Here is a 72,089-nt window from a genome sequence, read left to right as displayed (position 1 = left end):
TGTGAATGTTTTTTGTTCTTATTTTATGTTTTGAAAGCTTATGCAAAATAGTTATTTGTTCTTTCCAATTGTCTGGAATCTCTTCTATATTTAACAACTTAAAAAACATTTTAAAATAATATTTTTATGTCTCAGAATAAATTGCACAAACTCTGATTTCAGACAAAGTGCTAAAAGTTGTTTTAATTCCTCACTGACTCAGCAGCCTTCAAAAGAATATGCTTGGCTTTGCCTGGAGGGCTCTGCTATTTGATGTTGCTGTTGAACTCTGCATCTCTAAACTGATTTTTTTAAATTTCTTTTTTAGATGAAAGACACTGCTCTACAGACCTGAACTCTATGTAGTTAAGGGCTGCCCCATTTTGCTTACATATTTCTGCATAAATAAGGCTATTTGACTGCAGACTTCAAAGCCATTATTGATATATTGTTACTTTGTATTTGTGGCTAAACTTTGGATTTATATCTTCTAATTGTCAATCCCCATTCCTGAATTTAATTTCACCTGCACTCACATGTAACTATAATTTAATGTTCTCCACAGCTTTCAAGTTTTCAAAGAGAACAATTTTCCACTTCATTACTTTTTTTTCTCGAATTCAGTTTATATCTATGATGCTGTCCCACGCTCCTTAGAGCTTGGATGTAAAAGAAATAAAAAAGCAAATTCTTGAAGCAAACAAACAAACCAACCAAACCTAATTAATTGTTTTACTTCTTTCTGGGAGCCATGTTGTGTTCATAATCTCAGACCATTGCTGTTGTATAGTGGAAATACTGATGGAAAAAAAAAGAGTATATTGAAATTTGAAATGGGGGTTGTGCCCATGATGAAGAAAGAATTCAGATAGCGAAGCTATTTCCTGAGTTAATACACAAGCCTATGTACTATTTCTAGAGGACTTACCAGCTATATCTAACTATCAGGTATAACTCAAAAGCTCATGGCATTTCCACAACCAGTACAGCAGCATTGTAAGCACCAAGTTTGTGGAAAGTGATGAACATTCAGTCTGTTAATTCTGTGCATTTTAATTCCTGGACCACAAATATGCCTATTCTGCCATGTTACATGGCAAATATGTAGTTGAACTGATGTTGACTTTTGCCAGGTATGGGAAAAATAACCTGGTCAATATATAGTTATGGCTGGTTTGGGCTATACAGCAAGTAAGGTTGGCTGTCCTTGGCCTATGATCAGGATGTCAGTGATGTTAAAATGTGCTACTGCTGTCCAAGCCCAATTCTTTCCTTGTTCCACTTTGTTCCATTCATCCAGGTTCCATACCTCTGCCTTTGTTCTTTGCGCAGCTTGCTGACGCTTGATCTGGTGTGCTTTGTTTATTATTTTTCTTAGAACAAATTAAAATGACTCTGCTTCTGTCTTTAAGTTGACCTACATGGTTATTTGTTTCAAATCTCAGCACATACTTCTCTATCTAAATAAACTTATGAAGAGTCTTTCTGTGATTTGATATCTAGGTAAAAAAAATAAGAAGTGTTGTTAACTTTGTACTGCCCATTGTCCTACCTGATCACTTGCATTTATCATATCCAATAACTTGTTTTATCCTTGGTAGCTTTTATAGTCAAAACTCGGCTGACAAATTGGAAGCATTCTGTAATGGGTTACTTAGTTAGAGGTACTAAAAGAATTGAATCGTGGTTTTTTTCTGTCAATATGGATGGGTTTGCTCTGAAGTACTTTTGGGCAATCATTCCCTTTATGTATAATAACTTGCAGAGGTGTGTAGGGAGATGAAGCATTCTACAAAGTCATGTCTACAAAGTCACATTATTTTCAATAGGTCTGTACAGTTGTGGTTAGGGCTTCTGGAGTAAACTGTTGGTTCTTGAGTCTATATCCCTGATTTTATTACAGTTCAAGATGATATTTTGCCACAGCTCAGTAGTTAAACTGCATATGAGGACTGGTAATGACCTGATACGAATGCACTTTGACTGAGCCACGTGCACTTCGAGATGGAGGAAGGAATTCTTTAAATTAATCTGTATTTTGAAAAGTAGATTCATTCCCAGAGCTAATGCCAGCATCATTAAAATATTTCTAAAGGACCTGCAAACATTTAATATATTTGCTCAGTATACAAAATGCTATCAATGGATTGTGGGGAACATAAAAATATAGAAACAATGAAAAAATATAGAAAATGTAGAAATGATGAAAAAAATATAGAAAAAGGGAAAGAAAAAGAGACATCACAGACTTAGAGGCTCTAACTGGACTTCCTGGTCTCTTATTAAATTCAAATCTTCCTCCTGCCTTTTATAAGAGCATCTTTCTTTAGAAGTTGTCAATTATAAGACACAGAAGACATCTGTAACTGTGACATCCCTCAAGTCTCTGTTTGTAGGCCTGAAAGCAAAGACATGAGTAGATGGATAAGTCCCCAAACTTCCTGCACCATGAAATCAGACTCTGGTCTGATTGCATAAACATTTTGCAAAGTATGGTTTCTCTAGGATCCATATGAAATGTATAGCCTTGGAAATGTAAGGAACATCTCCTTGTCTGTGAAATGAACGATTATTTTTAATGGAGGAAAGCTGTAGCTGTGAAACCAGAATTAGAATTTAGGCTTTAGAATTTGGATTTTTTATTTTAAAAATAGTTTGTCGGATAATATTCCTGTGCCATTCCACACAGGTGCCCAAGCATATCAGGTTAAGGAATCCAAGTGGTTTAGTCCCACATCTTTCAGTAGAATTAATTGAATTTAAAAGGATTGATTTGATTAAAGTCTTGAGTGTGGCTTCATTACCAAGAATGACAAGGTAGGAAGATTAGAATGTGGCCATTATCACTTTGGGTCAATGAATTAAATTTTTGGGTCTTAATGTCCTGAAACTCAAATGTGTTTGGAGATGGATCTAATTCTTATATGTGTACCTTCTCTAATACTGTTTCTGGCACTTTTGCATCAATATCTAATGTATGAGTACTCAGTGTTCACCACAGAAAAATAAACTTTTACACAGATCTTAACAGCTTTTATAGATTCTAGTGATGGTTGAAGTCATCCTATAAAGCCTTAGATGAAAGACAATCTAATAACTAGTCAGCAACTATGGTGACCAGGACTTTGTATTATTGCTTGTCTAGTGTCAAGAAATTGGATCAAGGCTTCAATAGGCACAGATGAACAATTGCTGTGTAAAATTCCTCAGATCACTAATAGCAACAGGGTTTAGATATCCACTGTGATACATCTATAGCAGCTGAGATGAAAGCCGTGAGTGGTGGTGGATTCTCAGGGCAGTTTGTAACAAAGTCAAAAGGGATGAAAAATCTCAAAATGCTTCTGAAACATTCCTAGCAACTTTTTGAACAATCCTCCCAAAACTATATCGGACAAGAGCACCTTAGGTTCCTCTCATCCACCAAATACTTCTACCAAGACACTGCTGACTACAAATCCCCAGAGTCAGTTTAAGGCCTGCCAGTAGACTAAACAAAATGAATTTTACTCTTTCTGGTCCCAGCCTTTTGTTCTTATGCAACAAATTCAGTTTTGCAGCTACAGAATGCCCTTCCCAGGTCTCCTTGTACACATAAAGTGGTGATGCAAGCAGATGGAGGTGCATGTAGTGAAGCCCTTTCATTGTGTCCTGGCATGTCTGCCATTGAAACAACTTGCTAAAGAACTAGCACTAAAGATGGAAGTCCTGGTTTCTTCATGGTGAGAAGAAATTCATACCTCAGTCATTGTCTGCCCTATGCCTGCACCTGTGAAAATCCTCTTTGGCAAGGGACTGATCTGAGAACAGAGAGACAATGCAGTGTGTTTCTGGGGCAGGAGCAGAGTGCTTGTCTCTAACATACTGTTATTATGCCAACTCCTGAGATGACACCAGTGCCGTCCCCACAAGTGCTGTCATTTGCACATTTTGATGCCTTACAAGAAGGCACTGAGCGATTAGCCCAGGCTGAGACAGGGAACTGAGTGTGGCTCCTTGAAACGTGGGATCTTTACCTCTTTCCATGCTTCATTCCCTTTGTATTCCCTTGGCATCCACTGTTGTTTAATCAGGCATGTGAAAATGTTACATCTCTGTCTGTTTCCAGTAGCACCTCTTTATGGACCTGTTGTACAGGGTCATGACTGATCCATTTGTGAACCTGCTGACAGTGCCATTTTCTACCAGCTACACTGGCTGCAGTTTTTAGAAGATGTTGAAAAAACCCACATCTTCTTGATGACACGGCTGCCAGGCTGGGCAGTCCAGCTCCTTTCACGCACGTTTTCTATCTTTAGGGTAGAGACCCTGCACAGGCAGTGAAAAGACTTCTGCTCCTTTTTTTTCCCCAGCCTTTCCAAGGAGGGGAAAGGAAAATGGTACATTAAGCAGGCACAAGAGAAGGAATGAGTGTCTCTTGCAATTGGAGACTATTTGGCTACCCAGTTCAGCTATGTTTGTGCTTAAAGCTGACACTACAAGCTTTTATTATTTGACACACTTAATAGTTACAATCACTTCTTGGAGGAATCTGGTTTTAAAATGCAAGATCCATTTAGCAGGTGTTGGTATAGAATAATAGTTGGACTGCTGTTGCAGCTAGACCCTAAGGTGTCCCAAGGGCATAAGCCTCATAAATGAGCAAAACCACACTGACTTTGAGATCTTTTGTGTCAGCACTGCGTTATGTCTCTTGGCACAGCACGTTAGTAGCGGTGCCGGACATTGAAGATTATAGCCCTTATGCCTGTCCAGTTCACACACCAGGCAAACCTTTTAAGGCAAAACACCTGAGCTTATGCCACTGTGAGAGATGTTTACCCAGCCGTTGTCTTACAAGGGCTTAATGCATTTCTGTGTGTTTCCTCAGCAGCTTGCAGTTATAAACACACAGTCGTTTAGTGCATTCAGTGACATCTGATCCCATAGTAGCCTTGGTAAGCTTCAGGCATTGCCATTTCCCTAAGACAGTTTCATTCCATTTTTTGGGCATTTTTGTTTGTCATTCCATTTTTTGACACTCCTCAGTCCACTGTGACTTATGGCAGTGCCATCTATCCTGAGTCACAGGGCACTGGCACATGGAAGACAATATTTTAAATTGTGTGACTATTTATCAGTTTTCTACTCTGCGCCAAGACTGAAGGACATTTTAGGTTTGATCTTGGATTGATACTACGAGTAAAAGGATATTTTGGATCAAATCCGTACTTCATATGATGTGTAGCCTATGGCCCTGTTATTGCAGCCTGCTGTCTGGTTTGCCTGCCAGGACTCCTTTACCATCCTGTGTCTGCAGGAGTATGCACGAATCGACAAGCAGCACTTCTTTGTTTTCACTTATCTAGCCTACAATTCTTTGTTTCTATAATTTTACATTTATCTAGCCTACAATTTTTTGTTTCTATACGGTATGTCATAGCAAAAATAAATAATTTGGACATTAATATGGGTTGATGTGGTTCTTGGAAATCTACATGTATTAAATAACTCTTCTGCTAGACACTATGAAATAATAAAAAATGTCAAATTCTTTTTTTTTTTCAATTCAAAAAGTATCTCAAACCTCAGTTTATTTGGGAAATTCCTGACTAGTTGTATCAGAGAGCTAGCCTGGGTCCCTAATTCTCAACCTCAGTGGTCCTTGAAGCTAGAAAAAAATGATCTTCAAAAGGATCCTGTGTAAGTGGAGAATCATAAGTGCCTCTTCCTTGTTTCTCGAATTCTGTTATTTCCTTTATAACTGGACAGAAGCAGACAGTAACGTAGGACTCTGATGTCCTTTAGATAGTTCCTCAGTCAAGGAAATGCTCTGTCGGGAATTGTTGCATATAAGTAGATTGTAAACTATTTCCATTATTGCACAGGTCACAGAATTTAACACAATCTTGGCAGGTGTATGTTATATGCAGAAGGAAAAAATTACCTTTAGACCAATGAAAAACTAGTTATAAAACTCAGAAGGACCGGAATAAATCAGATACATACAAATGTGTGCACTAAATGGACATTGGTGGAGTGGAAGATAGGCCCTACATATCTTTCTTCATCAAATTGCCTGACTGAATTAAAGACGAAACCCTGCTTAACTACTCTGGTTTCTTAAAACATCTATTAACATAAGTAGTAACTCTATCTAAGCAGTTGATTTCTCCTATGGAAAAATGCTGGTGTTGCAGTGGCTTTTAATTATTTTGTATATACAAACAATAGAAAATGAAAAATCTTTTAAGGGCTGCTTCACTTTGGCATATATAGGAATCTTAAATATATACAAGCTAAGGAATGAACCTCTCTTTGCGCCTAATTGTTCCAAATAACAGGAACCCTGGAAGGGAGCCAGCATGTAGTAATGCTGTCCTGTGCTTTTGCTAGAACAGTTCAACAGGACAGGAATGTAGTATTTTATTTTGGTGCAAGACAGATATAGTGTATTACCTGAACGATGTTTTTTTTCCACCAACATGGCACTGTTGGAGGCCTGAAAGATATACAGGCAAAAAGGGGCAATGAAAATGTCCTTGTGCAAGGTCTAAATACACCTCTGTGGGTAGCCTTTTGCCTGTGCAAACAATTGCAATGAGAACTGGAAGGACAGGAAACACTTGTCTCACCACCACAGGAAATGGAAGTGAGGATGGGGGCCATCTGCGTCTCATGGAGTATACAAGCATCCCCTGCTTTCCCTGGGGTGAAGCACCTTCCAGAGTGGTGAAGGAGTAAACATGGGGGGGGGGTGTATGTCTGTGGATATAGACAGATGTTAGCTCTTCTGATATAGAACTTCTCTTCCTTGCATAACTTATTTTAGATCAAATCATTCATATTTTAGGCTAATTTTACAAAGCTTTGATGACTGGCTGTGACTGTATCACTGCATTCAGCATAAAGAATTATTTAAAGATGACATCAATGGAGGAACATTTGCATAGTGAGGGTTACTGCAAAGTGCAAAAAAACAAAACAGTTCATGTTTTGCCTCCTTTCCCATTACAAAATGCAACACACTGCAACCAAGATGCTATGAGTCACTGTCCAGTAATTACTCTTTGCTATGCCAAAGGTGTTCAAACCCATAGTACATATTCCACTCAAGGCAATACTGTATTAGCTGGAAATTAAAGTTTAAAAGGCTCTAGTTCTTGTTTTTCCTGTGGCTGCTACTTTAGAAATATTTCTGAGTGGGAAATGGAAACCTGCTGTTATGGGGAGGAGGGAAAAGGAGGATTGACTATTCCTTTGTGACTTGAAAAGTTTGTTCAAAACCAACAAATCTAGGAATGAACAAAGGGAACTAAGGCATAAACTGTCTCTTGGAAATAAAGAGCTTGTTAAGGAAAGGAAAAAATATTCCTACATAATTACTAGGAACTTGTTCAAACAGGGGGCAACACCAGCTGGGTAGTTTTATTTCATTGATGGCTTTCGTAATGTTTTGTTTTGTATTTTTTTAAGGCAGTAGACCTGGAAAATCTTTGAATTACTAATGCTCAGAGTAAGACGGTATATCGAATTTTCATTTTTATGTTGTGGTTCCCTTGGATGTGACTGTTTCACCAAGGGTATATTTCTGTCTCTTCTGCAGGCCCTCTCTACGGGTAAAAGAGGTTCTGTTTTGCCATAACTGCTGTTCCTAGTCCCTAAATTAAAGACTAAAATGAGAGCACATCTGAGTTACACCCTGAGTTCGCTGCATTAGAAGCAAGCTCTGCTACTTGTGTGGAGAGATGCAACATAAATGCTTTTGTGAGAACCTGGGGCCGGGGAGTGGGGGTTGCAGAGGTGGCCAGAACCTCCTGGGAAATCCAAGTCCTATGAATATATCCTCCGTCTCCTTCCTTATCTGGGAAAATCCCCACTTGTTTTCTAGAGAGGGGAGTCTTTTGGGGGTTCTTCTCTCTAAGACTCTTCAGGCATGTAGATGCTGTGGCTGAGGTGAGCTGTATGCAGTTCAGTAATCAGCTGGAGCCAGAAAGGCTTTCATTCAGCATGCACATTTCAGATGGATGGGTCTGTGTAAGACAGCTCCTCACAATGTTCTGCATTCTGGTTTGTTTGGTGCCTTCTGAAAGGGCAGCTCCCTGCCTACTCCTTTCCCAGCAAATAAAAATAATGACCAATAATATTATGTGCAGTTTGAAAAGCATATGAACAGCTTAATAACTACCTGTATGTGTCCAGAAAGTGCTAGAATAGATTGCATTTTACCTGGTTATAATACTTTAATGCATTTGTTTAATTTCACAGTGGGTGGCTCTGGCTTTCACTGAATGTAACTGCTGTTTCTGTAGCTCCATCTTAGTATTAACACCACTATTTTTAGCACCACATCTGTGCATTTTCTTGCAGTGGAAGTGAAGTGGAAATGCATGAATCTATATTTACTTGCAGGCTGCTAGAAAAATTCCTGACGTCATGGTCAGTGCTGTTACTATTGTCCTTGTCCATACATGGACAAATTTCTTGCATACTCTTACAAAGTACTGTAATACACTACAGCTGTGGTAGGTCTTTTTGATTATTGGGCCATGTTTTTTGTCCAGAGCATGTATAGCCCCATGTGATACATTTATATTTTTAAGAACTCTAACTCCAAGCTCCACTTTCTCTTCTGCCTGAAGGTTTTGTTTTGTTTTAATAGACATAATTAAAAAAAGAATCCTAAATTATATCAGCATAACATCATCAGTCCTCCCATCACACATCAGTTTGTGAGATGCTGGCCAGCAGCGAAGTCAGTTTAAAGGTTTTGTTTCCCTAACCTGAATTCTTTCAATGATGCATTTGTAATGTGTGCTATTCTTCCCCTCAGAAAACTTTTAATATGTTTTACCTAAACCCATGTCCTGGTCAGAAACAAATCATAGCCTAGGCCTTTGATAACAGTTTACTTCATCTTTTGTCTAAACTCAGGGTCTGAGAATTGTTCCTCAGCTCAGTACAACCACTTCCAGCTGCCTTCTGTGAGAAGCACTTCAAGGCACAGTCCAGTGAAATTGTGGCTAAGTCTTCAGAGAAAAGGAGTAGAAACTTCTTGTGTCAGCTTTCTTCTTGAAGCCAGCAATTCGGGAAATGATGTCTTCTGTCTGGACTGGGTAATTTCTATAGTTAAGCAAATCTTTTTTCTTTGTCAAAGACTAGTTCTCTTTCAAGGGCCTTTGTCATCTTCAGGATTCTTCACCAGCCTTTCTCCACCACATCCAAACTGGGCTTACACAAGGGATCCAGTCAGAACTTGCAACTCTAGCCTACCTCTTCAATCCTGGGTTTTTCAGCAAACACAGGCTTTTCTGAGCTTTTACCTTTTTTTTTGTCCTCCTCATCTGAAGAAAATTTTACAACTTTTTTGTTCTTTCTCTTCTTTTTCCTTCTCATTATATTGTCAGTTAGCTCTCCTCTGGGCTGTGCTTCACAATCAACTGGTTTCTAATGCTCGGTTTCCAGCTGCTGTTTTACACACATCACTTCAAGATTGCATGAAATTCTGGTGTCTTTCTGAGTGGGTTTTCAGTGATGCTATTCTTCTGTTCAATAGGTTGGTAATTAGTTTTACTTCACAGAGCATCCTGTTCAGAGATACTTTGAGGCAGAGTTTGACACTGCGGTTCTTCCTTTTCTTTGTTCCCTGCCCTGCCCTGTACAAATGCTGAGTCAGCACAGCAACAAGTTTTATCTAGCTTCTCCAAGAACTTCAAGACACAGTTCACTGCAGATAGCAAAACCTCATTTATTGGAGGCTAATGAAGCCTTCTGAGGAAATTCCTGTCTTAATTATTACTTTCTGATTTGCAAATTCTTCTTTCTCAAGTCTCTTTCCCAGCAAAAGATCTAAGTGAACAAAATTCATTCCTTGGCTATGAACGCTTATATGCCTGTGGAAATATGGAATGCTTTCTCCCTGTGCTGTAAAAATGTCACCTGGCTTTACCTGTGATGTTATTAGTTGTCCCAGGGGCTCTGCACAGGGACAGAAAAAAATCTTTAATTGTTGCAGAGGGTTGGGTGCTTTAAGCTATTGACATAGCCCAATGCCTTAATATAAAACTGAGAGATACTATTGTCCTGGGTTAGGACTTCAGGTTTTGGTTCGCTAGAAATAGTTGAACACAACAAAAATAATGTCTTGGTGGTTGTCTGTGCTGTTCAAAACAAACAGCAGAAGCTAGGCTTTGTTATAAGTACAATGTGAGTCCTCCTGTGAGACACTTGCTCTGATAATAGCAGTGAACATGTGAAACCTTTTATAGAGATGTCTGCTTACCTACAAAACCTTAAGCTGTCAGGTCTGGTTCAGCCCTTGCTTTGGCTTTCCATTTCTCTGCTTAGCAATTGCCTCCCAGAACATGTACGAGCACATGGGAATATGAGCTGCCTGGCAAACAAGCAAAAGGCTGTTCTTGTTTCCTTTGCTTTGATTGTTGGCTTTGTTTGCCTTTCATTTTCCTGGAGGAATGGGACCCTATATTTAGAAAGGAATAAGTGGCTGAAAAAGCTCTCCTGCCTCCCTCTGTCCCTTCCCATTGGGTGTGGGCTGGAATTAGTGTGGTAGCCAAGACTCAGTCCACAGTAAAAAAGCAAACCTCATGTGGCAAGCCAAGAAAGCCTGCAAGAAAAGCAACATGGTAGGGTGAAAAGACGAGTTCCCCTATGGATGTCTTTGCATCCTTTTCTGATGCACAGTTGTAATGCCTTGGTGTGAGCACCTCTGAGTGCTGTTACAGATGGGGCTCACAGGGTAAATGTACCTCATTGCAGAGAGGGTGGGTTGTGCAGTGACAGAGGCTGTGGCTCAAATCTTGCAGTTCCAGGGCTGTGTGTTCCCTCCCTCAGCACTAACAAGCTCCTTTCCCATGCTGCAACTGACACGGATGCCTGATGATAGTTCCTTTTCCTCCTGGCACTCACCACTTCATCTCACGTCTTTTCCCTTGCCCACACTTGGGAGGGGGACATCAGATGCTTGGGGCTGGACTCTCAGCTGGGTACCAGGCTCCTATGGGAGCTCATCTGGAAGAAGTCTGGGTACTGCATTTCTGCCTTCAATTTGATGGAAATATAAAGCTGCTGTAGGCTTGCTGAGGCTTCAAGTCCAGCTGTGATAGCATAGGGGACTTTGGGATTGTTAAAGGATTCTCACCATCTTAAATATACCACAATGCATTACTGATTTTTGTTGGTTTTTTGCCAAAATTAAGCTGGAAGAGAAAGACAGGTCTTGTCAGTGATATTTCATTAGTGCTGCAGTCTCTCAGGGAGCTTGGAGCCCATTCATCTCCCCCACCCTTCTTTAAGTCATTTGTGTAGCTGTCACATTTCTGCAGCTTTTTTCTCCTGGATTGTGTCTTGTTTTGGCTAATAGGTTGTGCTGTTGTCTTGAGTATGTTTAAAGAAGTTGGAACTGAAGTAAATACTTTTGAGCTCTCTCTCTGGAGTGTCATCCAAGTACACAGGCTTTATTAAGAGCTCCTTCGTCTGGGTAGTGGGACCTTGGAACTATCCCCATGGAAGTGCAATAGTTTAATTCCTTAGGCCGGTCCTGGATCTCTTGCCAATTTCTTCCATAGCATAAGAGATGCATTTTTGTTGCAGTGAAGAGCAGTTATGAATCGATTAGCCTTCTCCCTCCTGGATGCTATACCCCTGTCGCCAGATGCAGGCAGAGGGTCTTTATACAAATTAGTTGTACAACATCTAAGGAACAGGTCACTCACCTTGTCCCCTCTCCAACAGGATTTCAGTGATTCATACATTATCAGGACCCTCACGACAGGGAGACTGAGCAGAGTGGGCATCTTACACCTGCTTTAGTCAGGTGAATTCATGGTCTTTTATCTCTACATCCTTATGTAGGAACATTAGCATTTCCTAATGTAGCACCCAACAAGGAAATTTGTCAGCTAATTCTTCTCTCTTAGGGCTGCAGGAAGGGGAAGTTAACCCTTGTATACTACACACCAGAACTACTACTGTTAACAAACTTTAGTTCTGGTTCTAAACTGTGGTTTGCTCAAAATAGCTCTATTTTTGTTATCATGTATTGTATTTCTTCAGTTGTCTGAGTGTAATGACATGCATTAAGATAGAAGGCTTCTGCTAAACTAGTTTTCTATTAAAAATTGAAATGTCATTGACACAAATATGGGATGATAATTGGATGTTGAAGCAGTATACAGTCTGTGGGGGCTAGATGCTATGCAGGCTGCTGTGAACAAGAAAGAAGGGTGGAAGTATCTTCTCTGGCTCTGTATAGATGACTGACACAAAAGAATGAAGGAATCCAAACTTTACTCATGGCCTTTCTAATAGGAAAGAGAAAACCAGAGGCCTCTGGTTACATACTACCATTGTACTTCACTTATATCAGCCTTCCAGTACTTAAAAGGAGCCTACAGGAAAGTTAGGGATGGGCTCTTTATCAGGGATTGCAGTGACAGGACAAGGGATAACAGTTTTAAGCTGAAAGAGGGTGGATTTAGATTAGATGTTTTAACTCTGAGGGTGGTGAGGCACTGGAACATGGTGCCCCCATAAGTGTCATAGGTGCCCCCTCCTTGGAGATGTTCAAGGCCGGGCTGGAAGAGGCCTTTATGGTCTAGTGAAAGGTGTCCTTTCCTGTGCCAAGGAGGTTGGAACTAGATGGTCTTCCAACCCACACCATTCTATAGTTCTATGATTTTAAATTGTAACATACAAGTGTCTACTATGAAACCTATATCTTACAATGCATACAATACAATACAATACAGTATATACAATATATGGAATAGTGCCTTAAATAAATACCATAGCGTATATACACTGCACAATACATTACAAAATACACTACAGTTCGATACATAGAATGCAATATTTACCATACTATACAATACAATACAACATTTACAGTAAAGCACTTAGAATACTTACAACACATACGATACAATATCTGCTAATCAACATGTAAAATATACTAAAATACATACAATCTAATACATACTATAAACACATAAAACAGAATAGAGTACAATACATACCATAAAATAACTAGTAAAACATAAACTACGTAAAATACATAGCTGAAATAAGAAATCCACTACGTTACAAAATACAGTGTCACACAATACACACACTACATACATTACAGAACAATAGAATCACTAGGTTGGATCCTCTAGGATCATTGAGTCCAACCATTCCTATCAGCCACTAAGCCATGCCCCTCAGCACCTCATCCACCCATCCACCCGTCCTTTAAACACCTCCAGGGAAGGTGACTCCACCCCCTCCCTGAGCAGCCTCTACCAGTGCCCAATGACCCTTCCTGTGAATTTTTTTTCTGATGTCCAGCCTGAATCTCCCCTGGTGGAGCTTGAGGCCATTCCGCCTTGTGCTGTCACCTGTCACTTGGGAGAAGAGGCCAGCTCTCTACTCTCCGCAACCTCCTTTCCGGTAGTTTTAGAGAGCAATAAGGTCTCCCCTCATACTGTACAAAGAATGTAATGAATACCATATCATTCATGACATGCATTACATAAAATACAAAATCTACAATGCATAAAATGCAATACAAATTGTGATACACATTTCCAGACTTTAATTGGTCTAAGAGATGGCATAAAAAGTTGTATTTGTAATAGTAGTGCTATCTGTTACTGGTGTTTATGGACACCAAAGTTGATATCCTCCTCTGTTCAATGATGACTCTGTTACTTGAAACAGTATCTGAGAACACATGCTGATAAAGTGCAAGAAGTCTTTCTAAAGCATACAGGGCCTAGTCCAAATCAGCCACATTTTGATGAGTGGAGAAACAAACTCAACTGGGATATTATTTATTATCTAGTGGTCAAATCAACAACATTCTGTAACTTGATGTGGAATTTTAACACACTTCGAGTAAATGAAACTCACTGATCACAAATCTTCCTGAACTTACATGTCAAGATGTCACAGTCCACTCATAAGTGGACGTGTGATGGTTCGTTTCGGCTATGAACTTGGAATGCAAAGAAAAGCAATAATTCAACAAGTCGAGGTAAATTTCAATCCAAACAGGAACTTAATTAATTGTGCCTGTAAAGTGGCTTGCGATGGAAAAAGAGAGAGAATAAAGGAAAAGATGGGGAGAAAAAGGGAAGAAAAAGGGGTTTATAGCTAGCACCACCAGTCCACAGATGTCCAGTGTCTCTAGGGGTCCCGATCCAGAAGGCGTTCCACTGCCTCTGTCTTCGATCGATATGATCTCATGGTGGGGAAAATCTTCAAAATTCAGCTGCTCTGGAGCTGTCTTTTATGCTAGTCAACACACCTGGTTCCTCCTTGCAACCCGCTTTTGTTCCACCTCAATCCTGTGGAAATATGCCAATTTCCACCTGACAGGCTGCACATGCCAACAGAGGAGTGTCTCTTGCGGTGGGCTTTGGAAGCAGGTCTCCTCCCCTTGCGTATGCGCTCTTCCTGGCAGTGGTGGTTGACTTGAGATCCCTGACGAAGGCCAGCAGTTCATCATCAGCTTGAACTTTGGATGAACTTGTCCTTGCACATACTTTGTTGGGGTATGGGTCTGTGGTAAGTCCCATAATTAATTTTCCTGTCTTGCTTCATGGGTCTTTCACAATAGTAGGTACGTACGGGTAGTAGGGAGACTTGGAAACAGGTAGAAAGCATTCGTTCTGTACCAGCTTTGGTGGGTACAAAGCATTCTTTGTGTACCAGCTTTGGCCATTTTCATAAAGCCTGCATCTGTGATTTCAGAGACTTAACACCTGATGAAAAATGTTGAGACAGAAATCGATCTTTTGATGGAACCTTACACAAGACCTCTATAAATTCTTACGGATTGAAACGTATGGGGCTAGCTTCTTATGGTAATTGTGAAATCTGTCAGCTGTGACCTCTGTTCACTGATGCAGCCCTGCTTGCTTAGATTTTTAAGCCCTTTTATTAGTAGTTTAACTAGATAAGTAAGCTTGGCTTAGACCTTCAGTAAGTGCAGAACTTGGCTGAGAAATGCCTTTGTCAGAGAAGTATTGCAACTGGATGGGATGGATGGGAGATAATGCTCTTACCTCACCACCCAGGGACACTTCACTCCCATGTGAGGAGAAGTTGATCTGTCTTGGGCATGCTCAATTCCAGCCAATGCAAGTCCTTCTTGCTCTGCATGCCATATCATTCTTCAAACACAAATTACCAGTGCTGAGCAGTTACAGTTTGAATTTCCCCTTCCCTGAGCAACCTGAACCCAATAATTCTTGAGAGTTTGTGGAACGGGGTGGCAATAACAGTCTGAGTTTTTCACATGGACAGGGCCTGGCAGGGGTTTGGGTAGCAGTGCTTAAGGAGACAGTGGCAGAGTCTGGGTTGGTAGACTGATATTGAAAAGACCCTGCTTTAGATCTGCTGTTTTAGTCTTTCTATAACTAAGATGTGATTAAAACAGCTCCAACTCACTTTTCACTAGACATTAAATATTACCTTAAAATCTTCCTCAGATCTGGAAACTATCAGTTAAATATATGTTACCTAGTACTTCCAGTTCAATATCTTTATGTGAAAGGATTGCAACATGGTAAATCGGTTGCTAAGTGAGACTGCATTTAGCACTGCTAAAATAAATAAAAAAACATGCTGATGTATTAAAAAAGCCTTATCAGTCACAATATGGGTTACAACAGTACTGGTCAAATTTGTGTGTGGCTGTAACAATTCTCTGTGTCCTTTTGGACAGACATTGCCCTCTAGACTTTGCAGTTTCATACAGTTTCACTGATCTGCTTCCACTGGGCATGAAGAATGACTAAATCTATTTCAAATGTACTTCTTGTGCTGGAAACTTCCTGTACAACTATGTGCTGGGTTTTTTTTTCTGGTTTTATTTGTTCATTTTATTATTGTCTTGATATATATCCCTTACCAGTTTCTGTTGCAGTTCAATTATCAGAGCAGTATCTGTACTATTTCTGCGTTTGGACTGTGGCGAGTTGTAAGTTTGTGCAGAGAATACCAGGGAATTTGAGATGAAATAAACTGCAACTAAAATTCTGTTTGGCTAGCAAATTTGCAGACAGGCTGAATTCTCTAGACATCAGAAACCAGTCTGTAATAAAGAGACAAAACAGGATCTTATCTGTACAAATGCACTGTTCATTTGGGGCAAAACCAGTAAGTATTGATAGCTGAGCATAGATTTAGCTAAATTGCTGACTGGTCAACACATTCGGACAAATCAGCTTGTTTCAACATTGATTCAGCAAATTTTAGTTTAGTGTAAAACTTGGCTTCGACTAGCTGACCATCCATCCTCTTCCAATCATTCCAAATACCAAATAACTGAATAGTTACTTTTGCAAAGGCTGCTGGATCCTTGTACCCCAATGCTATAAGGTTTCTTGCTGTCAGGTGAGTAAATCTGAGCCAGAAAGTGGTGTTATGTAAGACCCACTGTTCTTTTTGCATAGATTTCTCTCAGTGAGCCTTTTTTCTTCATTCTTTTTTGTAGTTGATTAAGTAATTTTGCATTGTCTCTGGAAGTCATGCTCCTCAAGTTTTCCTAGATTAATATTTACTTCAGTAGTGACTTATCTTGACAGGACAAGTTTAGCACTCACAGTACCTTCTCTGGTTGTTTCTTACACTCCACACTTTCCTTTTACTACTGTTCTGCAGACATCAATCAATTGCTAACAAAGTTAACCTTCATTATCTCTGCGTACGAACATTTGCATGTACAAATACCACTTGAGCTTATCCACTGGAATCATCATTGCTCTCTGTGTACTGTACTTGTTTTCTGAAGCAGTCCCCTTTTTCACCTTGGAGTTCACTGAAGGCACACGTAGGCAGTGCATTTATTCTGCTGCTTTTGACTCTCCTGCTTTTTCCTTCTCAGAGACACTTCATTGCTTTTTATTCCCAGGTTATCATTTTACATTGTCAGAACTCTTGTATTTATTCTAATGTAAAGAGCAGCCATATAAAATTGGGCAGTATATTTCTGTATGGGTTCTCATCATATTCATACAAACTAACTTCACCTAAAGTATGTAGTTTTAAGATAAAACTAAGGGGAGAAATTGGTGATATATGTAGCGTTCTGTAGATGTGCATCATTGCTCACAATACTTTGGACCTATGAAACCCTGTATGTATAGTTAAAATAAGGCCTTTTGTGATCTCTCTCATGGTCCTTATAAAATTATAACAATGAGTAGGAATGTTACCACTAGGGTGTCAAGAATTAGTTTTTGGACCAATTATTGTTCCTATCTTAGCCTGTGACTATGTGTTTCTACAAACTGAACTGTAGAGATTTTATAGAATACATAAGGTGGCAGATGATATTACTGTCAGAGAACTGAATTGATTGTTTAAGTAATCAACAAGTACCAACTTCATTTGATAATAACAAATGCAAAGCAATAGTGGACACCTTGGTTGAGATTTAGTAGGAGGAAGAAGTTCTACACTTTGTGGTTCTGCCTTACATTACCTTTCCTGGAGAACTGGCAGCAGAATGTCTTCATTGTATTTGGGGATCTTTATCCTTGACATGCATCTGAGAGTGAAGAACTACTCTGGAGAGCAGAGACACAAACCCAAGGCTAGGATAAACTAAGAGGAGAATTATAATATAAGCTTTCAGTGAACTACTACATGCCTAAATATCGAAGTCCTTAGCCAGAAAAAGAAAAGTTGACAACACAGTTGTGTGTTTTAAAATCCCTATTAAATGATTCCTGTGATTTCAAGAAGTGCAGGAAGGACACTAGCAGTGCGAGAAAGTATAAAAAGAAAACAAAAAAAAATAATCCTGAGGCTGGAAAACAGGCCTGGGAAGCTTAGTTAATTCCTACTATCAGAGGAGGCCTAAACGTGACTTGAATCAAGGCACAAAATAGATATTCGAGAACTTATGAGACAAAAGGATAATGAGATGCAGTAGCTAGAAGTTGGAATTTGACATTTCAATATTAAAATAAGATTCAGATCTCTAGCCGGCTAATTAAACGCTTAAATACCATGCCAGAGAGGGTGGTGGACTTGCTATTTTTTTTGGCAAATTTATAAAAGACAGTATGTCTACAATGTGAATTTGTATTCTGCAGCCTGAATATATGGCTCAGCCTGTGATCAAAGATTTTGGCCGTGAATTCTGAAAACACAAGAAACGCAGATGATGTGCATTCAACACACTGCATCAGTATACTGATTTATACACATAAATATGTACATAGATAACTTTGGGCTTCATCCACATTTTAATAGCATCTTAATGTTTTGGCAAGCTAGTGGCAAAATATTTAAATGCCAACAGCAAGCGACATAAGTACGTGGCAAATGCATGCCTGCATGGCATTGAGCTTCTGAGGAACAAAATGTCTCATGTTTTATCTGTACCCTAAGTATGATGAAACCCAGGAAAGCAATCCACTTGTGCAGATATTGGACAAGATTTCTTTGCTCCTGGCAACTACTTCATTGCCTCAGTTCAGGATCAGAGTTTTGTGAAAAGGAGCATGAAGAAATCGCTAAGGTCCACAGGCTTTGGGGATATGCATGGATGGACCTGTAGAGGGGGAAACTGAACAATCCTTCTCAGCTAATTTTCCCAACTGAATACAATAATTTTAATGTACTCATTATGGTTTTCCACAACTTCTTCCAAACTTACTCTTTTCTTTCCTCTGTCTTCTATGATTTTCTCCTGATATTTTAGGAATCACAGGTTCAGGAAAAAGAGGAAGGGAATATAGGAGAGAGAAGAAATTATTTTAAAAAAGGAGGAAGACTATAAAAATAAAATATAATTAGCAAGTTCTTGGCGTGATTGTGTCATGAAAGGGGTAATAATTCTGGAGACGAGGCAGCTTATACACTGCAAGTGACTTTGCAATGGGAAATGGCTTTCTTGTGCATGTACTGTAAAGAAAGCAGTGTGAATTCAACAGGTCTGGATCTAGAGAGAACATGTATGCCATCATTTGTTGCAGTGCTGCCTTTTTGTTGAATCTGCTAGGTATTCAAAGCTACAGCTGCTAAGGACTTTGTACAATAATACTGCTATTGAAATATCAGCTATCTAGCACCCTTTACATAGAACACAAATACCAAATACAAATACCATTTCCTGCTTCTTTTCCTCTACTGATTTACACATCTTTTATTTATTTATATCGATATTTATCTCTTTATGGTCTACAATAATTACTTGATAAACTCATTAAGTTATCAGCAGGGCATTTTTGCAGGACATATCCACTCTGAATGTTATTATTATTCAATTCAAATAAAGTTGAAATGGTTTCTACAGGGTGTAGCCTAGAAGATACTGGCCACAGAGGCTTCAGTTAACGACGGAATGCTATAGCAAATATAGAATATATCAGGAAAACAGATTACAGAGAGTTAAGGGAACAGGCCAAATTAGACTGGAATGCTGTGTTTGGGCTAGCAAATGAACATGTTATTAAAAAACAGGATGTAATCAAAGACGGAAATGGAAACTGATACAACAAAACTGCTACTACGTTCAGGATTATTGAGGCAGGATAACCCCATTGTTTTGGTTTGGAAGTAAAGGAATTCTCTACAGGGTGGTTGTTGTTCTTCCCAGTTCTACCCTACTTTTAAATGAATTTGTCTGGGAAAAATATCGTTATGGCAACATATGTTTTCCAACATTAATTTCATTTCAGTCTTCCATGTTATTTTGCTATGAAAATGGAATTAAGGAAATAAATGAATACTTTTTTTTTTTTTTGCCTAAACACAGCTGTAGATTTCTTTTTAGATCAGAAAATATTCTGATCTTAAGAGCAAAGTAAGCTATACAAAGTTATGGTCAATGATGTGTATCTAGCTTTGATGCTACCGTGAGAAGGAGAGATTTAGGTGAAAGGTGTGCAGGCAGGGCTTTTACATGAGGTGAGAGGGAAGAGAAAAAGCCTTGGAGACTTTACTTTGTCCCAGAGAGACAGTAAAGACAAGTGGAGACTGATGCTGCTAAGTGAGGCTACTTTTTCCTTACTGGTGCAAAATTCACAGTTACAGAGTCACAGGTTGGAAAAGACCTCCTGGATCATAGAGTCCAACCATTCCTATCAACCACTAAAGCATGCCCCGAGCATCTCTTCCACCTGTCTTTTACATACCTTCAGGGATGGTGACTCCACCTGCTCCCTGGGCAGCCTCTGCCAGTGCCCAGTGACCCTTTCCGTGATAAATTTTTTTCTCATGTCCAGCCTGAACCTCCCCTGGCAGAGCTTCAGGCCATTCCCCCTTGCCCTGTCCCCTGTCACTTGGGAGAAGTTTCCTAAGCAGAATGCTGTGAGAAACTGCGTCAAAGGCTTTACTGAAGTCCAAGAAGACTACATCCACAGCCTTTCCGTTATCCAGTAGGCAGACTATCACTTTGTCATAGAAGGCTATCAGGTTAGTTTGGCAAGACCTGCCTTTCATGAACCTGTGTTGAATGGGCCTGATCACCTGGTTCTTTTGCATATGCTTCGTGATAGCACTCAAGATCACCTGTTCCATGACTTTCCCCGGCACTGAGGTCAGACTGACAGGACTGTAGTTTCCTGGGTCCTCCCTCCAAACCTTCTTGTAGGTTGGTATAACATCAGCCAGCCTCCAGTCAAATGCAACTTCCCCAGTCAGCCAGTCAGCCAGGACTGCTGCAAGATGATGGAATACGCTTCTTAGCAGTCACCACACCAGCCCATTTCACACACCTACTGAACAGTGCTGAAATGCCCTGTAGCACCTTTGTCCTCGGCGTGCCACAGTACATACCAAGATAGGATGGTCATTTCTGATATTATCATTTCCCAAACTGACTTTCTGCCAGATGTTCAAAGTGAAGTTAGTATTTTGCAGATTGTTCCTGATTGACTGCTTTTTTAGTCTTTCCATTTCAAATATTTAACCACTGACATCTATTTGGTACCTCGCCATTAACCTCACCGCTCTCATGTTAGTCCCCTCCTACTTCTTCACCAACCACCACTTCTTCACACGTTAGGGGTGCTGTGCAGCAGATATCATTTTAAGACGGACACATTTCTCCCATGGCTAGAAGACATCAAGGGAAACTTTAATCACCTCTGGACATAATATGACTCGACTGAGCCTCAGTTTCTGCAGTCACAGAAGTTTCTTTTTGTCATGTCATTAGACTAAACTTCCTCCTGCTGTTCAAACTGATAATGCTCTTCTAATACTTCAGTCGTTCTGTTATTCATTTTTTATTTTATATGCAGTCACAGCTTGCTTATTACGATACGCAGAAGACAGTGCTATAGACAATCCGCACCTCTATCATCATCAAGATCTGAATTTCCTATTAAGCAATTCAGAGTAAATTTTCAATCAATACCTGTAGGTAAACAAATTGCAGCCCTGATAGCTTTAATGTTACTCAAATCACCAAGATATGAGGAGAGCATCCTGGTGATTAAGATTCTGCAAAAGATACTTCAGAGTCTTTGCTTTCTTCCTCCCTAAATAAACCCAGTAAAACCTCAGATATAACAGCTTTTGCAGCAAGGTAAAACTGAGATGGATCTCCTAAATAATATTAAGCCTATCAAGTTTAACTTCTATATCACTTCTGCTGTAGAACTATGATATGTGTCCTTAAAAGTACTAAACAGACACAAAAAATTGGCTTTTGCCCAGCATTCAGAGAAACTCCAGCCCCAGCCAGTGTCAGCATTTCACATAGTCCTGGCAAAAGTGAACTAGTAATCCAAATCTTAAAATCCTTTTTTTATTAACTGGATGAGAAAGGGACAGAGACAAATTCAGCTTTTAAATGACAGCATTCAACTTATTGTCTTAGGCATAAATACAGAACTGAATCACATATACTCTGTACAGATCCATTGAGAGCTCAGGTCCAGCCCAAGAGTTAAATGAGCCAGAGGCTAATGGTGAGAATTAAAATGAGACTGACTCTGCTTCAAACCCTTTGCTTTCTTGAAAAAACTCAAAATGACACATCGGACCCAGTAATTAATACATTGTTTGCCTAACTGCTGTCTGTGCAGAAACTGTAGGAGTAAGGAATCCTATCCCAGAACAGGAGTCATGCAAAATTGCCTGTGAGTCACTGGACACAAGAAGTTTTTTAAGGGAGAGAAAAAGAGAACAAACAGGCTAGTTTGAATTCTGAATCCTCTCTCAGTACTTACAGATTACTGGCGGGCCAGTTCTGAGGACTGCTCAGCTCTTAGAGGCTGGCTAGGGCTTAGGATGCTGTCAGATGGCCCATGCTGACCTGTGAGCAAAGTACAGAGCAATTTCTAAGCAACTTCATGAGACCTGAGGTTTTTTCATTCTTGCCCAAATGTCAGATGAAAATTCAGTATCTTTCTTTGTACTTGGATTTAGACTTTTGATTCCAGCAACAAAAACTTCTGTGATAAAAATTCAATCCTACGGAAACTTTTAAATACTCCATCAAACTCTCCAATAATTTTATCTTTCCTCTCTGCCTGTCAACATACTGGAAATACGGTTCAATCTCCATCACAGCTAGTGGGAAGACTACACAGAGTGCTTCCACGCTATTTAAAAACAACAGTAGTTCTATAAATTCAGCGGCAGATTCTCAGTGCCTCACACTTAAACACCATGGGTAACTTGCTAAGAGAAGAATTTAGCTCTTCTTCTTGTGACAGCTACTGCCCATTATAGTTACTGAAAGCATCTCTGCAAGCCAGCTAATCCATACGTGCTTGGATTCAAATTTTGTAGGCTATTTTGGCCAAATGAAAAAATACTGCATTGTCCTTTTCCTTAGGGGATATTGCTTTTATACATGAGATAATCAGAAAATTTCCCAGAGGAAAGCACATAGCAAATGAAACCTTAAACACCAGTTTTGGGAGAAATAGTTCAGTCAAGCCGTACCAATAAAATGCAGCAATTAACTGGTTGTAAAATAGAAAAGGGTGAAATCTCTTTAACATATGGAAGTGTAGTTATATAAAAGACAGCTTTTGGCAGACTAATTTTGTTTCCCTCTGGTAGAAGTGTTAGCCACAAAAATCTTGGGAAAGTATAATACTGAAGACAAAAATGCAGTTACATACATCTGCACTTCAGAAACCACTATGACACCTACAAGGAGGGCAAAACAGTGTTGCATGTGCGCCAAGCTCTTTTTAAAATGAAAAAAATTAATTGAAAAATCCTGTGCAGTGAGCTGTAAAGATTGAGTTTGCCCAAGTTCATCACATATCCAAGTCATATCACCGTTATGTTGCAACCTGAGATCTAATCTTGCAGAATACTCTATACTTGGGATCTGGGGCTAATGAATTCTCACTGCCTGTGTGTGTGCACGTCTTGTTAATCATTCTCTCCACGGGCAGAGGAAAACTATCCCTCTCTGGGTAAATTCAGCAAATCCCCTGATGGATGCTTTTGACCAGTATTTTAACACAATCTCATTAATCTGACAGATGCAGCTTGAATATTCTTTCATGTTGGCATTTTATTGTCCCCTTCTACCATCTAATAGGGTCTGATGAAATAAGATGAGAAGTACAAATTTAATCTCTGAATTTACAGTGATGAAATGTTTCAAAGCACACAGCTGAGGTACAAGATTAAGATCTTCTTTTGCAGTTCATTCCTACTTCTGTACACCAATTCCTCCCAGTCGTGCAGAATGTACACACAGTATAACATACTGAGTCCTGTTAAAGCAGTTATCAATATCACAAAGAGTATCCTAAAGGCAATGATATCGTCTTGCTCAAAGGGCAGCGTAAAGATCCATTTAGCACATCGCAGGTACCCTTGGGAATTAAATCAGAAAACAATCATGCTGTATAAATGCATACGGTTGTCTTTTCAGTTTATCGCAAGGTAAGGGAAAAGCTTCATTCATTTGTGCAAATATTTGGAAGAATTCTGAAACGAAGGCTTTTCACTGGCGAGGTACAGATGCTTCAGGCGCATTCCTACACAAAGTCAAGCATGAACAGTCCAACTCTAGAAGCAAACCTGTGTAAATCATTACTGCCACTTGACTAAAATTTACTGCTGTCCTGAAAATTGATGTAAAAGTCCAAATAGTTTTCCTTCAATGAGAAGGAAAGAAGTATGAATTTTCATCATGCCTGTGCAAAACAAAATTGGGTGCGAAGAACCAGCTTCTATCAGAAAAGGCTGCTAGATGACTCAATGGGAAATGAGCACTCTAAATCAAAAGGACATTTTAGATAGTAATTTTTTTAAAGCAGAGCTAAATACTTCAACACACCAGTGTTTGCTGTATTCCTGTATAACTAGGAAAAACGCTGGCCAGAGTTTGTAAAAATTGAAAATTTTTTCTCAACCAAATACTAAATTAAAATTTGCTCTTCTGAGCAAGTGAAGTGAGACAAAGCCTAAATAAAAGTCTTTCTGGGAAGACTGAGAACTGTAAATAGCCTCAAGATCACATCCATGACAGACTTAAAAATAAGGATAACTGATTCCCAGAGTCACAGAAAATTGGAGATTAACAGCTTGGAGACTGAAATGCAAGTTGTGACAAATTTGGAGATGAAAAAAACTACTTTTAGTGCAATAATCCAGGCATTCCATTACCATCTATACATATATATCTCCATATATATAATATTGCAGTTGCTGGCTGAAGGCCATAAATGTTGTACTTAATTTGCAAAACTTCAGAATCATAGAATCATAGAACGATTTGGGGGGTTGGAAGGGACATTAAAGATCACCTAGTTCCAACCCCCTGGCCATGGGCACTTCCCACTAGATCAGGCTGCTCAAGGCCTCATCCAACCTGGCCTTCAATACTCCTACAGAGGGCACATCCACAACTTCCCTGGGCAACGTGTTCCAGTGCCTCACCACCCTCATCATGAAGAATTGTTTCCTAATGTCTAATCTAAGTCCTCTGCCTTCCAATTACACAGGTATAACAGAGGAAGGATAAGCGCAACACACGGAAAAGGCATACAAAATGATAAATTTTAGTTTAATTCCCCCCAACTCCCCATTTCCTGCCCAACAATTAGCTCTGGACTAACAATGATTAGACTCTCAATTATAGTAACATTAATATTCTTGTCTTTATATAAGGTGTATTACATGTTTGCCCATACACAAAGAAGATTTAAGTACAGCCAAGATTTTCATTCATTGAGGCATGTCATTAGCATATGCAATAGGAAATCCAGGCAAAGGTAATGACTGATTCTACTTTTATACAGAGACGTACAAAATGCTGAAGGTCTCCTGCCAGAGATAAACCTTTGAGGGCTATCATAACAAAGTATGCCACAATAAGATGCTAGAAAGAAGAAATGCCTTGGAAAAACAAAGCATACAGTTGCACGGGACTGCAAAGCAGCGTAATCTCCCCCACACCTCCCACCCCCGTCTTACATTTGCCTGTGACAATATCAGATATCTCAACTTTTAGGCACTCTTGTCTCTAGTAGGAAGAAACTATTATGACCCAGACACTGGGCTGCAGGGAGTGCCCCCCTCCCACACTGAATCACACTGGCGGTACCAACTTCACTTGTGGAAGCTGTGCTGGTGTGGGGCAACTCCTCTGCGTGGTCACAGAGCTACGGGAGGAAAGAACTAGACTGAGGGCTATCAGGGAGTGTGAGAGGGAACTAGACCAGTGGAGCTGCACCCTCTCACAAACTGAGCAGGCTGCCAGAGCCAGCACAGTTGTGGACTACCCATTCTCCAACTGTAAGACTGAGAAGCAAAAAGATGGGGAATGGCAGCAAGTTCCTGCCCAGAGCAGAAAGCCTGTTGTCCCCATTCACACAACACACTCCCAGGTTCCCTTGCAGAATAAATACGAAACACTGCAAGCGGAATCAATGCAGAGGAAGAGGATGGCTCCCACAACATAAAAACATCCCCTAGGCAGTGCCATGCTCTAAAGAACATCAAAACAACCTCCAAGAAAAAGAAGAGAAGAGTGATTGTCTTGGGGAATTCCCTTCTGAAGGGAAAAGAGGGTCCTGTCTGCAGACCGGACCCACTGCACAGGGAGATCTGCTGCCTGCCTGGGGCCTCAAAGAAAGACATTACTAGAAAACTTCCTTCCCTGGTGAAACTCACAGATTATTACCCTCTGCTGGTGTTCCAAATAGGCAATAATGACATACAGAGGAGGAAGCTGAGGGCAATTAAGAGAGACTTCAGGGCTCTGGGGAATATTGTGAAGGGCCCTGGGGTACAAGTAGTGTTTACCTCCATTTCAACAATAAGGAACGAAGAGGAAGAGATCAGAAAGAATCAGTCGCTTAATACCTGGCTCCAAACCTGGTGTGGGAGCAAAACTTTGGGTTTTTTGATCATGGACTGCCCTGTGCACCTCCAGGCTTCCTTACTAGGGATGGGCTGTACTTGTTTTCTAGGGGTATAAAAATCCTCACCAAAAATCTAGCAGGGCTCATATATAGAGCTTTAAACTAGATGTGAAGGGGGAGGGGGATGAAATCAGGATAGTCAGGAGTGAGCTTGGAAGTGGAACTCCAGTGCTTGAGAGACGGTGTACTGGCCAGGACCTCAAGTACATCAATACAGAGCGAGTGGGGGCAAGTACATCTGGTGAAGGAAAGGATGTAACTGGCACTGATGGGTTAGTTAGCACTGATGGTTAGACAGTCCAAGTACCAATCATTTGGGAATGAACACTATTCCCCTTACGAGAGTGGAGGGATTATCAGCCCAGCTGAAGTGCATTTACAACAATGCACACAGAATGGGCAATAAGCAGGAGGAACTGGAGGCTATCGTAGGGCAAGGAGACTATGACGTAGTTGCCATCACAGAAACATGGTAGGACTACTCGTACAGTTGGAGTGCTGCTATGGTAGGATACAAACACTTCAGGAGGTACAGGAAAGGTGAGAGAGGTGGTAGGGTAGCCCTCTATGTTAGAGAGTGCTTCAATACCCTCGAGCTCAATTATGGTGATGACAGGATTGAGTGCCTGCAGGTAAATAGCAGAGGAGCCCACAAGAAGACAGATATTGTCATGGGAGTCTGTTATAGACCACCCAGACAAGAAGAAGAAGCTGATGAGCTCTTCTATAAACAGCTGTGGAAAGTCTCAAGTTCGCTAGCTCTTGTTCTTGTGGGAGATTTCAATCTTCCGGGTATCTGCTGGAGGTACAATACAGCAGTGAGGAAGCAGAGGTTTCTGGAGTGTGGATGACCACTTCCTCACACAACTGGTGGAAGAGCCGACAAGGGAAAACGCCCTCCTGGACCTATTGTTTGTGAACAGAGAAGGCCTTGTGGGGCGTGTGATGGTTGGAGGGTGCCTGGGGCAAAGTGATCATGAGATGATAGAATTCTTAGTTCTAGGTAAGGTGAGGAGGGGAGGTAGCAGAACAGCCACATCGAAATTCCAGAAGGCAGAGCTTGGACTGTTCAGAAGGTTGGTTGATAAAGTCCCATGGGAGACAGTCCTTAAGAGCAACGAAGCTCATGAGGGCTGGGTACTCTTCAAGAAGGAAATCCTAGCAGCTCAGGACCAAGCTGTCCCCATGTTCTGGAAAATGACCCAGCGGGGTCAAAAACCAGCTTGGTTAAACAGGGAGATACGGGTGGACATCAAAAAGAGGAGGAATGTCTATGAACTCTGGAAGAAGGGACAGACATCTTGGGTGGACTACAGGGAGCAAGCGAGATAGTGCAGAGCAAAAATCAGGAGGGCTAAAGCCCAACTAGAGCTCAGATTGGCCAAGCTGATGAAAGATAACAAAAAATCTTCCTATAAGTGCCAAAGGAGGACCAGGGAGAATATTCAGTCCTTATTAGATGCAAAGAGAACAACTGCGACAAAAGATGAAGACAAGGCTGAGGTACTTAATGCCTTCTTTGCCTCAGTCTTTAGTAGTAAGGAAAGTTGTTCCCTGTGTGTACATACTCAGGAACTAGACAAGCAGAACAAAGTTCCCATGATCCAAGAGGAGCAATAAGTAAATGGCAATCCCATGAGTATTTACTCAACTCCTGCGTAGAGTGTGACTAACATATTTCATGGTAAGACCTAATGTACACTGGGAGCAGTGCCTGTAAGTCAAAGCAAGTGAAGGGCCATTGAGCAGCCACAATCGCTGTGTCATCTCCAGTACCCATTATATTGTTTAGTGGTTTCCTCAGAATCCAGTAACTTAGGGAAATGTTATACACCAAGCCTCGAAGCTAGAGAGCATAAGACACCAGTTTACCCAAAAAGATTTTGATGCAGATCTAACAGCAGCTGGACTACTGAGGTTTTCCTGGTTCCTTGTGTTTTACAGGAGATGCCTGCACATGATAAAGGAGGAAGGGTGAGCTCTCCTACCCTTGTCTAGGTAAATAATTCTTTTCTGTTGTTCGTGAGTGCACAATACTAGGAGTTACAGGCTGTAAGTTATGAAAACTTATGACTTAAATGGTGAACAAGTGAATTAATGTGATACACCAGTCTAGGCAAAAGGAGATTGTGTTTCTTCATTGTGTTTCTTGGTTATGTTTTTTAATAAACTCATGGAATAAAGTTTAAGTTATGGAATCATGTAGATTTGAGAAATCTGAATGGACCTTGACAGTCATGTGTGTGATTTCATGGGGGATATGGCTGCACTACTGTGAGTAAAGCTTTAAGCTGCCAGTCAACCAGGAGCTGTTTGCTGATGTTTTTTAACTTTCTTATTTGATAAATTCGAAAAAAAAATTTCTAGGGGCTTTGTTGTTTAGGAAGCTATCACCCCTCCCCCCTAAACGAAAAAACAAATGAAAAATTCCTGAGGTTTGATCTGGATTATTAACATTAGAAAACCCCATGGATAGGCATATTCATCAAAGGCAAGGTGCTATGTGTGATAAGAGCATTAATCATAATGACTCCTTCTACACAGTTAAAAGGAACAAGATTATAGTTTAGTGAAACTTGTTTACAAGCCAGGAGCTGCAGTTCTAGTTGAGTTCCTGGGGGATAGTGTCTATCCACTTTGTAACCCAATCTAATCTTTAGCTTACATCCAGTCAGTACTCCCAGTAAAAGATCTCCTAAAGCACACACCAAGGTCAAATCTCACAATTTGTCATCCCTGAGAGAATAATTTCGTGGCCTAATCATCCTCAAAGCTAGTACTGATATTTCTAAGCCTTTTCAGCCTCTCTATATTTCTTTTCCAAGCTATGTGTAGATGCCTTAGTTCAATTGTAATGATTTCATTATTTGGGCGTGTAAAGCTAAAAGGAAATTGATAAAATGTACATACGTTCCCTCTAGGGAACTCTAATAAATCAGTGATCTAGGCAGAATAGCACATGCCAGGGGATAACTGCTGCTTCTCATTATTTATTCTGCCGAAACAGTTACTGGACTTCGAAGAGGGATGTTCTGCACCACCACTCCTCCAGCTGTGTTTTTCTGCTGCATCTGTGTCTCTTCTAGCCGCAGGCTTGCTCTGCCACTTTAAGAAGACTCTGACTACAGATTCTGCTCGCTGACCCTTTCTATTCCTCTGCTTATACTTTTCCTAATATAATATTATAGGACTAACAATGCCTTATGTATATCTTTGAGACCATCTCAAAAGAAGTTGGACTCTTATTTTCAGGAAACTAAGTTGAACATTGAGTCAGTAATTTTGGCGACCCATTAAAAAAATTCTCCTGCAAAAAGAGACTCTAATTGGCAGTAGCCGTTACACTTATGCTACATTCAAAATACAGAAGTGGACACAATAAATTTCCACAGTTTTCCAGGCTTTTGCACTAGCAATAAGAAGGGCTTCTTATAGCAGTCGAAACAGCTCTGTTTTGGTTTGCAGCAGCCAACTTAAAGAAAGCATTAAGAAAAATGTAATAAGTAGCAGACAAAGAAAAAGGGAATATCAATGAACAGGAAGTGACAGCAGACATAGCTAGGGATTACTTAAGACTGAATTGAAGTGATGGGAAAGTATTTGTTTCTTCTTTAACTTTCTGGTTAGATTTTGAATTTTGGACCCTCATGGGTCATAGTTTTGAAACCAACTGTTTAACTTTGATGCATTATGTTGATTACACCCAGGAAATGGTTGATGTCAGTGCTAACAACAGCTCCAGTTTATTGGCATGTTAATTGGCTGGTGATGTCTGTCACAGAGAGATTTGCATAAAAACCTATGGAACTGAATTTCTCTTCTCTGAAAATACAAGGAAGTCAGGTTCCTGGTGTTAAACTCACTTATCAACTGAAAAATGCCTTTAATTGTAGACCTTTGTGTAGAAGAAAAGGAGAAGATAGGAATGGATCAAGGCCAGTTTATAGCAAGAATAAAAAATAATCTCCTCATAGACATGTGAGTTATTTGCATACAGGTCGTAGATTTAGGAAGATGTTGGTCAGTTCCCAGATGGAGCAGAAATCAGGTTATATCACTTCTAAGTTAGTGCCTTAAATTGTAATTTAAGAATTGGTTCTCTGCTTACAGAAAAGTAGAGTTTATGAATATTTTGCAGAAGAGACGGAAGTCAGCTGTCTAGAAGCATGAGGGCTGACTGGCAAAGCAGAAGCAGCACAGCCTTACTTCTGCAGGGTCTTGTCACTGTGTCCTGTCCTGGCCGCATCTGCCAATCTCATTTTGTGCCCCAGCTGCTTTGCTGTACAAAGTAGCCTCAGCAAGATCTCTAGCTGCTCACACACGCTGCATTACCCTCTGAGGTTCTCCTTCAGGTTATGATCAGGAGGAATCTCAGCCTGAAAACTTCTTCTTTAGTATGCCAAGACATGGAATGCATTAACACTTGAAGGCTATTTAGACGGGCTATTCATCTTGGCTTCTGAATCAAACATAAAAGAAGATGTCTGTAATTACTTGCAATGCCTTGGAGAAGAAAAGCAACTATGCACCAAACAGAAATGCTGTGTATTCTTCAAAAGGCGGTTTTGAAAACAAGTATTAAAATCCCTGACTGTGTTTCAGTGGGGAGGGTCAGCTCTCTGCAGAGGTGTCCACTTTGACAAAGTTTTGCAACATGGTCCTGGTGGCTGAAAGAAAAAGCGGTGCTGTGCTGTAAGGAAAACATCTAAGAACTTTTAAAGATAAAAGATGCAAGTGGAACACAGGTAATCTGAAGAGTTTTGTGCAGTGCAATAATGGTAACTCATAGTGTGTAATTAATCCAGGAGTTCAGAAGATGCTTTGGTTATTCTTGTAGCTTTTCCTTTCCTAAGAGGTGGAGAGAAAAGGACTTGGCTAACTCTTTAGAGCAGCCTGTCCAAAGTTATCTTGCTGAACTTGTAAATCAAGCTCCTGACCAAATGCCTGGAAGGGAAATGCTGCCTTGGACCCCAGTATTTGCTGGTCTGCCTGCCCTGTTGTGCATGATGTTTGGGAGCAACCAGACCAAAACATTGATACCACATCAACAGATGAGTCCTGAGTCATCCATGCTTCAATGATATGGCCCCAAATCTCATATTTTTCTATCTGGATAGATTTTCTTCAGAGGGAGAAATTGTCCTTATAGCTATATTAGAAGAAAACATCAGGTCTCACGTTTGCAGAGAACATGTAGAGATGAGCAGGACAGGATCCTGGATAATTGTGTGACACTCTCAACCCTTCACAAGCTTGAAAACCAGTGAGCAATCAAAATATCTGTATGTTCATGACAATATTTTGGCAGACTTATTTTCTTGTTTTTGAAAAGGCTTTCCTATAGAAAGGTCAGAGTTGTGTGCAGATATTCTATTGTTCAAGCTCCTCGATAGAGCAGCCTCTTCATTCTGACTGTCTGGTAAGTGTGATATGGCTAATTTACAGTAGAAAGGGCAGGATAGTTGGGAGGATAAAAGCAGCAAAAACCAGGTGAGTCAGCTGCATGAAAGGACAACCATTCTGTATCACATTGTCTCTTTGCACCTCGCATTGTCACATTTTATTACTCAGTGTCATTACCTTCAGTCTGTATTACTGCAGTGTGATCTCCATCAGGATCTTTTTTGTCCAAGAGTCCTAGACTAGTTCCGTGACTTTGCTGGAGTAAAGCAGTGAACTTTGCATGAGCTGGTGTCTACGTTGTGAAAACCTTTTAAAAGAAAAATAACTGACAGCTGAAAGAAGACTCTTCTAATCCATGTAAGTTCTCCAGTTTGTCTTTTTCAGTAAATTTCTTCAATTACATGTTGACAGCTTTTTGGACTGATGGAAACAGTAATTTTAAAATGCAAGAAGTACTTAGCAGAGGAAAATACTATTAAAATTTCTGAACATACCAGAACAAGAGCCAAATAGTGCTTTAATTTAACCTTGGGCATTTGTTATAAAAGCTATAACCGTATTAAACTTGCCCGGTATTAATGTGAATGTCATGTGTTCCCACAGGACACCCACTGAAATTCAACTACAATTAGTGTACCATTGCAGCAATGCGTCAATGAAAGGTCATACTCTCTAATGCTTGTACTTTCAAAACAATTAAGGAATTAATTACTGTTCTCTAACCTCCTGCTCAGTTAAATGCCATTTTGACAAAAAGATGTTGTTTCATTATATCCTGTTATTCCTGTCAAATTATCTACCCAGCCTTTAAAAAATGACTTTTTTCCTTTGTCTAACAAAGGTCACATGTGGAAGGATGTCATTGAGACGAATGTAATTCAGTAATTACATTGTAATTACATGTTGTTATTTAGCTTGCAATTCTTGCTGTTAGCAAATCTTTGGTGGTTTCATATAACCTATCTTTCGCTTATGAGTGGAAGTCATACAATCTAAACTGCTGAAGCTGCAGAACACTTCCTGTGAATTGTTGTGCGCAGTTCTTCTGCAAGAAATTGCTTTTGCATGAGCACTTCTCTTTCTTTAGGTTTGTAACATCCTTAACATAAATATTATAAGCCATTTATTTACAATTATTTCTTTCTTGTTATATCTTTATCTTAGCTGATCACTTCTGTTTCTATATTTAGGCAGGCTATATGTGTTCCTAAATTGGCATAAATAGCTGGTTTTTGCTTTAGCGCAGGGAGTCTTGGAAGTGATGGCACATCTAGCAAACACCCTTTTTTTATTAATGGCAGAGAATTTTTGTTTTGGTAGTGGAGTTTTTTTGCATACTCTCGGAAACTTGGATTTGTTGCCTGACATGCAGTTTTGTTACCTGTAATATAGCTGCAGTGGTAGGGGAAACTTTCTTACAGCACAATCAGAACATTAAAGGAGAAAAAGTATACAAATTCCCATCAAGTGTGATGTGCCATGTTTCTTTGGTGGAGCAGAACTAAGATGCCAATAACAGAAAAGCTTCTATATTCACCTAACTGAGGCAGAAGGCATTGCTTTTGAGAGAATACTGCTCAGCACAAGTTCAACTGGAACTGTCAACTGGATCAACTGGAAAGCTGTTGATGGAGCATTAACCAGAGCTCTTGAAACTATTCATTGAGGAAATTTTATGGTTTCTAAGCACTTAAATGACTAACTGACCTGATTTGCGGAGTAGATCTGAGCTCACTAGGCATGATATTCTATAAAATGCCTCACTATACCTTGTAATTTAACCCTAAATGACATAAATTCACTTCTTAATGGAGAAAGTATCTCCCGCAGGAATATATTAACAGGCTTACCTTTTTCTTCATGGGTGTTTTAGCATGGGCATTTTTCTTTTTTAGCATTTTTCTCCTTATATTTGAAATCTGTAACTCTCTGGGTCTCTTTTCCAGGTGGATGTCATTCACAGAGGATGAAGGCGAATAGCTTTAAATTGGAAGGGGTAAGACTTACATTAGGCACTAGGAAGAAAATCTTCATGATGATCGTGTTGAGGCACTGGTACAAGTTGTCCAGGGAAGTTGTGGCCGCCCCATATCTGGAAGTGTTCAAGGCCAGGTTGGAAGGGGCCTTGGGCAATCTGGTCTAGTGGGAGGTGTCCCTGCCCATGGCAAGGTGGGTGGAACTGGATGATCTTTAATGTCCCTTCCAACACAAGTCATTCTATGACTCTATGATTCTATGATTCCATGATTCTATGATCTAGTAAGGTAAATAGGATAAAAGTGTTTTTAGTAATCACTTTTTTTCAAACTCTTTTTCTCTGCAAACATTTACACTCTGCCGCTTTGTCAACAGAATTTGATTCAGTTGAGGAAACTGGAATATTTGAGTGAATTGCTTTTCCTAGCTGCAGCTGATGATGTAAACTGAGTTGTTTATTTGGTTGTGGAAGATACGGAAACAGAAGTCAAGAGAGTCCAGGTTCCTTCAGACTTCTGAAATGAGGCAATCAGCTTAGGTTTTGTGATTCCATATCTAGGTCAGCATGAAAAAATACAGTATTAATCTAAGGAGGACAGACTAATAAACAAACATTTGACTCGGAGAAGATAAAACCAATTCTCTGTGCTGAGGAAGGCCTGCCTTGCAGAGTATGCTGCCCAGCAGGCATCATATTACTTGTTTCAATAATCTGATCATTTTGAGGCATATCATTATTTGGGTGCAACAATCCTCTGGAAAGACATTGTTTATAAAGAGGAATTTCTCTTTAAGTTTTTCTTCAGAATAGATAGGAAGATCCTGCTGTTCGGAACCAGTACATTTGGAATCAGAATAAGCCATGTGCAAGTGATGTACAGGATATTTCTATGATTCTAAGTCCCAGACATGCACTTGCAAATTGTATTTCATGCAAAAATGGGTTTTGTCTTTTGTCACTTTCAAATAGTATCTTAAGTCCTTAAGAGAGGACAAATATAAAAAGCATAATTGGGCAAACCAGCACTTTAAGTGTGGTTTAAGCCAGTCAGCAATGCTAAATGGCTCTAAGTATTCCTTAAATATTTTTGTAAGAACACACAGTTGTTTAAAATATGCATCTGCTTATGCTGTGTTTAATACAGCATATATGTGATCAGGTTTTTTTTTTCATTGATGTACCTGTACATCAGAAAACCAGCTATGGTGGGCAGTACCAAGAACTGGTGCATCAGTGGAAAAGCAAGAGGGATGGAAGACCTGCGAGCTCTTCAGATTGATTCTCCATAGCAGGCAACACCAGTCAGAGGAAAATATCTCCATGTATGTGTATCTGCAGAAGCTTCTTGCAGCCAGGGCTCACAGCGGAATGCACAATATGTTTTCTCAGTTCCCTCCCTCCTCTCACCTTCTTGCCTCTAACATAAATGCAGCTCACCCTCTTCTGCTGTGGCTATGCTCAACCCTGTTGATATAAAAAGGAAGACTGGAGCTTGGCTTTGTTACTTTGGGTAGCTCTAGCTTGCTGGAATGGGTGGAACCTAATTTTCACTGTAGAAGCCAAGAGGGATTACTGATATCATTTTACAGCTGGAAGAAAAGAGAAAGAAAGGTTGAAATACTTCATTTGAGGTCAAAAATGATTCAGAGAAGAGTTGAAAGGACTTTGAAAGCTCCTATCTTTAAAGATAGCTAGAGAAATTTTTTTGAGCACAAAGCCTTCAAAGTGCTGCCTTTTTTCCTTGCATCTGAGGTGAAGTTTGCTCCAAGACCTTGATCGCTAGCAGCTGAGCTGAGAAGGATCCACACTCAGGCGGAATACTTGCACCACCACTTTGGAGGTAGGAGCCTGAATACTCCACATTGCTGACCCAAAGGGCTTTTCTTTTTTTCCTTCTCCATTTTGTATGAAACTGGATCAGAGAAATGTCATCTGCCTTTCTCACATCCAGGCCATTGAGCCAGAGACACGAGTTCATGTCCCTTCTCTAGTCTAAGTAACTTTGAGATTTGAACACAAATACATCACATCCCAAGAGACTTTCCAGGTTAAAGATTATTGTGCAGTGCAGCAACTGCTTGTGAGAATATTTTGGAAGGATTTCCTTTCTTCTGTTCTGAGCTGAGGTTTTCTGCTATTGGAGGAGGGGAGACTTTAGGTGAAAATTAATGTATAAATGGATTTGCCTGAGTATCTTTTCTTTCTACTTTTGTTCACATGACCAAGACATTCCCTGTTAGTCTGTTTATTTCCAGTCATCTTCCTAACAATTCTTGATTCCTCAGCCTACTAGCCACTGAATCACAGGGTAGCTTAAACTGGAAAGGACGACTACACCTTGTTTGGCCCTAGCTCCTGCTCAAAGCAAGTACAGCTAGATGAGGCTAAACTCTGCTTTCCTTCTGTGAAAATCTATGCCCTCATTTTCCTTTTCCTGGATCTATGATATATACCCCTTTGTATGCTTTGATTCTTTCTGAAAAAAACTTGATTTGCAGGCAAGAAAAGAGTTGTGATCATGCCCTGTCCACATGTTCCAAGCCTAGTAACCAGAGCCTAAGGACTGCAGAATTTATCTGCCAGACTATAGATGCAGCTACAAAGAGACAGAAAAGCCATAATCATCTGCAAGTGTAGAAGCTGTGAAAAACCTAGGCTGCTTTAGCTTCCTACATTAACTTAATTTTCACATAAATGGCTCAAAAAAAATCCATTTTGGCAAGGGGAGAAGAATTCAAACGCCCTTTTGCCACAGGTTAAATTTTCTTAAATATGGGGCATCTTTTACATGTACCTGGCTGGGATGATGCTTAATTTTCCTAGTTACCTTTACATTGCCTGTCCTTTAGATAATAATATCTCAAACAGTACAGGATATGTGAAAAAGAATAGTAACAAAAGATCCTGAAGTATTACATAAATAAATAATCTTCATAGGAGACCTCAGTTTTTCACATCTCAGACCTAGTGTAGGCAAACAATAAAATTATAATTATTTTGCCATTATCTTCATATGGCAAGCTTTCTTTGCAGACTGAGGCAGCTTTATTTCTATATCCTTTTGCCTAGTACCAACTTCCCTTTGCAGAGTAGTACTGTCTTTAGGTAGCAGTTGTCAAGGTTAAAACCCTGATATGGGTAGCAAAGTTCCACTTCTCGGGTACACCTCACTTCTGAGTGTCATAAGGTTCTTAGTACTGTCCCAGTTCATGCTAGAGCTGAAACAGGAAAACAAGTTTGGTTGTTTACCGAAGTATTTAAACCAAACCAAAACTTAAAACCAACAAACACAAAATCACTGGCCAGGTACGCAGAACTCTTTTTTAAATTTTTATTTGTGTTTACCATTGCCATTTGTGTTTACCAACCAAATAAAACCTGGTATTTGAATAGTTTAAATTTGAATATTCTATACTTATTAAATGTTAAAAATAGTACTGCCAACATTGTTGGCATAATTATGTACAAAAGAAGTTTTTAATAATTTCCTCTGGATCTCAGCAAAAGAGAAGCCAAGCATAGTGAATAGAAAGCTCTTAGAAACCAGTGTTTCTGTTTGCCAACCTCTGTTTTCATATGTTCGCTTTTAATCCTTTTCATGATGTAGTATGTAGAACTTACGAAGTGGCAGTTTCTAGTTGGGACCATGGTTTGTCACACCTTCCTCCTGGTTTGTAGGACTTTCATTTAAAATGCTCTCAACTAAATTGGATCAACCTGAGGATGTGGGCGCATCCAGGTGATTGTTGACCAAATCAGTGTGGAAAGCATTAGTTCTTTGCTGAAATAGGAAATTCAGCATCTGAGGAGCCGCTGACATATTTCCATAACCTGTTATCTGAACTGAAATCAGGAGGACTTTGTGTTCAGTCCTTCAAACAAATTTCTTGAGAAGTTGACAATACCTGCCATAAACCACTGTTCTTTTCCCGGTAGATTTTACCAGTATGGAAAGAGATTAAAGTAACATCTCCAACCCCATGCTGTTTTTTCTAGTCTTTGCACTGCATCTGTGTTCACGCAGCTTCCTGGATGCTGAAAGAGGAGTTAGCTACAGATACACACCTTTGCAGAGAGAGTTTGCACAAGTACTCTTTTTTTATTCATACCTGCTTGAAAAAAAAAAAATTCTCAAGCGGTCCTTTACAGTAATAAACCAGATGGAAACAGTAATTTACATATCTCAGGAGAAAAACAGACAGGTTATAATTACTGTATTTTTGCATGTAGTAGGCAACAATTATTTAATTGAATGTAGCTACCTATTTACTGTTTTCCATCGCAAATTACTTTAAAGTAGTATGGAAGCTGGGACGATTTTAGAACCAATAGCTGTGTACTGATGGACTGAAATATACTGATCTCTGATGAACTAAAATATATCTAACTTTAGTTACTTACTAAATATGGGTGGGATCATAGTTTGGATAGACAATTTTTAATTCTATAAATGATTTTGTAAGGGAAGCCTTGCTTTTAGCAAATCAATAATTTAGGGAAAGTCCTTGAAGCTTTTCCATTTGATGCTGTTGTCCCTGACACTTTGTGTTTTCTATTTATACTAAATCATTTGGCTACCCTTTGTCCTCTGGGCTATTTCAGGTCACTTTTGTCCACTGTCTCATGCTAGACTAGCACCAAGACTAGTTGTAATTTATGCTATATTTCAGTAGCTGCTGGGAGGAACACAGAATCACTGCATTACAAACTATCTTCTCCTTTGTGCACTGTAACCACTGGGAGGGAGGGAATGTGCAAGCAGGAAAAAAAATAGCCAACACATCTGTCTTTTCTTTGTCTAGGTAGTACTTTCTAGGCTGAACTGAGAAAAGCTGTGATATAAATAAGTCCTTTCACTCCTTTATATTGAGCTAAAAGGCACATTATTGAAGACCTGATACTGCATTAACCTGACTGATTTAGTTGTACTTATCTACTATTTGTTGTGGTACTATTTGATCTTCTAATACCACATTGGGTAATGGGACAATCCAAAGGTGTATGGTGTTTATTTTCTTTTCTCTCCAAGAGGCTTTCCTCTATATACAGTGCATAGTTTTGTGAAAATAGAATGTAAAGGGTGTGAGTTTCTTTGGTTTTCACTGCAGTAAAGCTGTCTTGAACCTAAAGTTAGCCTAAAAGTTTATAAGCAGTTTTCATGGTAAAACTACCGGTAAAACTTGCACACTGCAGGTCATGATCCTCTTACCCTGGGTAGGTCTCTGTAAAAGCTCTCCGAATGTCTCAAAGTGTAGACAGGAACTCCACAGGGAGCAGGATGGTGCTGGAGAGAAAGAAGTTTATATCTTTTTTGCAGACATTTCCTAGAAATATTCCCTAAATCCAGTTCAGATTCCTGTTTATCAGGAAGCAAAAATCCTGTTTATCAGGTTTGGATGAGTGCATGTACTGGTGACAGCCATGACTGCGTAAACCTTACATGTAGATTTACTATTTGTTGTGGGAAAGACGAAAAGTCCACTTTCATTCCATCAGTCCCACCACAATAGGCAGTACTAAGAGAGCCTTCTGTATGGATTATAACTGAAGTAGGACTACAATATACAACCTCAACTGTGTGAAATACTAGATAAAGACAGACATTCTTCCAATGTCCCACAAAATCTTTTTCCTCCTTAGTTTGTATCTGGCTGTAGAAAGACAGAAGCTACTGCAACATTGTGAAATTGGAGGTCCCTCAGTCAGCCAAATTAACTTTTTCAGAAGTAGGATCTAACACAGGACTTTCTAGATGCTCAGTGAGGAGTTAGATACATGTAGCATATCTGATTGACTTTAGCTCTTAGTAGCATGAAATTTCTGTTTAGATTGATCAATGGACTGGGAAAATATAAGGAGAACATTGTTTCTCCAGGATATTGTATGTCTACTGATTGCTTGGGAATCAATCCAGTCAAAAGTAGCCGTGATTCATAACAGATGATGTTGGCTGTTTGCACTGGCTCTACTCTTTACACTTAGTAATAAATTCACAGTCTTAGCAAGGTGAAGAGAAAGACCTCTTATATGGGCAATATCACTTGCCTTAATATATTAGTATTTTTCAGTGCAAAATACATGCTTTAGATTTGGCCAATTTACACCCAGTGGAAAAGAAATCTTCTGTTTGGCTTTTAAGCAGCTGGTTGCCAAACAGGATTTTGCAGCAAGGTCTACAAACAGGCTTAACTAGGAGCAGATTTGGAGCTCTCCTTGCTCAGCTGCCTCCTGCTTATTGTACTAACTATACTATTAACATAAACTCACACAGTGTGAGTGACACACAGTTCCTGGTAGATCATAGCTGCTACATACAATACTTTCAGAAGAGAATGACATTTATTACAGTAATTTGTGTAATGTGTCTTCCTATTTGGTGCCCAAAAAATTTTCGAAGTATTGATTCATTTCTGCAAAATTCTACCTGCTTTTCTCAACCTTTTGGATGTTCAGGTGTTTAAGATTAACAAAGATTAGCACAAAAAAAAAAGTGCCACAAAATAATATGTAGAACTAGGAAGTTATGTAAAATGCACTGTTAGCTCTCATTGACTTCTCTTTCACTCCTCACTTCTCTTCACCCACTGAAAAATTGCACCTTGGCTCTAAGGAAACAGTATACACCTAATCGCACAGTGGTAAAACTGCTTTCAGATTCTCTTGAATTAAGAATTAAACCTCTTGCTTTTCTCCTTCCCCCTACAGGTAGTTAGGATAATAAACTAGTATAGTGGCACAATGAGATGAATGAATGCTGGAGTAGGAGCCTTTGTGAGAGAAGTGCTTTTGTGCTTTGGCTTTAGTTAGCACCTTAAAACATATTTTATGGGACGAAAAGCAAAACAGAAAAGCAACAGTCCTGTTGGGACTATTCCTGCTGAGAGTATCCATCAGACTAACTGCATGTGGTTGCTTTTAACAGGCAGAATAAACTTAAGGAAAATTATTGTTCCACATTAGGCAACATATAACTAAGAGAAATAAAATATTGTGAGCATAGTAAAGAAACGAATCCCTTGGTAAATTAAACTTACAGACAGATCAGATTATTTCTGCTTTGTGCACACATTTCATTCAGGAACATGTGAGAAGTCTGGCTGTTGGGAAAGGGAGTGGGAATTAAGGATATTGTATTCCTGGTCTGCTCCTTGGCCCACTGGTCCTGAGGAAATCATTTACTTGGTCTTGTTATGGTGAAATGTGGTAAAACTCTAGCTGCGGTCAGTAGGACAGGACTTTATTTATTAGTTGTGACTCACTTAAGGGAGCTTGTTGAAAATCTTCATCCTTTTTTTGTATTTTTTTAAAAAAATAAGTCAGTAAGTTTGAAACTTGAAGCATCCAGGTTTAGAAAATGAAGAAGAGCGTGGGTGGGGTTTGTGGTAACCTGCCTTAGAAAAGCAACTACACCCTTTTATTCAGAAAATGAAATTTTGGGGACTTTAAACAGCATTACTGTTCTCTCAGTATGTCTGATGACAGTTGTATTGTACACTCATGTTTAGAAAACAATCCAAGAGCAGCAATGTGCAAAAAGCTGTCATAACAGGAAAGTTTTAATTGATTGTCTAGATAAGGGATAGGTGAGCTCTGATTCATTACACCATTTATATCCCTGGGTTTGCAGCAAGTTCTTTTACGGAAGCAAGGACAGGCTGAACGCTCTGTGATATTTGCTTTCCTTCAGAAGGAGCTAGGAATTTGGACTTGGGGAGTTAGCTGAAAGTGGGATCAGCAAGTCTGTGGCTTGAGTAATGGGTGCCCATGGCACAAAGGCAGTGTAGGCAGGCTGGCCTGAGTGCAGTATATTCATGACAGAAACAGTAGATGTGCTTATGGAGGAATGGAGTATTTCAGTGATTTTTTGTTTTAATTATTGTTGTGTTGCCCTAATTTTCCACTTGTGTTTTTGAAACCTGGCTTACTGATATGAAAAAACTCTCCTGTTTGGAGGCAGTTTGTCTCCTGCTTTTGCTGGTGAGCATGTTTGCAAGAGATTGAAGTATGGCAACATGTGAGAACCAGGCTCTTTGATGGTTTTGCTGTGGATGCGAGTCCTGGTGATTTCAGCTGCAGGAATTTCAGATTCCTTGCTCCATTTCTGCAAGTTTCCCTTGTATTGGCAACACCAGACAAGGAGGATGCTGCCTGCAGTCATCAATCCCTGAGGTAGTGCCAGAGTCGAAAATAGGAGTAGGCTGCATCCTGAGCACTGTAGTTCTGCTGCAGGGATGCCTGGCAAGGCAAACTCTATGCTGGTTAGGTTGGTGCTGTGGACCACCTGGGCTGCTGGCAAGCCCAGGGAGAATGAGGCTCAGAAGTGGCTCTAAGGAACTCTACTTGGAGAAACACTCGTCTCTGAAGACACAAATCATGGATTCTGTTGGCCTCACATGTCCGGGATGTCAACAGCGCTCTGCAACGGAAGGTGTCTTACTGAGCTTTATGAGTCCTATGAGCAAGATAAAAAGATTTTCATGCAATACGTGCCTTGAATTTTGCACCACTGCAAAGCACTTTTGTTCAGCAATGACTCACAACTCACTCTTCTGAGCTGCTTTTAGTAAATTTCTTTCTTTATAATGCATATGCTATTTTGATATGTTATTTTGATCTGCCTTTTCCTGAAGTTGTGCACATTTTTTATTCTATTAGAAATTAAATTCTGTTTTTAATTTCAAAGAGGGCGGTAGTGCCAGATTTGTTTGTGTAGTATAGCTGACAAAAAGCAGATGAAATATTTAATGACTTCTTATTTCCCAGATCACTAAAAAATCCAGGAATGTGTTCTGAAAATTCAGTCTTGGCCTATTTAATTTTCCAAGCAGCTTTTTCATATATATATTGTAATATTATACACATTGGGAACCTCTGTCGATGAAGTGCTAAAGTCATTTAACTTCCAGATAAACTCATGCAAGAGTTTAAAAACTTATTTTCTATTCCATTTTGTTTCCTTAGGTTTTTTCTGCCTTTCTGTTGAAGTGCCAAACTCTGCACTTCACACACTTTAAAGTAACTCCCTTAAAACATTAATTTAAAGGAGATAAAAAGGCAGTTCTTTTAAGTTCATTCCCTTCTGAATTCATCTTACATCCATACTGAATCCGCCTGAAGATGATCCTTAATTCCAATATGTATGTAAAATTCTGCACTTTATAGAAAGTACATGGGCACAACACTTTGCAGTTCAGGCAACCTGGAAGCCTGGCAGTCAAATCTGAGGAAAAATGGATGCAATCAGGCTTCAGCCCTACCCTTACAATTAGGCTAAACCATAGTATTTCTGTGGAAAAGGATAATACAATGTAAATTTTTTTTTTAAGAACACTTTACCACTTACATCAAACCCCTGAACAAATTTCTATTTTGCTGGTCAAATTTTTTAAAAAAAGGGCTAATATAAAATGGTGGAACTCAGTGGTCACTGCACAAAGTAACTGAAGAAACTTCAGGAGGAATAAAGAGTAATTCTATGGCTGCAATTAAATAAACAGACTTGTGCTGGAAAAAAACCAGTGATCTTTATGAACTGAAATCTCTCCCTGTGTAAACTAATTGTTCTCAGGGAAAGAAAGACTAACACTGACGACCAGTTCTGGACAGAAAATTGTAAGTTTTTGGTAGCATATAAAGAACCTGACAGCATTTGCTTTCATAGTTGATATAGCCAGTAGCTGTTTACAGTAAGCTCTGTGTTTTGGGGGGGGGGGGGGACTGTTCTGCAGGAACCACATAATGCTCTTATATTCCTTTATATTAATAGTGAACTTCTCTGCTTTGAAAAGTTCTCATACAGTTTCCTTGTATTGCTGCTGTGGAGTGGAAGCTCACAGTTGTTTTAACACATTTATTTCATGACAATCTAGAGAGCAAAAAGAAAGATTTCACTTATTGTCACTTTCAGAGACAATAACTTCACTTAAGGAAATAGGCTTGTTGAACAAAGCTTATATGATAGGAAAAAAATCAAGATAACTCTTCAGGCCAACCCATTAACTCAACATCACAGTTTGGTGAAAATGAGGTGCTTAAGGACTTCTTTCTCCCTCTTAGCAGATATCTGCTAAAGTTCTCTCTCCTGAAGCATCAGATGGATAGTTTTATTTTATTTTTGTGTGATGAATAATTTCACTCCTACCCCTCCGTAAGAGTCATTAAACTTACAAGAAGTGGATAGAGGGTCACTTAGGTTTTAGGTGATGGTCTTGCCTACCTTGTCTAATTCTGGTCAATCGACCATGTCCAGAAAACAGGAGGGTTATAGGAATAAATCTGTTACTAATCCTTAGATGAAAATGGCACTAGCTCTTCCCTACAGAGAGCTGTCTGGACTGCTTGACTTTCTAAAATCAAGCTTACATCTCATGTAAGCATTATCTGCTGTGATATTTGAGAAACCTTTCCAATCACACAGGAATTATTGGAGGAGGGTTTTTCAATGTTTTTGATGCTCCATATTCTACTTTGACTTGGAAGAAGGAAAAACACATGAATCAAAAAGCACTTCAAACCTGTAATGACATAGCTGGAAAAAGCTAGGCTCTCTAGTGCGTTGACTAGATGAATTCAATGAAATAATGCAATAATATGCATCTGCATTGATGTCTCCCCCAGGTTCTTCCCTTGGAGCACCATCACACTCTCAGACCTCTGCAGCACAGCACAACTCCTGTGTTTGGCTCCCTTATGCCTCTCTGTGTACTCATAAGTGAGCAGTGGATAAGGGAATGAAGACCCACTGTGCAGGTGACTAAGAAGACCTAAGAGGCAAATTCTGAATTCTGCCCTTAAACATCCTTAATATAGACATATTTTAGAAAAAAAAATAAAATTACAAAAAATCCCCCACACTCAACTGACAAATATTTTGTTGGCTTTACAGGTTGTGTCTTGAGAAATATTACTGAAGTTGCTCAAATAGCATCATTCTGTACATGCTAAGGCACTTCATGTGCTGTTTTATTAGAAATGTGATCTTTTTTTCTGCTTAGTAGCTCTGTTCCAAAGCTTCTTACATCTGTTTGAAACTCCAGCAACAAGGCATTGACAGGACAGAGGGTGTTGTTAGACACTAGGAGTAAACAAGCGCATTACACCAAGAAAGGACTTATCTATTAAAAGCAAAATGGAACAACACTCTTGACTAGAGCATATGTTTTGTCCTTTCCATTTATTTCCTATCATTTTGGATGATATGAATACTGCTGAACTGAATCTTTTGAAAGTGTCCCTCCTACTTTATGGAACAGTACAGTTGAGGTCTTTGGGAGAGACAGATAGCAATTAAATTAGAGAGGTTCCCTTACATCTGGCTTTTTAACAGTGAATGCTGATGCCCACACATGGCCAATTGGTTCTGTGATATGATTTTACAGTGCAAGATATGACAAATCATGATATAAACTGTGACAGTTGTGCTGAATTAGAGTTTGGAAGGTTAAATCTTTGAACCTAAGAGTGTCAGTTGATTTCTTGTGGGGGAACCCCGGTAAGTAGCTCAGCCCCACACAGATGCTTATTCACCCTCCACAGTGAGACTGGGGAGAGGATCGGAGGGGCAAAAGCAAGGAGACTTGTGGCTTAAGATAAAGACAATTTAATAGGGAGAGGGGAAAAACCCAGGAAACAAAACCAAACAAAAAGTAAGTGATGCAAGAGCAGCCTCTCACCACCAGCTGACTGATGTACAGCCAGTCCTAAGCAAAGGTGATTCCGGAAAACTATCCCCCCAGTTATATTGCTGAGCATATGTTCTGTATAACATATGTGAAATCCCTGTGGTCAGCTTGGTTCAGCTATCCCTGCTGTGTCACCTCCCAGCCTCTTACTCACTCTCAGCATACTTAACTTGGGGAGGAAGAAGAAGAAACAGAGAAGGACTTGGCACTCCACAGACACTGTTCAGCAATAGCCAAAATGTTGGTGTGTTACTCTTCGCAGTCATCACAAATGCAGGACACAGCACCATATGAGATGATAAGAAGAAAGTTAACTCCACTCCAGGCAGACCCAGTACATGATTAAAAACTCCACCTCTTTCCCCGGCTAAGGGATTTTTAGCTATTCCAGTTGCTAAAATATTTTCTTTTGCCATGTTTTTTTGTAAAACTACATTCAATGCACAGCTGCAAGTGCAATTATCCTGACATAGCTCAACAAGGACACAAAGCTTTGTATTACAGCAAAGACATCAACTAATTATGTCTTTCTCTATGTGGCAACCAGTGTTAAGTTACTTGTTTCCAGAAGAATAGTTTGTTTCTTCCACTACTCCGTTTCACAATGCTTTGGAGAACTTTCTTGTTGAGACCTATGCACTTTTCACAATAGTCTGAGTCCCATTTTCAGTAAAGAAATACGTATCACACTGCTTAAAAGCATTTGAGTGCCTGAATCTCCCACTGAAATTTGAGAGGCTTTGGTGCTTAGGTATCTCTGACAATCTGGGCTTTGGAGGCTAATTAAGTAAACTTTCAAAGACTCCTGCAAAGAACAGGAGTTGTGTTACATTTCAGTGGGATTTGAACTTCCAAGCCTACAAATTACTTCAAAAGTAAAACCGAGAGGCTTTTGAAAATGCTATCCTGGCTTCACTGAAATGTAATTGATTTGATCTCGACAAACTGTAGCACTGTTTGAGGTCCTTGTCATTGAGGTTGATATTCTAGCTAACATCAATTAATGGATTGAAAAAAAAGGTTTTACAAAAGTTCCTAGTTGCCTAGTCATTTAGGTCAATATCTAGAGAACTTTCTAAAATACTAGGGCATCTGATTCCCATTTATTTCCAAAGCTGCCATGCAGACACTATCAAAAGGCTAAATAGAAATTTATATATGTCTGTAGGTGGTTAAATACGCTTAAGTACTGTGGTGGTGCAACCCCCCCCATCCTCCGGCCACTCTGAGATCTCAGGACAAGTCCTGTGTGCCTTGGAAAAACTCTTGTTGTTCTGTTACCTTAATTACAAGTGCAGTAGTGGGGCTGGGGTGGTCAGACATAGCCTGACCACACCTGGGATCATAGGCTCATATGTCTGAGTTGGAAGGGACTTTAAATGTCATTGAAGTCCATGGGCAGGGACACCTTTCCCCCAGATCAGGCTGCTCAAGGGCCCATCCAACCTAGCCTTGAACACTTTCAGGGATGGGGCATGCACAGCTTCCCTGGACAACCTGTGTCTCACAACCCTGATGGTGAAGAATTTCCTCCATATGTCTAGCTGGGCTGTTGGCCTCATCGCTTTCTGAGTGGAAGAGCCCTTATTTCCCTTAAGGTGTTTTGCATAAATTTTCTTCCTGGCACCTCAGGAGTCTTCTGCTCATCTCCACAGGACTTCAAATGTGCTGCAGTATTCCCTGCATTCCCCAGGGCAGCAGCTGGAGGGTCCATACTACCTGCTCTTCCACCTGCTTGTACCTTACACAACTGTTGCCCCTGCTGCCTTCTGTTTCCAGGGCAAGTTGTTGGCACTCTTTTCAGCCAGAGACCTGCATGGCTGCATGGTTTCCTGGGACCTCTGTCTGGGCTGACATGTCCCTTCTGGCAGGTGCAGAGGATGAAGCCACCAGCCGGTTGGACAGCATGGCTGGGCTCTCTTTCACCGACTGAACTCACCCCCTGAGCATGAAGACTTCACGCTCCCTGCTTTCATGAACTGCTCTCACAAACTGCTGAGACCGTCCTTCTGACGAGGCCCTTCCCTGTTTACTTGCTTCTAGTTGCAGTTCTCTGGTCACTGTGCTCCTAGAGGGCCATTTAAATCTCCCATGGATGCTTCTGGGACCGCACCCCTGCATCAGCCACCACGTGGCAGCTGCTGTGACCGAGGTTCAGGAGTCGCCTGCCCCTCGGTCTATGTTGCGGGGTTCCCTCACTTCACAGAGTGTGGGCTTTTGCCTCTATCTAGTGCCTGGCTACAGCACTTACTATGCCCACTGCATAGGGGTAAACCATGCAAGTGTTTTTAAGAGCTCTCCTGTTCTGAAGTTGGTTACAAGTGCAGAGGCATGAGGCTGGCAGCCAGGCTCTCCCTGGCCACCCCTTGGCCATCCTGCCTGAATTGTATACCAGTGCAACCCAGCACGAATTATGTCCAGAAAGGGAAATACTGATCAAAGCCTATCATCTCACAGTCCTATGTGGTCCAAAGTGAGACCCTTTGAGCTGCTGCAGGGTCTGTGACCCAGTATCCCCCCCTCAACTGAGATACCTCTCGCGATAGATTTCACAAGGATTGAAAAGTCATCTGTTGATGATTTCAGAAGGACTACAAGGCTTGATTTCACAAGGTCTGGCAACCTTCCATTGATGAACTTCATCAGATAAATCATAGAATCATAGAATCACTAGGTTGGAAAAAACCTCTTGGATCATCAAGTCCAACCATTCCTATCAACCACTAAACCATGTCCCTGAGTACCTCATCTACAAGTCTTTTAAATACCTTCAGGGACAGTGACTCAACCACCTCCCTGGGCAGCTGTTCCAGTGCCAAATGACCTCTTCTGTGAAAAATTTTCTTCTGATGTCCTGCCGAACCTCCACTGGCGGAGCTTGAGGCCATCCCCCTGTTCCATGTCACTTGGGAGAGGAGGCCATCTCCCTCCTCTCTACAACCTCCTTTTCTCCAGGTTAAACAACCCCAGCTCTCTCAGGTCCTCCTCATAAGACTTGTTCTCCAGCCCCCTCACCAGCTTCGTTGCTCTTCTCTGGACACACTCCAGAGCCTCAACACCCTTCTTGCGGTGAGGGGCCCAGAACTGAACACAGTACTCAAGGTGCGGTCTCACCAGTGCTGAGTACAGAGGGAGAATAACCTCCCTGGACCTGCTGGCCATGCTATTTCTGATATAAGCCAAGATGCCATCGGTCTTCTTGGCCACCTGGGCACACTGCTGGCTCATGTTCAGATGGCTGTCAACCAACATCCCCAGGTTCTTCTCCCCCGTGCAGCTTTCTAGCCACTTTTCCCCTAGTCTGTAGTGCTGCACTGGGTTGTTGTGCCCCAAGTGCAGGACCTGACTTGGCCATTCTGAGCTCTAATTGGGCTTTAGCTCTCCTCATTTTTCCTCTGCACTATCTCACTTGCTCCCTGTAGTCCATCCAAGATGCCAGTCCCTTCTTCCAAAGTTCATAGACATTCCTCTTCTTTTTGATGTCCACCCATATATTCCTGCTCAACCAAGTTGGTTTTTTCCCCCACTGGCTCATTTTCCAGCTCATGGGGACAGCTTGCTCCTGTGCTGCCAGGATTTCTTCTTGAAGAGCACCCAGCCCTCTTGGGCTTCCTTGTCCTTAAGGACTGTCTCCCACGGGACTATTAACCAGCCTTCTGAACAGTCCAAAAGTCTGCCCACTGGAAGTTTAATGTGGTTGTTCTGCTGACCCCCCTCCTCACCGCACCTGGAACTGAGAATTTTACCATCTCATGATTGCTTTGTCCCAGGCATCCTCCAACTGTCACACCCCCCACAAAGCCTTCTCTGTTCACAAACAGCAGGTCCAGGAGGGCACCCTCCCTTGTCGACTCAGTTGTATGAGGAAGTTGTCTTCCACCACTACAGGAACCTCCTAGACTGCTTCTTCTCTGCTGCACTGTACCTTCAGCAGACATTGAGAAGATTAAAGTCTCCCAAAGGGACAAGAGGTAGCAATCTTGACAATTCTCCCAGCTGTTTGTAGAAGAGCTCGCCAGCTTCTTCTTCCTATCTGGGTGGTCTATAACAGACTCTCATCACAACGTCTGCCTTCTTGTGGGCTCCTCTGATTTTTACCCACAGGCACTCAGACTTGTCATCACCATAATTGAGCTTGAGGGTATCAAAGCACTTTCCAACATGGAGCGTTAAATAAAAGTAATTAATTAATTAATTAAACTCACAAATGGGAAAATTTTAATCATAGGTTAACCTCTGTGGGTGTTTATGTGCGATTTGATTTAGAACTGTGTGTGATTTCATTTAACCTCTGTGTATATGTGTGAATTGAGTGAGGAAACCCTGCTCTAAGTCTACCATTATGAGAGGTTTAACTAAGTTGCTATTTTGATTGTAACAAATTCCATTGAATCTCTTGGGTAAATTGGCTGACGATCAAGTGCCGTTAAGAATTACACAGTAAAATCTTGTGATCTATTACAAAAGCATTAATAAATTCTAAATTATTTCTATTTCTAAAACATGCAAAAGTCATGTTTGCTACAGGTACTCTTTAATTCAGCTTCATGGTGCAATACTCATGGTGCGTTTTTTCCCTGTCGATATAAATTGTGACTAGAGTTATTTGCACCACAGATTTGGGTTTTTTTTTTTTTTAGAAATGACTATAAAATTTAAAAAAAAAAAAAGAAATTATTTTTAAATTTGACCTATTATGAAAAAGAAAAAAAGCTGTTTTCTGAGCACTGATAAGGATATATTAACACGGTGCATAGAGTTTCACATGCGAGACCACAGAAATTTCACACCTGAAAGAACCAGCATTGTCGACTACACCACTCATTCTGATCTAACCTGTGGACTTAAAGGATTAGCCTCTGCATCAACATGTTTGTCCTTGGTTTAGGAGGATTAAAAAGCCTGATGCCCTCAAGTCCGGGCACTAATGATATTCCAGAATTGAGTCTGCAGGAAACCACTGCAGCCTGGATTAAACCTCACTATTCTAACTACTCTGAGAGATAAAAAAAAAAAACACCCCCTGCATGTCTCTCTCTCCTCTCTCCCCTAGTAGGACAGTAGGCTTGTCAGTCATCCCTTCATTTGGAAGTCCTACTCTATCTACACCTATACAAAAAGGGAAAAAGAATGAGTTTAGGAATCGTTTTATTACAATACTATTGTATTGTAGTCATGTTGCACCAGCCTAATAACATGTGTATTTGAAAGCTCTTGTGGATTAAAGATACCCTGAACCAAGGAACTAAGAGATGACTCTCAAACCCACTTTCAATTTATTCCAGTTTTGCAATTAGCAGAGAAGAAGAATGCCAAAAAGAAAACAACTCATTACATTTCTCTGCTTTCCTATTTAACATTACTGTTTTGTTCCAGAGAGTCTGGGGAGGAAAGGTAAACAATTTTGGTTATAATTTAATAGTATCAATATGATTGATAGTATCAATACGATTGTTACTGAATTTAATTTTCACATCTCTAACATTCTCTGCAACAAAACAGTGGATTACAAAAAGCACAGAACTCTTACAGAGGAATCAACTCAAAAGGTACAAAAAGATGGCTATTTTTAATGATAATTTGTACTGATATTACAAGCAAAATATGCCCTGGTTATTTTTTTTTTTTTTGTAAAAACAAAGATGGCACTGAGCAAATGAATGTAAGAGCTTATTTAGGCATGCAATAGACATGGAGAGAAACTTTTATGAAGCAAATTCAATTTTAATATAAGCACCTGTTGGTTGAGAAAACACACATGAGAAGATAGATCATCTGAACTTTCTAACCCAGACATTCTTATATTATTAAGATGCATTTGCCCATTGCAAAGCAAGAGGAACATGCTTATAAGCAACATCTGCAAGCCCAAAATGTGAGATCACATTTGAAGTGTTGTGTCCAATTTTGGGCTCCAGATGCAAAGCAACTCGACACTGAAAACCTGAAGTGATCCCCACAAAAGGCCACCTAGATGATTAAGGAACTGAGGCTTCTGCCATGTGAGAAAAGGGTGACAGAAAGTTAGGATGTTCAGCCTGGAGAAGAGAAGCACAATGGGGAAACCTCATTGCACTCTTCAGCTCTGTAATGGGAGAATATAGGTAAGATGGAATGATGGCATGTTGTGGTAAAAGGGGAAGCAAACAGATTCAAACTGCAACAAGAGAAATTCTTATTAAACACTGGGAAGTTCTTCCTAATGAGAGTGATCAAATACTGGAAGATTGGCCCAGGGATCCTCCATCTTTGGAGATATCTAGAAGTAGACTGCTCACAGTCTACTTGACTGGACCTGAGTTATACCCGACTATGACCTATATGGGATGGAATACTCAGTTGTTCAGTTTAGGGTCATCTATCCTGTCTGCCCCTCCTTGAAAGCACAGCCCTTTTTTACCAGTTTGAGGATGGCCTTGGTTACTATAGGAATGTTTAAGCATCAGCCCTTTTGCGTACCAATGCTCCCTGTTGTCACTTCTAGCGAGGAAAACTACACCAAAAATGTGCAGTTAACTTTCAGAGAATGATTTTACTTAGAGCAACAGGGTTAGTCACAAAACGGACTCGAATTTACTTCAAACCACAACTCCAAGTGAAGTATTTGAAGCAGATTACCTCCATATATCTCTTCCAACCTGTTTTATTCTGTGATGACTCTAATGAATTTTTTAAAAAATCCCAATAATTTTGGTCTGTACATTTTTTTAATTGATTTACTTAGATATTGTTTTCCCATTAGTCATATTTTAATTTCCTTGTAATCTGGTTTTGCTTTGGTTATATGTGTTTAGGTGTGTTCTGGTGCAGGTTTGCTGGAGGATAACCTTGTAGATAATCTGTGAATGGTTGTTAGTGCATTCCTGTTTCTTAGCTCTTTTTCTGCTCAGAAAATAATTAGTGCAGTAAATGTCATAAATAATTCTTTCTGAACAATTTCTGTCATAATTTAGTTTCCTCTTTAGCTCGGCAAGTGTCTAGATGAAGATCATAATTTGTTACATTTCATTCACAAATATTTGAGCTTTGTTTCTGGTAGCTGTGATATGATGGCTGGCAGTTGGGGATTGAATATTCTGTACTAGATATTCAAGACACAAACTTGATGATAAAAAAATGCAAAACTATTGTACTAATCTCTGATGGAATTAATGTGAACTGGGAGAGCAGAGCTGAAAGGGGTTCATGCCTTTTAGAAGGACTGGGATTTACTGTTTCACTTCAAAAGGTAAGATTTCAGGTCCTATGTAGCAGCAATAGAATGGTCTGGAAGGAACAGTAAACACAGGGTGTTATGGCAGTATCTCTGTGAAATTCAAGTACTGTGGATGGTTGTTTTGATCTGTCATCCGTTTTCTTTTTTCATGTTTGCTATCTATGACTAATCTTTCTGTTGTGCAAATAATGGCCAGTTCTTTGGAGAGGAGATCATTGTGTTGTGTTGGCAACTATTCTGACATGCAAAAGCTAATGACCGTCCTCTTCTTGGAAAGCCAGGTGAGGAGTAGGAGAGATAATAATGAATTGAAAATGGTACATGAGTACAATTCTCCAGGACACATGAATCAGACCAGAGTAATTTAAAATAAATCTTACTAAGAAAATGAACTAGTAGATCAAATGATAAAAATCATGATCAAATGGTGCACGTAGTGCATTACATTTGCTTTCAGCTCATGAAAGTTCTTGTGATGGAAACAAATAAATGTAGAATTCCTCTAAATCCATGACATTTTAAGTAAAACAGACCCACTGCTTGAGTCACTACAGGATCCTGGGCTATTTAACTACCTTCTGATGGTGCTGATAAACATTTTGGATAGTTACACTGTTTCATGCATTAAAGATATAAATCCTTGCTAATTGTTAGGTGGAAAACCATAGCTACATTTTTGACTTAGCAGTTACCTGTGAGCTAAAGATCTTTAGAGAGGTCTCTCCATTTTGTCCTTGGCCTGCTTAGTATGACATGGGGCTGGCCCAGGGTGAAGTCTTAGCAGTGGATGTGATTGTAGGTGATGTTCCGATACTACCGTTTTATAGTTGCTATACCACAGAGTAGGTGATAACAGCTCAAGTCTCTATTGGAAGAAATAAAAAAGTGAGCCTCTTTATTTTTCTGTTTCCCTACAGAAATTACTTCCTATTCATACTTCCAAAGATTTACTTGAATGGACATTTTATGAGTTAAGCACAGAAATATTTCACCTCATTATCTAAAGATTTTATGCTGAAATGTATTAATACAGTATTATCTCAATTATCTTGGCAGGAAAGTGAAGGCAACAGCAGCAAGGATGACAGAAGCCAGTGAAGCCTGGTACAGGAAGTTATTGTGAAAGAATATTTGAAGAAGAACATAAGCCTCAACAAGTCTTGAATGCTAAATTGATTGTGTTGAATTGATTTGCATACTTCAAACATTTTTAAACCTAACTTTGTATAAATCAAATGAATAACAAATTAAATTTGATATGGTTGGAAGGATTTAATATGCAAGTAAAGAACCTCATCTTGCAAAACCCTGAAGAAAGAAACTTCAGATCAGATCGTGTGGTATATGGCAGGAGTGTTAAACATATGCGTTGCTTCTTATGATCCATAGCAAGAAGCCTGTTGGGAAAGAGTCCTCGTCAGGAAATACACCACAGAGCAGCGAGATAGAAATGTGCTTCAGAGACAATGCTTCTGCTTGAATAAGTGTTCTGATGCACGCTTTGAAAGAAATAATGTTTTACAGTTACTTTGTTCTGTCAACGTTTGGATAGGGTCCATGCAAAGGTCTGTTCACCGGTTGTTTGCCTCTCTCCAAGTAATCAAAAGATTAGCTTTCCTCTTGGTATTTTTTCTGTGGTTCCTGTCCTTCTCCACAAAAAAAGTTGTGCATTACTCAGGGGTATATGATCTATACCAGAGAGAAGAATTCACTTTGCCATGATTATATCAAGTTAGTAACAACGTTTTAAAGCTGTGAATCCAAGTAAAATCACAAGTTAATTACATGGACCTCTCCCTTAATCACATCTTCTGTCTACACTTCAACTTGAGTCAAAAATAATTAAGGCATAAGGCCAGCACCTCTGAAACATATTTTGCCTAAACACAAATTTCACCCATAAGTTTTTTGTTACTGCTGTAATAAATCCAGTATATATAAACGGGAACTAAATAGTGGCAAGACCTCACATGAAAATGACAGTAAACACTCTCTTTTTTGTTAAGTAAAGGAATTAGTTTTATGCATTGTGGTATTCTTGTCCAGAATGGAGAGACACAGCATTCAAAGACATGACTGTCTTACTTTTGTAAGGACCTTATTGAAAGAAAAGAAGCATTTTATGTCCTACTGTAAGATTTTCAGTCCTGTAAACTAATGCAGTTAGGTTGTATCCAGTTTGAAACCAAATGGCAGAAACTTGCTAGCTTTGACTATGTCTGGTTTAGGATAAGACATTCAAAGAAAAACCCAAGTTTGCAAAGGACTTTTTTTTTTTTTAATTTTATATATTTCTAATATTTCATTACAAGGGTATGTTATGAATACATCCTTACCTTTATTAACTGCCTTTGATACAAAGATAATAGTTGGTGCTTTCCTTAAAGCAGTTCAATAGCACAATTTTTTAATCCTACAGTGTTGCATCTCACTGGCTTTAGAAAGTCTAGTGGGGATGGATAAATGAAGTGTCCCTACCTCACAACAAAATCATGGATTTGGGAGAACAGGGAAGAGAGAAGAACTGAATTTGGGCACTGAGTGCTTCATGTAGCATCCAGCCTGACATTATGGGAAAGCTTCTGACTGAAATTAAACTATGAAGAAAAGGGACCTTGATGGAGTAGGAAAAGAAAAGAGAAACTCTCTTCTATTATCACTTAACATTCAACAACTCTTTGTAATCTTTTCTTGGAAAAGTATTATATTACCAGGGGCATGGGAATATACTGCTGTTTCAGAAGCCTATTGTTGCTAATATGGAAAGAAATCCAAGTGAAAGAATTTCAAACAAATTTTCTTTTTATCTGCAGCAGCTAACACAAGCAATAAATCCTGCATCTGTTCATTTTGGCTTAAAACTGAGAAAGTTCAGATGACATTGTAACAGTTCTACAACTCTTACTAGAGATATCCTAGCAATGATATGTGCAGGGAAAACCGATCCTGTCCTTAGATTATTAGAAACAGAAGCAATAGGAAATGCAGCAGATAGCAGAGTCACAGTGAAGGGTTGATCTAAACTGTTTTCACTTGTGGTGCAGAATCCTACCCAGTCACAAACATCGGAGGTGTTCTTCTCTCAACAGCTGTACTGAAGACTCTCCTAAGTAGTAGATGCGCTAAGATAATTTTCTTTCTGAACACTGATAGCCATTCTTGTTAAAGGAGCATTCTGATAGTCAGACTGACAAGTTCTTATAGTCATAATTGTGTCTTTAATCCAAAAAACTAATGAAACAAAAAAATAAAGACTAATGAAACTTAATGCTATGTCTTTAAGTCAGGGAACTTCTTATATCCTGAGCCACAAGTTTTCAAGCTGTTCGTGGCCACTCTTCAAAGACAGCTCTTCACACTCTATTCCATTCCTGATATAGAAGCCAACATCTTCACCCCTCTTTCCTGGTCTGTCTCTTCTGAACAGCCTGTAGCCATTGATAGCCACACTCCAGTCATGGGATTCAGCCCACAAAGTTTCAGTAAGAGCAATCAGGTCATAGCTTTCTAGCAGCATAGTGACTTCCAACTCCTCCTCTTTGTTGCCAAAGCAGCATTTGTTTTTGTAGAGGCACTTCAGCAGGGCTGTTGGCCATATCACTTTCTTAGTGGAAGACCTCTTATTTCCCTTAACGTATTCTGCTGAAGTTTCCTTCCTGGCTCCTACTACCTCAGGAGTTCCACACTCGTCTCCACAGGACTTCAACTGTGCTGCAGTGTTCCCTGCATGCCCCTGGGCAGCAGCTGGAGGGTCCATAACATCACCCCATCCCTCCAATCATTATATGTCCTCCAACAGCTTGTCATAGGCAAGCCTGGTATTATCCCCCTCCCCCTTCACATCTAGTTTAAAGCCCTATTAATGAGCTCTGCAAGCTCCTGAGCAAAGACTCTCCACCCTCTTTGAGAAAGGTGGCTCCCATCTGATACCTGTAAACCTGGTGACATGTAGGCCATCCCATTGTCAAAACCTTCAAAGTTATTACAGTGACACCAGCCATGGAGCCATGTATTAATAGATTGGACCTATCTGATCCTTAAATGTCACTGCCCATAGGTGGAAGGAGGGAGGAAAAATCAGCAGGGCCCAGTTTCCCAGACCAGCCAACTCAAGGCTGGAAAAGTCGTTAATTCCATTGTTTATCTTGAGTTAGATATAGATTCTGGCTGTGTCATGGCTTATTAAGAAAAAACTACCCATAATTTTTAACATCCAGTGAATGATGAGACATTCTACTAGATAAATACTAGATAAATACTTTTAATTGTAGGAAGATGCCATGGTTGTTTGGAGAACATGGTCTGAAAGAAATGAAAAGCATTGTAGGTCATCCAAATATACATCTAAAGTAATATGGCACTGATATCTTACACCATATAATAAGTCACTTGTTAACATTTTGAAAACAGAACGTGACTCACAGGAAACCCTGTCCTTCAAAGCCCTGGGAAGGAATTCATTAGTCAAAAGTCATCCTTGTAATTGCTCAGGCGCTTTGAATTGTCCAAAGTGACAGTGAACCTACTTAATTTCAACTATTATTTTTCAGCTAAGTTGACACCTTCATACCTTTAGATCTGAGTATAAAAATAAATTGATGTGAAACAACACTCAAGCATGTGAATTAAGCATCTTGATGCTTTGGCAACTTTTTCAGAAATATTGGATCTGATCCATGTCGATGATGGAAGCCCTTTTCAGGTCTCAATTCTATTTAATTTTATCCTGTTCTCGTTGTCAATGTATAAACACTAGATTTTTTCCTTAGCACAGGAACCACTCAACAACTTTTACTTTAAAACTGATGATCATAAAAATAAGCCAGAGACTACATCCAGATTTTTTTTCACAGACTATATACATTTAGTAAGTAATACTAGTGATGAAAATAGCATTTTTTTCAAATAAGAAGTCACGGAGTCTCAGATAAAAATTACTTGCTGGAGTTCTTTTCAATTAATTGATAGGTGAGTAAGAATTGCCATTAGTGTGTCAATATACAAAAAGTGGATCCCCTCTGCTGCAAGAAATCAGAACTGGCGAGCTTTATGTGTTTGGTGCCTAACTGTACAATCAACTGGTGTGTGGTAATTCCCAAGTTGTGAAGACTCATGTTATCTGAAAAAAAAAATTCTGTTCAATAACATATAATTGCTGAGTTTTAGCTACTTGTGTTTTTTTGTTTGGGCTTTTATTTTTTTTTTTTTTTTTGCTTTTGTGTTTTGTCTTGTTGTTTTGGGGGGTTTTGTTTTTTTTTTTTAATTTATTCATTTTTAATAGGAGATTACATGCAATATGTTACTCTCTCTTTTCAAAATGAATATTAAAAGAGCAGTCTTTCTCACTTCTATTAGTTGCTAAAAAAATTAGATTTCTAATTTGAGAAAACAATTCAGGGTCCGTGCTGCTGTTGTCCAGGACAATAAGTCTTTGGAACAAACTTTAAGTGCAAATGCTAATACCCGGATACTAATTTTCTAAAAGCATTGTCTAGTCTGAATATTTCTGAATGTAAAAGCAGTTACATAAATATGTTCCATTGGAGGGGAAGAAAAGGTACTTTTAAAATGAAAAAGTCTTTATACGGTTGTGGTTTCAAGTACATGCATTTTTAGATGCAGTTAACTAATTTGGCTGACAAACTTTCTAGCACATTTATCTGAGTCCAGTTTACAAGCTCACCGGGAGACTGGAAGATTTCTGAAATACATGACAACTATATGAAAAAAAAAAAAAAAGCGATATTAGGGGTGCAATAGTGGTGACCAAAGACAGTATTGTGGCACAAGTGGTGGTCAAATGTTTCACATTTATATTTATTTGCGGAGAAGATTAAGAGCTTGTTAAACTCAGGTCAGAAGATTCTGCTCACATCCTGGCTCCTCTTCTGTTCGAATTGTAACAGACCTAAAACTGATATTAGCACTTCAATCCCCATTCAGATGTTTCTCTAGAGCTACCTTGCATATATGTGCAATGTAAATGGAACAGCTTACACTCAGACTGGTCTATTTAAAGCAGTTCATTCACTGGTTATCACAGTAATTTTTTTGAACCTTTTCTGAGTCTGTTGCTGTCACCAACACTTAGACTTGGACAACAGGATTTTTCAGCCATATCAGTTCTCAGCTCCCATTTCTCAAGCTGTCAAATAACTATTCAAGCAGTCAAATCTTTAAAAGTGCTAGCAGAGTTTTTGCTTTCAAACCACTGGCAAGTAGGTGAAAAATAGTGTTCTCGGAATGATGCAGAAGAAAAGAATTTGTCCTTTATTGCTAGTGGCAGACAAATCCCAGTAAATAAAGTGCTATAGGTACTAATAAAAAAAACATGCAGGAAAGGAGAATAATTGCTCATCTTTCCCCTTTGGTTCCCTTCTTGTGACTTTGGTAGAGCTTAGCAGGCCCTCCGACACTTCTGGCTGTATAGCTGCAAACCGTTTAAAGTCCTTTCAGTCAGTACGCAGCCGCTCCAGCAGAACTCCAACTGCGTACTCTGAGGACCGGCAAGTAGCTTTACAAATACTCATAGTGGGTTTGCTAGATATTTTTCTGCTTATGTGCAAAGGCCCAAAGATTGAAAGACTGTTTCCAGCTATTTTTAGGATTGTAGTCTGGTTATCATATGCAACATATAAAGACTGAATTGGTTTATACATCACTATGTTTAAGCCTTCTGTGTCATTACACTTCTTTATCTTATGATTTACATAAAATTCTTTAAGTTTTTTTCCCTAATTTGGCACTAAAATAAAAAACCTCTTCTCTAAGACAGTTCTTCTTAATACAGAAATTGTCATAACTTACTTCTATTTTTTGGGCTGTTCATTACAGAAGTCTCCCATGGCATTTAATACCTGCAATGGAAACAGCAGAAATCCCAGGTAGTATAGTTAATAATAACTACTGCAAGAACACAGACAATAGTATTAATGTCTCAAGTTCAAATCTTACATTTATTTTCTACTTTCCTCAGTCCCATCTTTCTTTCTACTTTCCCCAGTCCCAGTCAAGCCCAGGCTGGATAGGGCCTTGAGAAGCCTGATCTAGTGGGATGTGTCACTGTCCATGGCAAGGGGGTTGGAACTAGATGATCTGTATGGTCCCTTCCAACCCTAACTATTCTGTGATTCCATGATTCTATGATTCTATGATTCTGTGATTCTATGATTCTATGATTCTACAATCTTTAATGCTTGAAGTAGGCAGGCAATATCTGTGCTGTAATTACATTTCAAGTTTCAACCTATAAGCTCTTTAGGTGTCTGAGATACTATGTTTCAGAATGTGTGTGCTCATACAGAGTTATTATTATTATTATTATTATTATTATTATTATTATACACCTGACTTCATTACACATAGCATGAAGGATCCTGAATTATTGTTACAGGCATTGTGCACACAGGGAATAAAACTCCGTATTCTGAGTTCCAGAACTTCAAGTCTGGGATCCAGAGAAATGTCCAAAAGCTGTAGTTATGTGACTTAAGAAAATGCAAGTATCTGTTGTTGCCAACAAAAGATTTTCTCCTTCTGTCTCCACTTCCTAGTTCTTCCATATGATCTCACTCTTCCCATTATGCTACGGGTAGCATTGCCGTGGCTTCATGGTAAGCTGAATCAATGACATGAACTAGCAGAAACTAACTGTTTGGCGAGGACAAAAAGCAAAGTAATTGAGCAACCTTGCCACTGAGCTTCACAAAACCAAAAGCTTGGATGAGAAAGGAGTCAGGGATGTGTGGGCCAAAGCATCAGTCAAAGTAAAAAATAGTAGTCAGACAAAGCTTGCAGAAAACTGTAGCCTGAAATGCTCTTTTCCCCCTTATGCACACTGGATTCTCTGAGCTGCTGTGCAGGATAATTTCAGGACTTGTAATTGCACTCAGTTGTTCAGTTTGTTTTGCCATAAAACTGTCACTGAATCAAAGTAAGATGCAAGGACCATTGCCAAAGAAGCAATTAAGCCAAAGTTTAGACACTATCTCCTAAACTCTGGAGGAAATTTCTGCTGGGCATTAATATAACAACTGATTATAATCAGTTACAGCAGAATTTCCTTTCTTCTTCCAGATCCTGGAGGCAGATGATTAGTGGATTTTTTTCTCCTCAGGGCAGTGCTATATTGGAACTAATGCTTGAGATTTTTGTTAAGTGAGGCTGTTGACTCTGTGCTCCTGTTTCGACTGTGAAGGACAGTTCAGGTAGGGCTTGCAGGAAACACGAAAAAAAGAAGAATGGTTTTAAGGTCCTTTATGAGACAGTTAAAGTGAAAAATATTGTATTTCAGTAAAGTGAAACACATAGAAATCATAATACATAGGATATTTGTGACAATGATGGTAAATCACTGCACGTTCTTAAGTATGCATATTATGTATATCTAACGTTATTTTGCCAAGGACACCCTACTCATTTTTATGCAGAAATAAAAAGAGAATTGTGACAAGTTTATATGTAGGATGTAGTGAAATATTCTGATCTGGTAGATAAAATAGATGTGGCTTTTGCATTTCTGCTGTTAACTTTCACAAACCTGTATTTAATATTGACATGAACAGGTCTCTGTGGGCTTATTGATTTTGGTTCAGAATTTGTTGGGAGTTGAATATAATTCAGAAGGTTAGGCTAATTTTGGAAAGTGTTCTTGATAAATTTGAGATAAATAACAGTAACTTTTTTTTTTTCAATTGTGTGCCTTCTCCTGAGTATCTGATTTTATCTTGTATTTGAAGGATACTCTTTAATTCCAAGCTGCATTTCTCTTTATTGCCCTCTGCTGCTAGCTCTTTCCTACATCTTTGGTATTAGTGGCTAGGCAACAGGAACAGATACCTTACAGCGATTTCTGCGGCTTTGTGGGAACCACTTTGAAACAGGAGCATTGCCCCAGAGATTTCCCATATCCTGTTCCTTCTGAAGATGATTTTTACCATCACCTCTTTCATGCACTGACATGCTCCAGAGTTTTATAGTTTTTTGCTTCTGACCTTTCCCGAAAGACCTGGATACTGGGCATGATGTGTCTGAGAATGCAAAACTCTCACTGTAATTAGGAGCCCTCTTGGATGTGGCTATCTGGGAAGTACACATGCTGTTTCCTGTCATGTTGTGAGCTGTCATGAATCTTGTATAAGACTCCCTATTTTTGCATTCAGGAACGATATGTCAGTTTGAGCCATATTGTAGCAAAGAGGACAAACGCCAGGGGAGAAAAATCACTTAATAAATATGCAAATATGTTTCAGAAGAGCTTAGACGACACTAATATTTGATACTAGAAAGAAAACCCACATTCTGCTATCTTCACTGCAATTAATTTTTCTCTTACCTATGAAAAAGTCTTAGAGGTTATGTTTTTCCTTTACCAGCATCTGGATACTTTACTGGACTGGCATTACTTCTCAAATATGTTAGAGAGTGGCTTAGTAACTTCATCTGCCAGTTCCCTCAGGACTCTTGGATGCATCATATGAGGTCCCATGGATTTGTGCACATTTAGGATTGTTAAATGGTCTTAAATGGTCTTAAACATACGCTTCTGCTTCTGCAGTACTTCATTCTCCCATTCTCTGTCTTTGGTTTCTGTGAATTGGGTGGCACGGCTTGAGCACTTCTTGTTCTTTCTCACTCCCCTAGCCAAGTTCAAATCCAGCTTGGGGGAGCTTAGGCCATACCCCTGTAATCTCCCTGAGATGTATACTCCTGCCTCCACTGCCTATGCATTTTATTTGTGTGTTTCAGTTTGGCTAAGAGGTCTTAACTTAGCCAAGTTTTCTTGCACATCAAGATTCATAGCTTTTTCATCCTAAGAAAAATGTATTTAAATACCTTCCAGCTTTCATTCACTCCTGTGCCTCTGAAGGCAGTTTCCCAGGTAATTCCATGCACTAGTGCCCTAAAGAGCTAAAAGTTTGCCTTTCTGTAAGACATACGTAACCCTCAAGATTGAGAATACGCTAGAACATTATCTCTGCAGGCTACCTCCAGTCTTGACATAGCCAAAAAGTTCTTCCAGATTAGTGAGCACTCCAGCAATGCCTCTCTTCTGATTGCGATCTCGGTCACCCGGACTAGGAAGTTGTCCCCAGTGTATTCTAGTGGTTTCTGGGAGTAATTGCAGTTCTCTGTGCTGATTTTCCAGCAGATGTCCTGGTAGTTAGAGTCCCCAGTCAAGATCAGGGCCTGTGAGCGTGATGCTTCCTATAGTTGAAGAAGCAACTCTTCATCAGCTTGCTCTCCTTGGTTGGGTGGCCTGTAGCAGGCACCAACCACCAAGTTTCCTTTCCAGGCTTCGTTTCTCACCCATAAGCTCTTGATCTGTTTTTCAAAGATAGGTTTGCACAGAAAAAAGGCATTTTTGACATAGAAGACCACTCCCCCGCCTCTCCTTTCTTAAATTATTTTTCATGAGGAATATTTACAGTGATTTCTTTTGGTCTGTGGAAGTTATTAGTGAAGGAGAGCAAGGCTAGGTTGTTGCCATAATACCTTTGTCACACTTCCCAGCCTTACACTCCCTTTCCTGACACAGCTGAACTTAATCTAATGGGAACAGAATGGACTTCAGACTCCAAAAATGAGGTTTTTATTTCTTCTGTAACATTAAGTTATGTCCTGTACTGAATTCGCCATTACTATTGGGATTAAAAAAAAGGTAAAAAATGTCTGATGTTTCCAAAATCTATAATTTATCTCTTTTATCAATGAGTGGTGTGTTATGCTTGCTTTACTGATAAGACAGTTTATATTTCCCTACTCTTAATCTTCAACTAGTCAACTTTATAAGCCGGCTAGGGATATGAAAAGCAGGGACTTAAATGTATGAATAATAATAAAAAAGTTAATGTCCCCTCATTAAACCTCATAAAACAATCTTCCATGAAGAATACTTTTATGTGCTATGTTTTTTCTAAGGAAGAAAGACTGTTGTCTTTCCTGTTTTACACCTGGTTTTATGCTATATCTTTCCCTATCCCAAATTAACCACATTTGAGGCTACAATGGAGTTGATACACAAGATCACACCATCATTTCACCTCATGCCATCACTATAGTAGTTTATTTTTGCCATAAAAACAGGCATCCTCTATTTATCAAACAGAGAAGAATGTGTTCAAGAAATTGATGGATAATATTTATGGCTAACAGCATCGACTGCAATAAAGGAAGGCTTTTTCTGAGGCTACTAACCCATTGCCAATACTATGTAAAATCAGATGCTCATAAATTTTGTAGCAAGTTGCATTCAAAACATGTAACAACATACTTCAATAAGAAATGCAATCTCTTCGAATAAAAGTGCTCGGGGACAGGACCAGAGGCAGTGAGCACAAACTGAAACAGAAAAGGTTCTGTATGAACATGAACAAACACTTGCTTACGATGAAGTTGCCTAAGCCATGGAACATGTTGCCCCAAGAGGTGGTGTTGTCTGAGTATTTGAAGATATTCCAAAGCTGACTGCTCATGATCCTCAGCAACCTGCTTCAGTAGGATTTGGACCAGATGATCTCCAGAGGCCCCTTCCAACCTCAACCACTTTGTGATTGTTTGAATCCACTTTACAGTTAAGGAATCATTAGTAAAATCCACTTTTGGGGATCATCCAACTCACATGATTCTTTAACTTTAGTGATAAAGATGTCATTCACCTGTCTTTTGACATGTGAAATGTTAAGACCCCATAAGTATTTCCATGGGTTCATGACAGCTAACCTGCCAAATACTTCTGGAATACCAGCAGGAAAGTTGGTAAGCATATGTACCAAGAAAGTAGGTGTTTACAACAGTCACAATGACTCTTTTGAACTTTGAATGCAAGACAGAACGTTGAATTAAAACGAGGCTGTGATAAGTCTGCCATCTGTCCCTCTGCACATGAGAGGGATGTTGTGAGCCAAAGGCGCAGGGGAAAGACCTGGTTTCCAGACTGCCCTGTTTACCTGAGAAGTTCCTTGGGGTTCATTATTCCAGAACAATTTAAATTCAAACCAGATTACGATGAGATGAATTATCATTTTACTTCAGCAATTACTTTGAGACAATCTCAGCTAAACTACAGAACAGTGAAGCTACAGAATTACTGGTTTGATTTCCCTGTTGCTGCTTTTCTGCGACTGAGAGCATCTTACAATAGAAGTGTAAATCAAACACAATTCTTAACTGCACTACCACAAAACAATGATTTACTGTGCAGGCTTTATCTTTTCTTTATAAGACACTGCTTTAAACTTCACAGAATCACAGAATCACAGAATCACAAGGTTGGAAAGGACCCATTGGATCATCGAGTCCAACCGTTCCTAACACTCCCTAAACCATGTCCCTAAGTACTTCATCCACCCGTTCCTTAAACACCTCCAGGGAAGGCGACTCGACCACCTCCCTGGGCAGCCTGTTCCAGTACCCAATGACTCTTACTGTGAAGAATTTTTTTCTGATATCCAACCTGAACCTCCCCTGACGGAGCTTCAGGCCATTCCCTCTAGTCCTGTCCCCTGTCACTTGGGAGAAGAGGCCAGCTCCCTCCTCTCCACAACCTCCTTTCAGGTAGTTGTAGAGAGTAATAAGGTCTCCCCTCAGCCTCCTCTTCTCCAGGCTAAACAACCCCAGCTCTCTCAGCCGCTCCTCATAAGACTTGTTCTCCAGCCCCCTCACCAGCTTTGTTGCTCTTCTCTGGACACGCTCCAGAGCCTCAACATCCTTCTTGTGGTGAGGGGCCCAGAACTGAACACAGTATTCGAGGTGCGGTCTCACCAGTGCCGAGTACAGAGGGAGAATAACCTCCCTGGACCTGCTGGTGACCCCATTTCTGATACAAGCCAAGATGCCATTGGCCTTCTTGGCCACCTGGGCACACTGCTGGCTCATGTTCAGTCGGCTGTCAACCAGCACCCCCAGGTCCTTCTCTTCCGTGCAGCTCTCCAGCCATTCTTCCCCCAGTCTGTAGCGCTGCATAGGGTTGTTGTGCCCCAAGTGCAGGACCCGGCATTTGGTCTTGTTAAACCTCATCCCATTGGTCTCGGCCCAGCAGTCCAGCCTGTTCAGACCCCTTTGCAGAGCCTCCCTACCCTCCAGCAGGTCGACACTTCCTCCCAGCTTAGTGTCATCTGCAAACTTGCTGAGGGTGCACTCAATGCCTTCATCCAGGTCATTGATAAAGACATTGAACAGAGCTGGACCCAGTACTGAGCCCTGAGGAACTCCACTTGTGACTGGCCTCCAGCTGGAGTTAACTCCATTGACCACCACTCTCTGGGCCCGGCCATCCAACCAGTTTTCAACCCAGGAGAGTGTGCGCCTGTCCAGGCCAGAGGCTGACAGTTTCTGCAGCAGAATGCTGTGAGAAACTGTGTCAAAGGCTTTACTGAAGTCCAAGAAGACTACATCCACAGCCTTTCCCCCATCCAGTAGTTGAGTGATTTTGTCATAGAAGGTGATCAGGTTAGTTTGGCAAGATCTGCCTTTTGTAAACCCATGTTGACTGGGCCTGATCACCCGGTTCTCTTGCGTGTGCTTCATGATAGCACTCAAGATTACCTGTTCCATGACTTTCCCTGGCACTGAGGTGAGACTGACAGGCCTGTAGTTCCCCGGATCCTCTCTGCAACCCTTCTTGTATATGGGCACAACATCAGCCAGCCTCCAGTCTAGTGGAACTTCCCCAGTCAGCCAGGACCTCTGGAAGATGATGGATAGGGGTTTGGAAAGGACATCCGCCAGTTCCTTCAATACTCTTGGGTGGATCCCATCCGGCCCCATAGACTTGTGGACGTCTAGCTGGGCAAGCAAGTCTCTAACCGCCTCCTCTTGGATCACGGGAGCCTCAGTCTGCCCCTCTAACTCTTGGATTTGTAAACAGAAGGAACAACTTTCTTTGCTATTAAAGACTGAGGCGAAGAAGGCATTAAGTACCTCAGCCTTGTCCTTATCCCCTGTCACTGTTATTCCTTCTGCATCCACTAGAGACTGGATATTCTCCCTCGTCCTCCTTTTCCTGTTAATGTACTTGTAGAAAGACTTTTTGTTGTCTTTCACAGACTTAGCGAGTTTTAATTCTAGTTGGGCCTTGGCCCTCCTGATTTTTTCCCTGCACGATCTCACTTCGTCCCTGTAGTCCACCCAAGATGCCTGTCCTTTCCTCCAGAGCACATAGAGCTTCTTTTTCTTATTGACGCATCTTGAGATCACCCTGTTCCACCAAGCTGGCTTTTCCCCCCGCCGGCTCCTTTTCCGGAACACAGGGATGGCCTGCTCTTGTGCTGATAGGATTTCATTTTTCAAGAGCGCCCAACCCTCATGGGCTCCCTTGCCCTGAAGGACTGTTTCCCACGGGACTTTGCTAATCAACCTTCTGAACAGGCCAAAGTCTGCCCTCTGGAAGTTTAATGTGACTGCTTTGCTAACCCCCTTCTTAATCCCACCTAGAACTACAGAACCTAGAACTTCAATCTTTTCTGGGCAAAACATTATTATTGTGGTTAGTTGAAACAAAATGGAAAGAAAGCAAGATGAATAGTCCTGACTAGAAAAGGATTACCTGCACAGTCTCTCCTCTGGTTTGGTGTAATAGGTATTTGTGGTTTGTGTAAGCATTCAGATCTAATACCGTATTTTTAATAAAATGCTCCCATGGTATTGACATGGATATGGCAGACTCTTATGAGTAGATATAGGGTGGTTATGCTTCCTAGAATTGGCCATGCTTATTTTTATCCGGATAGTACACCTTATTTGCAAATCAGGCTACTCATACAAGACTTCTGCCTCATCCCCATATGTTCTTCTTCCAGAATTTTTTCTTTTTAGAGTCAGAGAATGATAACTGAATGACTAATTGGTAGTGCCTCAGTGATTTATTATTAGGATAAATACTTTCCTTGTGGATTATAAACAGCTAAAAAAAATGAGAGCAAGTAGTTCATTTGAGACAAAAGAAAAAAGGTGTGTATGGACGCCTTTCCCCACCTTGGAAACAGAAGTCCCTCTGGGAACCCAAGAAATTCCTCAGAGCTGGAATACTTTTGGGAAGTATTCTTCTCCTCAATAACTGTTTTTTGGGGCTTTTTTTTTGTCTTGTTTTTTTTTGGTTTGTTTTTTTTTTTGTTTGTTTTTTTTTTGTTGTTTTGTTTTGTTTGATACTAGAATTCAAATGTGGTATAAACAATGTTTTGGAGACAGAATGAAAATGGAAAAAGGTAAGAGTCATTAAGACAGGAAAAGAAATTTTCTTCGACCTTCCACTCGGCCATCCAGATGATTCTTTATTCAAAATAAAGATTGACAAACTAGGATAAATATTTTTCCCTCTCCAGCTCTTCCTTGCTGCCCTTCAGGCTATGGATGTGTTCCTTAAGCAGTCTTCTTGATGTTGTGAGCTATAAGAAATAACAACCACGGTTTGTAAAGCCTAGAAATAAATTGCATATTGTCCCTCTAAGAAAATCCATACTAGTATGTTTTTCTGACTTTAGACAGTGTTGGTCCTGGACCTCACAAGTAAGCTTTAAGAGACTGACAGCCTTCATTGGTATTACCCTTACTAAGGTCTTTTAGAACTTATGGAGTAAATGTATTCTTCCCACATTTTTATCTTTGGTAACTATATAATTGTGCATGTTTGATACCTAAGGACTGGAAATCATGAAGATAATGAAAATTAGAGGCGATGGGTGCTCTCAGAAATTTCTAAAGAGAAAGAATGAGTGTCAGAAAAAAAGTAGCAAGTTAGAGTACTTATTACAAAATTTATTTATGGGTGAGAGATAATGAATAAAACCTACAAACACTTGATTGTAAATCTGGGTGAACAATTTAATACAAATCCAGCATAGAATTGCATAGCAAATGCAAGCATTTTATTAGTTTTCCCAGAACATGGTGTTCTTTGTACTGTGCTAAATGCATTGCAAATATACACAACACTACTGTTACTGTGATATGCCCTGAAATGTAAAGGCCGTTATACAAAGTCTTCTAGTGGGAGAAAGCATCAAAGTATGAGATTAAATAAGTCCATTTTCTGCCTTGAAACTGAAGGAATTTACTCTTTCTGTTGGGCTGATCAGCTGAAACTAATATTGTTCTGCCAGGTTGAATTTCATTGCTTATTACTCCATATTGTAACGAAACTCCTGATCAAGGCTTATTTCAACGAATAAAGAAAGCTGTAAGGAAATTAAATAAACATTCCTTAGATATAAAAGGCAACATTTGGAGGGTAGCGTTACACAGCTTATTTTTGGAGGGTAGCGTTATACAGCTTATTTTTTTTTTCTGTGCAACTGAAAGTTCATTGACTTTGAAACTCTGGTATCAAATGGGAAATAACATAATCAAAGACAAAATGAGTATGAGGAAAAAAATGAATGAGTGATACTTCTACTTAGGTGAAAAACAGGGAATATTTTTAAATAATTATTATTATGACTAGTGTATGCATTAGTAATAATGTCTGTCTATCTGAAAAATAAAACTATACCTGAAACAAATATGTCATGAAACCTGCTTCCCCAGGTGTGACTGGCACCTGCACCTCTGGTATGTTTGTCATTATGTTTGTGCTTTAGCACCTACAAGAATTATACTGAAAGATAAGCTTGGTCACAATAGTTGCAGAGAGTATCTGATGTATGCTTAAATTCTCTACTATAATCTTGATTATCATGTAATTAAAATTATAATCTAATATGCTTTATCAATTTTAATTTCCAGAAGAACTGAACACCTGTAAAACAAAGGCATAGAATAGACAAATAGATACAGTGGCTCTTAACAAGCTTTCGAACAGAGCATTCCTTTCACAAACTGCATATAGAAAAAGAAAATATGTGCAGGATTTTTTTACTTAATCTGAAGTATTACAGCGGTGATGGAAATGTTTAAGTAAAGATCAAACCTATTTTTCCAAATTACTAGGGCAGTGATATGTAGCACAGCATTGTGTTCATTATTTTACAGACCACAATGATTTAATATTATTCTTTCATCAGCAAAAGGTGATACCACCATTGAATTAAGACTCAGAAGAAGTCTATGATATGGTGCTTGTTTCCAAGAAATTTCTATCTAGATCAAATTATTTTATTTGCAATAATCTTTCAAATACAACCGAGAGCTATAAATGTACTGTTTCTGCAGGAGTATTTACCCAGTATTGAATCCTGAGGGGAGGCAAATGTCCTTGTCAAGTATAGATGAAGATTCTGAATGTGCAATTTTGTTAAAAATGGATTTTAATTACATTGGAGCAATTAAAATACAATGAGAGCAGGTCTTTGTGATGTTCCAGTTCTTTCAGTAGGAAAGGAACAAATACAGAAGTATTTTTAACCTGTTCTGTGGTCTGTTATTTTCTAGAGTTTTGTCTTCTTTTAGAAGTGTTAATGGCAGAAATAATAAGAAAAACAGAAACAATACATCAACTGTAATTCTTGTCAAATGATTCTACTATCCTAAACTTCTGCTGTCATTTACGTGCTTGAAGCCTCTGCTAGTATTGGTTATTTTATCTGTAAATCTTTTACAAGAAAAAAAAATATTATATTAAGACAGAATTCCTATTCTGGCACATCAAATATGACAGTCAAATAACCTATTTATGTTGCTCATTCTTTATACTTAAATAATGTGTATTTCCTTGCTCAGCTGTCACCCAATACATGGATTTTGGAAGTGTCATTTCTTGTCTCTGCTGACAGTGCTTAACGTTTTCTCCTTCTGAATTTCCTGTTTCAGCATAGTTTCTTGTCCCCAGGAGAAAAATCTTTCTGAAGCAGGAATCTCATGCTGAACTTACTTTAGACGGCATGGTGAGACCAGCCAAAAGAGAAGAAGCGGAAAACACTTAGTGCTAATGAAATGAAAGCAACGAGAGGGAGATAACTCAAGTAAATAAAAAATACATTCTCTCAAATATCATTAGATTTTTTTATCTCTCTTTAGTAGAGTTGTTTGCAAAAATAACAGAAAACCAAGATAAAGTGAAAGAAAAAGAAAATGAAAGTTGAAGAAAAGGCAAAGGAAAAAAGTGAAAAGAAGTTGAAAAGGAGAAGGAAAAGAAAAAGTAAATGGAAAGGAAAATAGGAAAAAAACCTTCTTGTAATAAACTACTATCAAATTACCTCTACTAGAGTATTGCCACTAGCTGAAGTAGTTCAAGATCTGAGAATGGCCTGTAAGCTGAACAGTATGAACATACTGGACAGTATTTGTAGCACTTTCTTTCTCCTCTGAAAGGATTCCCTCTGTGGGATGTGACTATCCATAGACTGAGAAGTGTTTTGGAGAAGCAGTTTTGAAAGGCACGCTGTTTTTTGACTCTTGCTGTGATGTGATTTACCTTTTGAGTTTTGTTTGTAGTGGAGCTTGTTCCTATGCAGACTTTTTAGTATTTGAAACCCGTGAGAATTCGGAGAAGTGCCTAACAGCCAGTGTAGGGGTGTGTTGTTTCTCAAGTATCCTGTCATCTCTGTAGCTACTGTTAGGCTAACTGGGACTTTCTCTAGTTATATTTCTGTATAGTTGGCAGGAATGTACAGGCATGTCTGTTTGTGAGAGGGCTTAGAAACTCTTTGCTTAGTTCTGTTGCATTTGTAGTTTTATGCAAAGACCCCTTTCCATGTCAGTTTGTACAATACACTTGCTTTACACTAGTCTCATCAAAGCAACGATGTACCTTCACAGTTTTAGCCTGGTACTGGATCTCCCAGAAACTGCTGCATTCTGTACTTCTTATGAAGCTGTGATGAAACCCATTTATAGGTCAAATTTGACAAGAAATAGAACAAAATGCAGAGCTCTGAGGCTTGGCTGTAGGCAAGAAAGGTTAAACAATGGTGTTCTGAAATAGCTGTAAAGTAAGTTGACAGCTGTTTCTGTATAAGAAGCTGCTGGTGAGTTGTCTCGGCTCTGAGGTGAGATGGTGGCATCTCACATTAAGACCACTTTGGCTGCTTCTGTTCCAGGACTCCACTGCTAGCGAAGCTGATGTGATGTTTGCTCCTTTGTGTACATTTCTCTGGAAATGGTTTCTATATAGACAGAAACTACATCTGTTGGGAAGCAAGAAAGAGAAAGAATTAATACATTTTCCAGTTCTCTGCTAGGAGAAGGTGCCTGTGGTCATAATTGTGCATCAAACAGAAGAATGTTAACGCTCTGCTGTCTGGCTGTTTAAACGGTAAAAATGAACAAATGAACAATATGCATATATAAAGCAGTATGACCTAAGACTCAGCCCACAAACAAAGTCTAGACAAACTGCAAGACCAGGTGATCAGGCCCAGTCAACATGGGTTTATGAATGGCAGGTTCTTCCAAACTAACCTGATCTCCTATGACAAGCTTGTCTGCTTAATGGATGAGGAAAATAGTGCACCTGAGCTTTAGTAAAGCCTTTGACACCATTTGTCACAGTATTCTGCTTGAGAAACTGGCTGCCATTGGCCTGGACAGGCATATTCTCTGCTGGGTTAAAAACT

This window comes from Cuculus canorus, chromosome Z, assembly GCF_017976375.1.
Source record: "Cuculus canorus isolate bCucCan1 chromosome Z, bCucCan1.pri, whole genome shotgun sequence".
Classification (NCBI taxonomy): domain Eukaryota; kingdom Metazoa; phylum Chordata; class Aves; order Cuculiformes; family Cuculidae; genus Cuculus; species Cuculus canorus.
The sequence above is the reverse complement of the archived record's forward strand: the minus strand, read 5'-3'. Positions refer to the sequence as shown.